At 46.1% G+C, this 72,089-nt stretch overlaps 3 protein-coding genes and 1 non-coding gene across 11 annotated transcripts; 1 reads left to right on the top strand and 3 right to left on the bottom strand.

The window, feature by feature from the left end:
- Positions 1-27,389: 27,389 nt before the first annotated feature.
- Positions 27,390-32,955, bottom strand: LOC109740830 (uncharacterized). 8 transcript variants are annotated; one of them, XM_073500892.1, is made up of 12 exons: positions 32,632-32,955; positions 32,446-32,536; positions 32,268-32,330; positions 31,587-31,622; positions 31,289-31,431; positions 30,849-30,988; positions 30,674-30,765; positions 29,615-29,752; positions 29,254-29,523; positions 28,980-29,155; positions 27,873-28,008; positions 27,390-27,625 (listed from the first exon to the last, which is right to left on the bottom strand). In XM_073500892.1, the coding sequence occupies exons 2-6, from the start codon at positions 32,511-32,513 to the stop codon at positions 30,861-30,863; spliced, it is 438 nt and encodes a 145-aa protein (XP_073356993.1). In that variant the 5' UTR covers positions 32,514-32,536; positions 32,632-32,955; the 3' UTR covers positions 27,390-27,625; positions 27,873-28,008; positions 28,980-29,155; positions 29,254-29,523; positions 29,615-29,752; positions 30,674-30,765; positions 30,849-30,860. The 8 variants fall into 8 exon arrangements, with proteins under 8 accessions (XP_073356993.1, XP_073356995.1, XP_073356994.1 ...); XM_073500894.1 differs by having other exon boundaries at positions 27,873-28,003; positions 32,446-32,955; XM_073500893.1 differs by having other exon boundaries at positions 29,254-29,367; positions 32,446-32,955.
- A 411-nt stretch (positions 32,956-33,366) lies between these two features.
- On the top strand, positions 33,367-35,757 carry LOC109740832 (pentatricopeptide repeat-containing protein At2g01860). The gene is made up of 2 exons (XM_020299877.4): positions 33,367-35,244; positions 35,451-35,757. Exon 1 carries the CDS (start codon positions 33,765-33,767, stop codon positions 35,196-35,198), a length of 1,434 nt encoding a protein of 477 aa, XP_020155466.1. The 5' UTR covers positions 33,367-33,764; the 3' UTR covers positions 35,199-35,244; positions 35,451-35,757.
- A 5,651-nt stretch (positions 35,758-41,408) lies between these two features.
- LOC109740835 (uncharacterized) lies at positions 41,409-42,139 on the bottom strand. Its single transcript, XR_012187044.1, has 2 exons — positions 41,769-42,139; positions 41,409-41,667 (listed from the first exon to the last, which is right to left on the bottom strand). It is a non-coding gene; the product is annotated as an uncharacterized protein (transcript).
- Positions 42,140-43,464: 1,325 nt separating this feature from the next.
- On the bottom strand, positions 43,465-45,565 carry LOC141020523 (hydroquinone glucosyltransferase-like). Its single transcript, XM_073500891.1, has one exon. The coding sequence runs from the start codon at positions 45,387-45,389 to the stop codon at positions 43,794-43,796; it is 1,596 nt and encodes a 531-aa protein (XP_073356992.1). The 5' UTR covers positions 45,390-45,565; the 3' UTR covers positions 43,465-43,793.
- Positions 45,566-72,089: the final 26,524 nt, after the last annotated feature.

Here is a 72,089-nt window from a genome sequence, read left to right as displayed (position 1 = left end):
TTCCAGCAGTGGTACAACAGGTGGTCAATAGAAGCAGATGTCTTTCACATTTGTTTGTTGAAAAATCTTCACCTTGGGGTGCTGAAGTTAGAGATAACAAAACTGGAAGGAGACATGTTGTTAACACTGAATTGCATGATTGCACTTGCCTCGAGTGGCAACACACTGGTAAACCATGTGAGCATGCCATTCTTTTCTTAGCATCCCAACCGAAGATAAATATGCACCCATATTTGCATGAATATTATTCGGTAGCAAAATTCAAAGATGCATATGCTACTCCAATTCCAGCACTTACATATCAGTCTCAGTGGCCTGAAGTGGAGATTGAATTTTCCATGTGTCCTCCCTTGACGAAAAGAAAGGCTGGCAAGCCTAAATAGAGTAGATTCAAGGCATGGTTTGAGAAAGGTGGGAGTAGTAAGAAGGGAAAGAAAGATGGAAAGCCAAAAAGGGCCCAAAAAGGTAACAAAAACAAATGCAAGTTGTGCCAGGAACTTGAGCACAGAGTGGGATCTGTCAAATATCGTTACACTCCTGATAAGCCAAAGTATGTTCTTGTTTATTTGCTGTGTCTTGATTTGGTGCTTTTTTCCAATTACTATATCTATAACATTTTCCCAATGGCCAGGAGGAAGTGAGCAAGTCAAACCCTTGTTGTTGAACAGTGTTGGCCAACAAAAAAAGCAAGAGCCAATGGCTATAGAAAGAAGAGAAGTGTGCCTGAGCCTGAGCAGACTGAAGAAAATCCTGCTGCAGTCAACATTCAGACTAAAGAAACTGATGTGGAGGTGCATACCGAAGAAACTGAAATTGCAGTCAACATTCAGACTGAAGTAACAGCTCTCGAGGTTGAAACTGAACCTGAGCGTGTCGAGGTTCAGACTGAAGAAACCCATGTTGAGGTACACACCGAAGAAACTGAAACTGTTGTCAACATTCAGACAGAAGACACTGATCTCGAGGGTGTTGGCGAGGTGTTGAAAAGACCAGTGAAGAAAACCAAGATGATCAGTGAACTTGTGTGTCATGTAATAATATTTGTAACTTGGTGCGTACTGGTAGTCACTATGTATCCCCGTATTTCTATTCGAACTTGTTTGTTGGTCATTGTTTTAAATTCAAATTTGGATTCAAATTTGGGCTCAAATTTGAATTAGGAATGGGGTATTGATGTGCTATCTAAAGTACCTCAACTGAAATATGTTTGCTTGCTGATCAATCTGAGTCCTTTTGGTAAGTTGAACTCATAGTCATGAAAAATGTGTTTCAAATGACCTCCAAAGATAGGGTAAACGGCCTCATATTTAAGCAAGTTTTTTTGGCACCTTGTTTAAACCAACCAAATAATTTTTCTACACATCTATTCTACCTATATAGTGTAAATCTAAAGTCTCACTATTTATTGAATTAAATTTCTATTATTTTATTTTCTTTTTGAAAAAACAAGGTTTAATAGAAAATTATATATAACAAGTTTAAAACATGAAAATGAGAAAAGTAAGTTAAGATATTTCTTAGTCAATCCAAAATGAAGTTTTGGTGAGGTTTTCACACTTTTCATTTTCAAAACCCCACCAACTCTCGGGTGCCCACTACTCTCTCCCTTGAACTCCAAACTACATTGTTCGAGGAATGACAATTTAGTGAAGGGTTTTTCATAAAAATGTATGTAAACCATATTTATATTTTTTTTCTCGTTACTATACGACATAATAAGACTATGTGCGCAAGTTTTATATTTTTTTTTGATTTTTTTTCGAATTAGTTATGCTCAACCCTAATCACTCAAAACCCCTCAAAACCTCTCAAAACCCCTCAAAACCCCGCACACTACCGGGTCGTCGATCGTTGTGCGTGGACGGTTGAGATCAGGCGCTAGGGTTAGCTACAGTGTCCTTCGATCCGCATGAGACGCGCTGATTAGTTGAATCAGTGAGGTTTGGATCAGCCTCTCTCGTTGGGGCATCAGGACCGTTCATTTGAATCCAACGGCACGAGTTCACGCGGTGCATGGACCAAGCCTACACAGTGCCCTTTCCATCGTTGCATGCGTGCCCATGCCTACCCGCAGCGCCGGCGCCCGTTGCAGCATGCATGCCCACCCGTAGAACTGCGCCCGTGCGTTGCATGCATGCCCTCGACTTAGCCCTGCTCCGCTACCCCTCTAGACGCAAAAGCTGACGCATGCCTACCATTAGCACCGATGCAGCGTCGCATCAAAGCATGCACCCGGCCACAATGCAGCAGCCAGACCTCGATGAAGACAACCAAAAAGCCAACGGTGCATGGCGTGCGGTGCATGGCGTGCTCCTCTTTGAACGACACAATACTGGCATGATGGGTATCAATGCAGTTCAAACGGCGTGCTGCTCGTTACAAGATGGGCAAATGAAGGCGTCCATTATTGTCACGTCTCCCATCGACCGAACGTTGCCCTCTAGCCAGGCCCTAGCAAGATGGGCAAATTAATACGGCATGCATGCACGGGCGGCACACGCAGAGAACCCGGGGCAGGCGTGTCCCCTTGACCCACGACGGCACAGATGCGTGCATGAGCCCGTCCCCCTTGACCCGCAACCGGTGGCACAGAAGCGTCGCAGCCCGTTTCCACGCTCATGTACACACTTTGATGGGGCGCCACCAAACGCCGCCCGCCCATTAATTCTACGGGGTGAAACCACGTTGCACTTGGGCTATTTAAGCCGGGCACTATCGTCTTCCTCTCCCTCCTCATCCATACCCCATCCTCTGCCTCCTATGCCCTCCTTCTTCCTTCTTCTCCATCAAACCCGATCGAGCCCTCGAGCCACCATGTAGTACAACACCCCCACCTACCGCTTCCTCCCAACCGTGCCAGAAAGGCTCTACCCGGCCGGAGTGTATGTAGAGAGAACCCTTAGGGTGTGGGCGATCTCGAGGTGGAGGGGCGCAAGGGAGTTAACGGAGTTCTTCCTTGCGGCCGGCTTCCGCCACCTCCCCCGCGGCTCTCCTCGGATGTACCATCTTGAGGAGGTCAACCACAATGGCGTTGTGGTTGGGCTCCTCGCCACGTTCACTAACCCTTTCGATGCTTTCCACCTCCTCGGGCAAGCGTATTGGGTTGGTTGTGAGTTCATAGCTTTCACCACCTATAATATCTTCACCGACTTCAACAGCATATTCCCCAACAACGGCGTTATGCACACGCTCCCGTACCCCATCAACAACGGGGAGGAGTGAAGGGCGGCGCCCGGAGGAGCGAGGTGGCGTTGTTCACCCGGAGGAGGAGGAGAAGAAGAACCCGCGTTTGGTGCCCCCCGATCTATCTAGCTTGCTATATATCTATCGTATTATTTTTTTAAGTTGTAATCGTTATGCTACTATTATTAAGTTGTATTAGTATTTTAAGTTGTAAGGCTATCGTGGAGTTGTAAGGCTATCGTGGAACTATGGGTTGCAATCGTTATGCTTCAATATAATCGTTATGCTACTATATATATTGTGTGTTTCATGCTATTATTTGTAGATTGCTATGGGTTGTTCTTGCTATTATTTGTGTATTGCTATGGGTTGCTACGGGCCCGGGTTGCTACACCCCAATCATCACACACACCATCTTCAAAATATTGGCCAAACCATGGACATGCAACTAGGAACCCCATGCAAACCCACTATGGACATGCAACTAGGAAATGCAAACTAATTTACTTCATGCAAGCATGCAACTCATTTAGTTCATGGAACCGTAGACATGCATAAAAACAAGTAACATTTAGTTTTAGTGCATCAAAAAATGATCCATCACAAAATTTAGTTCAAGAAAAAGGCCAAAGTAAAAACAAGTAACATTTTATTTGCCGAAGTTAGAGGTGGGCTGGTGCCCCTACGCGGGTGGGCTGGCCTCACGGCCCAACATCTATTCGGCAGCCCAGTTTTGTTTTTTACTAGAAACTGAATTTAGGTGTGTATTCTGTTAACTGAAGAACAAAAATAGAGGAAACAGAGCATGAACACTGAATAATTTGTGTTCCAAATTGCTGCTTCAATTCAGATACATAACTTGGCATGGCGCACAAATCACATCCTCTACCCTGACAGGCCTAAATGCCCATTCTAATGACGGATGAAAAACAAATAAAACAAAAATAGAGCAATGATACAACAATAGAACCCCTCCTGCCATGATATTTGCTTGCTTCTGCAAATCGATCATCTGCATTAGATGTTTCTTAATTTTCTTCAGTTCCTCGGTCGGTTCGGACTCCGCATGCAGTTCAGCATTGCGCGCATACATCGCCGTCGGCACGACTCTGCCCGCCTCTCCGCCCGACATGCTGAACTGTCGGGCGGCAGGGCACGGTCAGCTGTTTTGAGGACCAATTAAGTTGGACCCACATGTCTTAACATAAACGGGCTTGGTTGACGACCAATTTAACCCATTTAACACCCCATGTGGCCCTGGGCTATTTACACGCTCAAATGTGTCCCATCACAGTCATTCATTCGAACTATGTCGCACTCCTTCCAATTTACATCAAAGACGTCGCACAGGAGCTATTGGCCCACAGTAAAATGCACAAGTGCAGAGGTTGAGAGACTCTGAACTGAATCATGAACTTAAGTGCAACTATTTATGTGATGAAAGTTTCTGTACATGCCCATTTCCATGTCCTAGAATGTTTTGACTCCAACTATCTTCGTATATCGACAAGCGTACAGCAAGAGATCCACAGACAGAGCAGCAGCACACAGTTCTGAGTTTAAAGTTCCAGGACAGGCGCACACTGCCGTTCCTACTTCAGAGATGTGATTCAGCATTTGTTCAAAACCAACACTCGCATATATACCAGCACGTACCACGTAATGCTCTCAAGTTGAAGTTATTCGTCACAGCTATGTGCTAGTGTAACTAGCCGACGATGTTTACAAAGTTAATTTTTCTGAATGTACAAGTGGTTTGTGTTGTAACGATTTGCTATAGTCAAATGACCAGAAATGCACATGTGCTGCTACAGCGCACACGCTTATGTGAAAAATGGTCAAGTGCATCTCTAAACTGATATTATGGTTCAGTTTTACAGTAGCTTATACCTACAGCGCACACGCTAGCATGCCATTTATATACAAAGCAACAGTACATCAGCTCTAAATTTCCAAGAGCAAGAGTCTAATATAATTTCAGAGATATATAGTTCAGATTGTGCAGTCAGCAATCAAAACATATTTTCTTGCAGTTATATTTATTGGTAATCAATCATCTCCCTCTTCTCTAAACTTCGAGGATCGAGGTCCTACAATATCTTGACTCGGACAGAGCAGAATTATACAGTTCTAAGTTTTGTTCAAAACTGCAATCAAAACCACTGTTTTAAATAGCCCGCTATAGCTCCGCTATAGCACGCTATAGCGTTTACAAAAGGTCTTGCGCTAAGAGACTTTGGTCCAAACCAATGAACAAACATTTTAAATAGCCCGCTATAGCTCCGCTATAGCACGCTATAGCATTTGGAAGAGGTCCGCCGCTAAGATGCTTAGCGCGCTATTTAAAACTATGATCAAAACAGACTTTCTTGCAGCTATATGTATTTGCTAATCAATCATTTCCCACTTCTCTAAGTTTCTAATCTGGAACCCCTGTTTGTAGTTACACTGAAATCTGAAATCAGTGTGTGGCCATGTATGTTTATACACCCAGCCAAAAATCTGAAGTTCCCTTGACATCTCTCTTCCAGACAGAACATATGCAGGCTATCAATTTTATTCAGAGAACCATTTACCAAGATTGCTTCGGAGATCCAAAGGTATAAATCTGGTTGCTGACACTTGGTCTCAAAATTCCCTTGCTATTCTTCTCAAGGTTGATAGTCTCCTAATCTCCTCTTCCCCTTGCTCCCTGGTGTTAGGTCTCCTAGGGCATCGCCATGGCGCTCAACGTGGAGTCCCATAGAGAAAACTACAGCGTGAGAGTGTCCCCTGGTTTTCCTCCTCTTTTCAGAAAGCTACAGCATATGAGAGAGCTGCATCGCCGTCTGCTGCACAAGGAAGAAGTTGTCGTCGATACACCTTCCGGCGATAAATGTGCTCTGGTTGGAGGAGACAAGTGTGGAGAGCCCTAGCTGGTGTCAACCGAAGGGAGAGCAGCTTCGCGACAAGCTTCACAAAGAGATGGATAGTCCAAGAGGGATGTCGTCTCCGGGTTTTATGGATAGCAGGGTGATCAAAGCTTCGTTGAGCCCTTGGAATCTTCTTCCATTCATGTCGTAGTACTTCTAGAAGGCCTCATGGATGTCTTTTTTGACGATATCCCATCAGTTAACAAGGATTTCCAGCCCAGTGCTTTATCCTAAGGCAGTCATTTTCTGGCTCCCCGGATCGCCTTCTCACTGAAGGGGCACTCAAGATCAACCAGGTCGAAGGCCTAGGTGTCGAGATCTTGAACCACAAGCGTGCACTCGCGGACATCAGCAGACCTGATGAGGTTGGTGAAGTTAGTTGAAAGCCACCTCGTCGAATGCCAGCGTCATCAACCACAATATTTTGACCAACCGTGAGCTGACGGATTTGGTAATTAGTTTTGCTTGCGATGAGACACGTAGAGGCGAAAAAACATGATGTGTCTCGCCATCCCTGAGCGATGCAATACGGGCTCTGTGTTGCGCCATTGTTCGCTCTAAGGAGGTGAGGCCAAGATAGGCACCCTTTAGGTGATGGTGGAGCGGTGGAGCCAATACTCAGAGGTCGAGAGTTACCAAACATCTTGCTCTGCGTCGAGCCAAGCGATAATACTCGCGAGAGCATGAGTTGAATGGTTTAGTTGCCAATGGTCTTGGCACTGCAAATTTCATGCGACGTGCGGTGACCTTGAGCCAGGAGGCAATACAACAGAAGGTGTCGGGATGAGGGGCAACAGAATTACACGCATCGCAACCACCTGGTGGAATCCCTCAACTGTTGGCTAGCGCCACTCGAAGTGTAAACGGTCCATGCGTGGCGGAGGCCTCCCATGTTCTAGTTTTCCTTGATGTTGACGACGGACACAGACGCGCTGGTCACCGACTCATCGATCTTCGCGTAGCCGGCTTCTTTCTTCACCGACCGGGCGCGGTTCCACCAACATTGACGACGAATGGCACGGCGGGTGGCCTCGCCCGTAGCAGTCACGATGCCCGTTCTGCCGTGCTCCCCCGCGTGCCAGCCCGAAGCAACTCGGTACTCCTACACGGGCTGGCTTGGAGCGGCGAGTTACTAAACCACGCGCCAGCTTGGGACGACAACTTTCTCCGTCGGGCTAGGCAAAGGAGATGGAGCAGCGAGTTGCCTGGCTCATATCCGGCGCATAGTTGCCAGAAATTCGGGTCGTCCGGGTCGAGGAATGGGGTCGCGGGTCGACACCCCTCCGGAACGAGGATCAACGAGGGGTATACATCTTCGGGGCGATAATCGGGGACGCGGATCGCGATCCCAGGGGCTGCGGGTCGATGACCCTTGTACGATGGAGGGAAAGAAACATCTTTACGATCTGCAATGATGTATTTCCCAATATTGCAAGGAGGAAACAATCCCGCGTGATACGTCAGCCCTCATGGCGTGATTTTCTCATCTACCATTATTACCTTCCCACGAAGCGTCGCACAACTATCCCAAAATCCACTCTTTATCGGTTCATCTTCAAGCTACCAGTCCGGCATGGATCCAACTCCAAGCCTCCACGGCCCCACGCTCTCTTGTTTGTCCTCCCACCATTCTTCCACCAGTCCAGCAAGGTCGTACCAAGTCGGTAGCGGGAGTGCGGGACGGGAGATGCCTCATACGGCAGTGGACAGCTCGAATTCCGGCAGGTGAGCAGCGGATCCCGAAAGGTCGGACTCCAGAAGGCCGGCGGAGTTCAGTATTTTGTAGTGCGATTGCCTGGTAAGCATCAATTTTCCATGAACTCATACATGTTCCTGGCAATTCTCTCCCTGTATATCAATCTGGCTTAGCGTCCATCGATTGGGGTCGTGATCTGGCGATCGATCCAGCTCGACCCGCCGTTGTCCCCGACCCTCGATCAGGGTCGATCGACCCCGGGACGTGGATCGCCCCATCGACCCGCGAACCAGGCTACTATGATCCGGCGTGCTCTTCCTGCTCGCTGGATGCCATTGACAGTGTGGAGAAAATGGTGTGCAAGGAGAAGATGGGGAGCGGAGTTGTGGTGCGATTTTTGCCCGACATCTGGCATCGTTTAAATAGTGAACGGATGTGTGGCCGAAGTAGGTTTCTCGGCTTCCAAGAGGGTTTAACGGAGGCGTTTTAATGCGGCGGGGAGGCGTGTTCAGTCGGGCGTGCAGCGGGCGACGCCCTCGACCGGTACGCTGCTTCAATGGCGGAGGCACTGAGAGGTTGCGTCCGCTCTGAGCTGGCTTCAATGTGGAGCGGCCGCTCTACATTTGCATGAACGCGGGCAGTTGGCATCGGAAGGGAACGCGCACGGGCAAGGAGGAGACTTTCGGGCGGGCCAGGGTGGTCAGAAACGGGCATGGATGATGTCCGGATGCCCGCAAAGCCCCCCACACGTGTCTCCGGTTTGCGAGAGAAAGTGCATCCGAATTTCCCTACGAACCGATACAGGACCGTGTTGGATGACACAACACGTCCAGACCATGCGGTCCGGACGGTTGCGGGTGGTTTGAGGGTCAACGTTGAAATGCCCTAAGAGCAGTCCAAATTTTGTAAATGCCTACGTGAGAGAAATGGGCTCATTTACTCCATTATATTCCGTAAGATCATATTAATGTCATGCAAGACGCCATACCTAAGATGCAACGGTCTCTTGGCCTTCCGCTTCTTTCTCCTTTGCAATACTTTGTACATTTTTCTTGCATAACTCATGAAGACGTGGTGTATGCTCCAGGTGATTTCCTTCTACAATCTCTTGAAAATATCACTGAAGTAGGTCGCAAATAAACTTGCATACAAACTGCCGCGGATAATAATAAAATGCATGTTGAAGGATCTGACTCTACTCTAGACTCCTTCACCATGTCCTACCATGTGTTCTTAAACTCCACATGGGTGAGCACTCCTTCACCATGACCTACCATGTGTTCTCAAACTCCACATGGGTGAGCAGGTGATTTATTGTTGAGAGTAACTTTTCTTTCACTCCAGCATACATGTAACACAATTTACTTGAGCTAAAGTTGAGCCTTTTCAAAAAAAAAAAGTCGTCTAGATGGTCTATGCTTAGTGTTTGGAAGCACAAGTGGAAGATCATTTACTGTTGCTTTGTCTTGTTCCACAAACTAATTGTTAGTCATTAAACAAGATGTTACAATGCATGTTGATCGAGTGGGCATGTATGTAGACACGAAAAGATGAAATATACTACCTCCGTCCGAAATTATAAGACGTTTATAATTTGGAACAGAGGAAGTACATTTAAGCATGCAAATATGATCCTTGACTTGCATGCATTTTTTGAAAGTCATGAAAAAATCACTGAAAAGTTTCCTCCACCTCATCACCAATGAGTGCAAAACCCCAAATATGACGTTATGCAAATGTTGGTTGCTCCCAACCAGCATCCCACAACGGCATAAAAATGCACTTATATTTCGTGTCAAATGTAACCACATCAGCAAACTTAGCATACCGAGCCCCGCAACTAGCATTACTCAAGAACATATTTTCCATAACACCCTCAAAGTCAAAATACATATCATCATAAAATTTAATACTATGTGCTCCGAACTCATTGAAGAAGGCCATGAGCTTGTTTACATCATCTTATTGCTCCTTGCATACATTGGCTCCAGATATGCATTTTGTAAATAAACATGGAAGACATAAAAAAATATGTTATGATTACACAAACTTTAATGAATTAATCATAAATTATCTAATTGCATGCCACATTCACTCCATGAAATGAGCTCATGGTCGCCATGCATCTTGGCCAACACATGCATGGTGGCATTAGGAGAGACATTACTCATCTGCAGACAAACTCACTGATAACATGATCTTTGTTATTGTGTGAATACATGTGCTTTATCATAAAGCACGTTGATGTGCAAATATGTAAAGTCTCCCCTAATGCCACCATGAATGTGTTGCATAAGATGTATGGAAATCATGATCTCATGCCATGGAGTGAACATGGCATGGAAATTAAGCAATTTATGGCAATTCATCGGCAATTTGAATGACCGTAGAGTGAAAGTCCATGTAGTTGTATCATATTTGCTACTTCTCTCATGTTTAATTATCAAATGTTGAAGGGCAACAAATGTACAAACGGAGAAAGTGGATGATCTAAACAAGTAGTGGGCTTTTGCAATGAGTTCAAAGCACATAACAGTCAATTTTGCTATGATACAAAATTTGGTTCCAGAGGTGTTCCAAAGAACATTTTCTAGAGTTATGTTAGGTGCCAAACTAACTATGTTGAGTCTAGTGATGTAGTTACATATGACACAACATATAAGTGTAATTTTTGCTAAATGTTGCCGGTGATGTTTGTTTGGATCAACCACCATTTTGCATAACACCATAGGTGGATTTACACTCTTCCTTGACGAGACATAGAAAACCTTTGAATGGGCTTTTCAAACTTTCATTACATACATGGAAGGCAAGGATCATATTTGCATACTTACAGGTATACATGATTTTTTTTTGTCAACATACATGTCTAGTTTATCAATATGATACTACCTTGTTTAGTTACTAACAATTAATTTGATGTCCAAGAAAAAACAATGGCAAATGCTCTTTCACTTGTATTACCAAACACTAAGCATAAGCTATGTATAGATTAGATGTTTTTCAAAAGGACTAAAGGTAGCTTAACTATAAACGATATTGCTTGCAAGATGGATTGAAAGAAAAGCTCCTCACAACAATAAATCACCTACAATGGGGACTCGAGTCAGATCCTACAATGTCTAGTATATGTATGTATGCTATGTGTGTTGAATTGCTAGTTATGTCAAGGATGTATTATGTGGGACAATAAAATATATGAAACATGCGGAAAGCACCAACACAATTCTGAAAAGAAATCACGACAACCCTGCAAGCCGAAGCATGAATTGGCAAAAAAAAAATCTACCATGTATACAACAGAGAAACGAAGCAGAAGGCAGGGTAACATCTTGTACAACATAAAGCTTAAGTAAACCTTACTCGTATATGAATTTACGTCATCTGATATGATCTTACATAGTAGAATAAATGGAGTAATGAGCCCAAGCCCATCTATCTCAAATATGCAATCACAAAAATTATTATGCTCTTACACCACATGAGAAAAAAAAAGGCCCCATTGTATTTCTTGATTCATAATAAAAAGGCCCTAGTGAATTGAGTAATGAGCTCCGACTTCGCTGCAACAAAACAATCGAAGCCAGCATACGAACACGCCGGAAAAGAGCTGACTACCACAACCATTGTCACGCCTCCGACTTTGTGCACCCTCGGCGTCGTTGCCACAGAAGCCTCAACACCAACATCAACCTCACGCACACCGGTCCCTCCAGTCGTTGGCGACTCCAAGAACGATGTCCCCAAGGGGGAGGATGACATAGAAGCACCACCAGCGTTCGATCCCGAGGAGATATGAGGTTTCCCCCGAAGTGTCCCAGACAGAAAGCGAGCACCATGCCTTGACAATAGTGGCTGACCTAGAGAGTATTTTGATTCGGGGAAAACTAAGTTGGGGCATATTCTATAAAAAGTCGCATAACATAAGCATATTTGAAAATAACATAAGCGAATCTTACTGGAATTTCAAATCTTGAGTGGGGGGCCAGCCCCTCACTCACCTCAACGTAGGTCCACCCCAACATCTTCAAGAAGAAAGGGTCGCTCGCTGGCGTCGCCGTCGCCTGCCTCGGTCAGTAGCCGAGAACAGAGCTTTCACTCGGTGTTGAGGCGCCCTCTACCCGCCCAAGTCATTTGATTGGCCGGACCACAGTACTGCCATGGGCCGTTGTCCTAGCTTCATCAGATCCATGGCACCTTCGCTCCCAACCCTCTGCGTCCATCCCTCCATGACACCTCGCGCCTCAACATCACCACTGCGCAACCAAGCCCACTGATGTGGACCACCGAGCATAGAATGCACGAACCCGCATCTGCCCTTTCTAGAATCGCGTCGGAGATAACACACTATGGAGGTGTTTGGTTTGACATTTTGTAACATAACCCAATAACAACGGACCTGAACTTGTTAGTTTTTGCTTGGTTCAAGTTAAGCATAATGAGGTCCCGCCTAATGAGATGCCCACACCTCATTGGTATCTAGTGCCTGTCATGCGATGATTTTCTACCAGTTATTCTCTCCGGCTCCAAGAGCGGCCCACAAAGCATACAGGCTTGCCTGCGGCGCGTGAGATCAGAGCAGCCAGCGGCACTAGAGATCGAAGGCAGCCAGTGGTGCACAAAAATCTGAGCGACCGACAACGCTTGAGATCAATTCCTTTACCTAAACGAACCAAACAAACCTGGAAGGAACTCATTATACATGTTAAAATGTCATGATCTGACTGCGTTAACTTTACCGTTACCATTTTTTAGCCAAACACCTCCTGTGTATCCATGTATCACCAACACACTCTTCTGCGATCCAAGTGAACAAGAATCACCCACTTATGTACAAACTCTCTCGTTTGGTCACGAGATCCAAATACCTATGTTGTACCTGCCACAAGCACTTGTCGTGGAACCACTATGCATGAGGAACCTTACTAGGTGTCTCCGCCATAAGAGTCAAATCCATAAAACCACCACAATACAAGAAATTCACTTTGGCTCATAGGTGCGCTCTCACAATACTAGCAACATTAGCAAATAGCCACCACTTTACGTTTTGATAAAAATAGTCCACCACTTTTTGGTTAACAACAGCAAAAACAGCAAAGAACATAACTAATTTCTTTGTTGACATTTCTAATTGCTCGGGCCCTTGGCTGAGTTGGCAAAAGAAAAATGCCACAAAGGCAAATAAAAAGAGCCACGTCAGGATGAGTCGCACTCACCCTAACCTTATCAGCCCCCCCCCCCCCCCCCCCGACGGGCGACCAACGATCTCCAGCCACCCCCAGTGCGCCACCACCTCCGTTGCAGGTGACGCAGGAGAGGATGTCGTCCAAGCGCCATCAGGAAGGAGTCCGGGGATGGGTGCCAGTGGCTGCCCGACGCGACAATACGAAGGCGAACGTGCTGCTCCGTTTCGGTGGCGGCGGCCAGGGTGGTTACAGGCCGGGATCCATGAGATCTGCGTCCAGGCGCATGGGGAAGGAGGTCAGAGATGAGAACCCACGGCTGCCCGGGTAGCATTGCGGAGGCGCACAAGCCGCATCGTTTCAGCGGCGACATCTAGAACATAGCGAGTGTCATTGTCTCGTGCCCACCAAAGAAGGTCTTGTGCCCTTCATCAAATGCGCCTCGCTCGGGCTGCAGCTACGGCCTCCATTACCAGGTGTCTTCGCAAGTGGGAGCGCGCACAGGAGGGTGCCTAACGGATGTAGCCATGAGGTCGTGTTCCCCTAGCTGCACGGCGTTGGTCGGCGTCGAGCATGTGTGACCATCGGCTTCATTGTGTCCAGGGATGGAAGCTCTTGTCTGATGCATAGAACGTGTTTGATGTAATGTGTGTGTGAGAGAGGGAGAGAGGGAGGAGGAAAAAGATCACAAAGTCAACATCCACGTGTCAGTGTTCTTTTACCAACTTAGCCTAAAGGGAGGAGGAAAAAGACCACCAAGTCAACTTAGCCTAACATCCACGGGATCAGGGTTATGATGCCGAAATTTATTCGGGACATGTTAAAAGTCCCAATATAAAATTCATAGAACATTGGCATGATAACAGGTTTTAGGACATTCCAGAATTTCTGGAAGGACAACGGCAAGCCGTCAGGCCCCGGTACTGACCCCGCCTTCATAGAGACGATAGCCCTACCCACCTCTTCCGGCGAGAACGGAAGTGCTAATTCCACATTCTCCATATCAGAGAGCATGTCCGCAATCGGCCAGAAGTTCTCCACCAGAGACACCCCACCACAGGGTTCCACCATAAATAGCCCCTTAAAAAAGGAGTAAATGTGGGTCCTAATCTCATTCGGGTGTTCCAAGAGTTGATCGCCCTCCCAGAGACACTGGAAAGAACACTTCCGGCGTCGTCCATTGGCAATCGCCTGAAAGAAGGCGGTATTGGCATCGCCTTAAAGGAGCCACTTTTGGCCGCCTCTACGCTGCTAGAACAACTCTTCTCCCTTAAAGATATCTATCAACGAGGACTCAAGGGAGTACCGCCTAAGCCAGTCATCGTGTCAGCAATCACATCCAACGCCTTAATTTGGTCTAGCAGGGCTCCTTTACGCGCCCTGAGATCCGCACCCACCCAGGTTGGCGCCCCATCCCCGCATAAACTAGCGGGCGATTTTGGAGCAATGGTGCCAGGTATCAGTATCACAAAATACCCATGGCGGGTTGGCTGCAGCTTGTACCCACCGGTCTCGTACCATCTCGAAGAACCCCGACTGAAATAGTCACGATGGTTCAAAGTGAAAGCGCCTCGACAACGGTGGAGGGCCTTCCCCAGAGGAGAATGGTAACGGGACATGGTCAGAGCCAATCCGAGTGACCGCCCTAAGCGAGCACAGTCTCCCATTGAACAGATACGAGGACCCAATCAGGTAGACTCCGGATAGAGTCCACCTGTTTATTAGTCTGCATGAACCTAGTCCGTACACGGGCTATCTCATGTAGAGCCATATCAACGGTGTAGTCGTTGAACATATGCATGCGCATCCGGTCGACATCAGGTGAGCTCTATCAGCTTCCTCTCTAATAAGGTTGAAGTCACCGACCACTACAACCGGAGTAGTGCATCACTCAACCTTATCTCGTAGCTCAGCCAAGAAGTCCGCTGACCGCCCGTGGTTAGCCGGGCCATAGACGATCATCACCTCCCAACTGAGGTTCACACGTCGGTTAGAGATGGACATACTAAGAAAGAATTCCCCTCGGTCCATATCCGCAACTAAAAAGAAGTCTTCCCTAACCCTCAGCGGGATGCCCCCAGAAAGATCAACTGTCGGCAGCCATTGCCAGGCGAACGTGTGCTGGGAGAGCCCCTGGAGTTTCTGAATGGAGAAGTCCTGATGAACCATTTCTTGCAAATCCACTAATATTCCTGCCGAATGTAATCAATCAGCTGGTGCCGCCGGCCCAAGTTGCCGAAGCCCCTAATGTTCCAACATAGGAGCTTCATTTGGGAACGGTGGCAGACTTACTAGGCCCTTGTTTTTCTTCTAACGCGTCTCCCTTTTCTTTCATTTTGCAGCATGTTTCTTTAAATCTTAGACGTGGGCGTTCCAGGCTCTATTTATTTTAATGTAGGCATTGAAGATTTTTTTAATGACATGTGCTTTTATTTTTTCAATGTATGTGGTGATAGCTATTTTTCTGTGTGTACGCAACTCTTTTTTTTTTTTGGTGCGTGTTGGTTTAATCTCTAGCGGACGTGGTGTTTTATTTTTTATCTTTGTACATGTAGGTTCAACCCGTTTACGTACATGTTGATTTCTTTAATCCTACTAATTAGATCTTGGCCATTAAATTTCAAATCTAAAGGCTAAATTAATCTCGCATATGTGGATTAACATGAAGGCTTGAAAGGTGCCTCTAATTAAGAGATGGATTTCTGACTAGTTTGATAGCTATTCCATTCCTTATATCTCTGATGATGCCCTTCATCAACAATTCAAAAGAGAAATCACAAAGGTTCCATTGGTTTCATATGCCTGACATCCCAGATAACTTTGCAAAATCTTTGATCAATATTAAGTGAAGTATTCGAAGCCACAACAAAAGACAATGCAACAAGTGCACAGATCCTAAGGACATTAGACCTATCTCGGTTGTCTTGCAGTTGCAAGACTAAACTCGCCGCGTGATCACTCTTTCTTCCATCGGGATAACACTTTGAATACAACACTAGGAAAGATTTTTCGTTATCCCATGTAGGCTTCTTAAAATGAATTTACTCTTTTTAGTTTTTGAACCACCACCAAAATGTCTCACTGGGATTACAGAACCTTCGTTCGACAGACACATCGCCTTTTACATCAATGCTTTTATTTCTATCTTTATGTTTCTATTTGACCCTAACTCCAAAATTCCAGTTGCAGTGTCAACTTTCTCCATTAGAAAATGAATCAGGTGAGGGCATAGATATTTCATAAGTTGTATCTACGCAACACCATGAAATTGTGTCTTCGCAAGCTCCCCCTCCATATCCGGATCAAGACGTATGACCATGTCTTTCTTCATCTGGTGGGGCGAGCATCTAAAGGTGAAGTTCGGCTGTCATGTAATCACAAATTAGAACACCAAGTGTGCATGAGCATGAAAGATAATGAATTGGTCAGGATCTGACGTTTGGAACCATATTTACCATTGGTTCACCAAATTGGTAGGATCTGTCGTTTGGAACACCAGTATGGTTCCAAACGACAGATCCCTGCCAATTCATTATCTTTCATGTTCATGCATACTTTGTGTTCAAATTAGTGATTAGATGACAGCCGAACTTCACCTTCAGACATTCGCCCCACCGGATGAAGAAAGACATGGTCATACGTCTTGATCCGGATATGGAGGAAGGACCTTGCGGAGACCCAATTTCATGGTGTTGCGTAGATACATCTTACAAAACATCTATGTCCTCACCTAGTAGTTGACCACGCAGCTGGAATTTTGGAGTTAGAGCCAGATAGAAACATAAAGATAGAAATAAAACCACTGATGCAGAAGGCGATGGGTCTGTCGAACAAAGGTTCTGTAATCCCAGTGGAACATTTCGGTGGTGGTCCAAAAACTAAAGAGTAAATTCATTTTTGGAATCAAAAAGCATGGATGGTATAACAAAAAATCTTTCCTGACGCTTTATTCAAAGGGTTATCCCGATGGACGAAAGATGAGTGATCACACGGCGAGCTTAGGGCTGCAGTTTCAAGACAACCGAGATAGGTCTAATGTCCTTACGATCTATGCACTTGTTGCACTGGCTTTCGTTGTGGCTCCAAATACTTCATTAAATGTTGATCAATGATTTTGGAAAGTTATCTGGGATGTCAACAAACTAAAACAATGAAACCTTTGTGATTTCTTTTTCGAATTGTTGATGAAGGGCATTAGAGATCTCTACTCCTAGTTGGGGATTTGGTAGGTGGTATCCTCGCTTCGTAACCCCCAATCGATCCTCGTCGCTCCTTTTACGATCTCCCTCGCCCACTGATTTCTTTCTCACCGAACCTCATTTATACTTTTTTTCTCTTCTTTCAATCATCTTGGACCTGTTTCCGATCTTCCATCAATTGCTCCCAATCAATTCTTGATTTCCTTCCCTCAATCTGTGTCCATCCCCAATTCTGATTTCTTCTTTCCTAACCCGACCCCCTCCCGATATGGAACCAGATGAGGGGTTGCCTCCCATCCGTCTCGTTCAATCCCTTGTGCCAACCATGGAAGAGAGGAGGAGGGAGAGAATTGAGTAGCGTGGTGGTAATGCACCGATGCTGGCCGGTTGAGGCATGGTTGACACGTGAGTGAAGGGGTCCTTGCATCTGTGATGGTCGGCTCGCCGTGGTGGTATGCCATGGAAGAGATGTGAGGGAGAGCACCCCCGGCTCGATCGTCTTCCTCACTTCCTTTTGTGCCTCTTTGCACTCTTCCTCTTCCCCAGCCGCCAGCCAACGGATGTACAAGATGAGCGGAACCAAGTCGTACACACGGTTGAGTCGAGTCAAGGAGTCCCTCGCGGTAGTTTCCTTCTCCTGCCTCGAGATCAGATCTTGCTTCTGCGCCTCCCCCTATCGAATTGTTCAGACTTGAGACGATACACCCTTGTTTCAAACAAATCGACTTGGCGTGCGTGTATTGCTTATGTGCGCTTCTAGCCGGCGAGAATCCATGAGGTCTTCATGTACGTGTGCATGCAGCCACCATGAGGACTTGGCGTGCATGCCTTGCAAACATCCAATCGATCAGCTCCTCGATTCAGCTTTGCACTACCTCGTCCATGTCCTAAACCACTCGATGAGTGGACGGCTGCATCGGCCCTGTGCCAATAATTCTATTCCTTATCATATACTCCCTCGGAGACACTTATTTTGGATCTGAAGGAGTACTAGATAGGTATATACTTTGATGCAATTATGATTTTATAGAAGGAGAGGAAGAATAATTCAGTGTGCAATCCTAGGTGAAAGTGTCATCCAAGTTTTGTGATTAATTATAATGAACATCATATGCAGCTTCTGCTATTCAAACCATCTTTGACCACTCCTCATATTTGTGTTTTGTAATGGTAGTTATTCAACATGTGACTGACGCATGAATGATGTTTGTATATTTTGCTTCTTCCGTATTACCAGAATGTAAGCACATGCCACATAAATCTTCCATATTACCAGATGTAAGCACACGCCACATAAATCAGCATGTTTAAGAAAACAAAGTCAGGCAAGCTACATGGGTATGATATCTATTGTCAAGGTAATCGGTACCCTTCTTTATTTTATTTTATTGTTATTACCTAATTTTTTATTGCTTTGCACTCATATGAATATATACTTAGGACCATCCAAAAATACGTAATGGTTGAGTAAAAAAGGTGTCTTCTCCTTATGAGTAGGTTTTTTTCAAAGTCATTGTTTATTTGAAGGGTACATATGCTTTTGTGGTGTATTTTCATTGTGCTTTGATGAAATTCTATTTCCAATTTTAGTATACATAAAGTTAAGTTTGGATACTCACGCTGACCTCCCGCATTTTATGACTTGAAAAGAGGTATAATATATACTTCTTCATGTGGACTACAGAATATATCATGAATTCGCATTGTCTTAATTTTCACTTTCAGCTTAAAGAGATTTAGAAGATGAGTCCTAGAAAAGCAGCAGCCTGGTGAATGATGATATTGACTTACGAGACAAAATAGGGCAAGCTGCTTGTTTTCTTACGGTAGCATGGATGGGGAAAAAAAAGTCAGACATTGTCTTCATACTTTGTAGCCATTTGTATATGGGATGTGCATTCAACTGATGTATCTTTAATTCACAAACAAATTATCATGTTTGTATGAATTTATTTTAGAAAACATGACACTTTTCTTCTTGCTAGGTGGGGATGGTTAAGGAGACACGACGAACGGAGGAGGGACGTGCACGAACGACAAATCGAGAGAAACAACATCTTCAAGTGCACAAGTAGCAGCCAGCAAGTTTATATGGTATTTTCTAGAAAGTGAAATACCATTCGCGAGTGGGATTCGTAAGTCATTGATATGTCCGAGTTAGCGGTGTAATGTGTGCCCTGACATACAAAGTGTGCAATTTCAGAGGTTTCAAGAAACGCAGTTCAAATTTTATTTGATTCTTTATTTCATATCTGTAGCAAGCCCCAAACGGTGTATATTATGCAAGCAAATAGTCTATGCCTTCCTTTTGACATCCTGTAGTTAATGCCTGAACTTAATTTGGACAATTTGCCTATTTTCGAGATTCTACCAGCACATGGACCTTTTTACTTCATCCCTAAGAACCTGATTTTGTTATCAAACCGGATAAACTCTTGCGAGGAAACAGCACCACACAAGCTACATAAGAAGTAGTCAAGAGAAGGAACAGAAGCACCTGGATATGGCTCGATATGAATGTCAGCGGTTGGATCCACACGGACGACAAGAAGACCTCGCCAGATACTGAATGGATGAACTCCCCCTTCCTCTTGAGCACTCTTCTAGATCTAACGAAGAGTAAAATCAAGGAATTAACTCTATGTAAACCTCGGGCAGGACGTGGACGGTAAATAGGAACACGTACGTACCATCTCGATTTGATGGGGAACGAGTACGAGTAGAACCGTCACGAACTGTGGAAATCTGATCGGGGGCAGGATTGGATCGCGCCTTCGGACTTCGTTCATGGCTGGGGTTGCACCTCTGACCTAGGAGGAGGGCGGCGGATGTAAATGGGACGAGAGGAGCCGAGCCGTCGAGGAAGGCGATCAGAGGAGCCCTGGGATGGGAGCGTCATCGTCGATTCGTCGTCTATGATGTGTTTATAGGGGCGAGTTGGGCCTGTCCCATTTTTGAAATGAAAATTGGGCCTGTGCCTGAGTCGTGGGAATTTACTACTCTTTTGCACCACTGCAATCATATGGACAGGCCCATTGAATCTAGTTTGGGAAGATTCTACCCAGTCTTTCCTTTCTTTTTATTTCTTTCTATGTTTTTCTTTGCCGGTTTTACATGTTTTCTTTTGGTTTTTATTTTACGTGTTTTTCTTGTTTTCCCATCTCATTTCTTATTTTTATTATTTCATGAATATTTTTAAATTGCACAACCACTTTTGAAAAACTCATGAATAGTTTTATAAATTCATGAACACTTTTAAATTTTAATATTTTTAATATTCACGGAAATTTTTAGAATTTGGTGAAAAATTTAAATCATAAAAAAATTGTGGATACTCCTTTAAAAAAATATCGACTTTTGTAGTTTCGTGAACATCGTAAATTTTCACGTACAAGTTTTTCAAAATTCATGTACAGTTTTCGCAATTTGTGAACATTCTTTAAAACCCGTTGGAATGTCTTTTAAACCAAAATAAATACAATAGTTTTTTTGCAGGAACAAAATAAATACACTAGTTGACGTAAAAAAAGTTCTAGAGAATCATTCTCATGCGGAATGGGAGGCGCACGAAGCCTATTAGGCCGGCTGACCCGCACACGTAGTTCGCATTTTGGGGACAATTTCCACACTAAAAGCGTGTAATAGGAGCTCTTCGAGTGGTATACCCCATCAGTACGTGGCGTAGGCTTGACCTAGCAGCGTGGGCCTTATGCGCCAATATGGTTATTGATTATCAACATAATTTTCCGTGTGCCCCGCTCATCAACATAATTTTCCTTATTGTCACAAAGGGTGTAGATACCAGAAGAACCATACAAAAGCATAATTAATAGCCAGTACATCGAAGGGGAGCACAGTTAAATGGCAACAAACTTTGAAAGGCACACCATGTTCTACAATAGTGAAGATAAATGAGCAGTATAGACTAAGCACAAATCCATATTAAGTTAATGTGGTTTGGTAGCCGAAAACCAGGTCCATTTCATGAAGCAACATAGCAAATGAACATTTCTTCAGCTCTCCATTGCCTTAATTAGCTCGAGCGTCTCGAGGACCTCCTTCATTGAAGGCCTAAGCATGGGCTCCCGAGCCTCGCAGTTCAATGTCAGAAGCGCCACCTCGAGAGCTTGTTCGGAGTCGTATTACCCCTTGAATTGGAACGAGTCGACGAGCTTTAGCCTGTCAAGCAAGTAGGGTTTCGCCTAGTTAACAATGTCGAGCTGCCCATTGGGATGGGTGGATCCAAGGCTCGTTGACCTGACATCATCTCCAACATCACAACTATGAAAACGTACAAGTGACTCCTCACATTTAAATGGCATAGACATAGTTTAGAACATGAAACGAGAACAATCATCAACTGCTAAATTCTTCGCCGTGGTAAAAGATATTGGCCTTGGAATTTCATCGAACGAGTGGCGTGCATTGGAATGGTGGGGAACTTTTCTGGGATTTTGGCAGGTAGATCGGGGGCTCAGATACCAAATGTCACGATCTTACTCATAGTACCATCAGAGGAGGAATTTGGGATACAAGAGTAGCAGTTTTTAGAGAGGAGAATCAAGAGGAAGATAGAAACAGAGGTAGGGGAAAGTGGTTCAGCCACACTGCCACAGTACATTCATTTGTGACGAGGAAGCTGGCCCTCTCTCTCGGTTACATAAGCATCAGCACTGGTCTGGACACAACTTGCTCACACGTGTTGACATAGGCTGGCCCATGGGCGTGATACGTTGGGCGCCAGTTATGTGTGAAAACAAAAAATGGGCCTTATATGGGCTCATTTTGCTGGGGGCCTACCCGTTTGTTTGTGATCTATTCTCCGCTTATGAGATTGTGAGCTATCATCCATCGGCTGCTAGCATAAAAAAGAAAGTCCATTGACTGCTGCTACTTCTGCTGAGACGACTCCATAAATGGGCACAACGTCGATAATGAGTGCAATGTCGCCTGCAGTACCGCATTAATGGGCCAGCCCACCGCGCCGGAGGATCACTGGCTGCCTAGCACATGTTTTTTTCCTTTTTATTTTTATTAATTTTATTTATATTTATAAAATGGAAATAAACTTTTTTTAAATTTTGCAAATATTTAGCACACGTTTAAAAAATGTTAAGCAGTGCTAAAAAAATGTTTGCGCAACTTTTAAAATATGTTGATAGTATTAAAAAAAGGTTCATGCCAACTACTTTTTTTCTCACATTTCAAAAATGTAAGTAGATTTTTTAAATGCGTATAAAATGTAAATACAATGTTTGCACAATGAGAAAAAAAATGTTTCACACAATTAAAAGGTTATACATGGCATTTAAAAAAACTGTTCGCATATTTCCAAAATATGTATGGTGGCATTTTTCGAAACATTTTATACAATAATTTTTTTTGCATAGCATAAAAATGTATTGCAACATTACAAATATGTACATGACATTTTAAGGAAATACCTCGCATTTCTGAAAAAAGTGTGACATTTGTAGAATATTGAATGTATGCAAATGTTTGCGTTGTCTAACATAAATGTTTTGTGCCATTAAAGAAAATGTTCAACTTGGATGTAAAAAAAGTTTAACGTATGTATATTTTTTATTCAAAGTACGTATTGAAAAAACGTTCAATGTGTATAATAAAATATTCCACATGTTTATGAAAAAATGCACAATGTGGTTTGAAAAATTAGACATGTGTTGAAAAAAGAACAGACGAAGAAAACCGGTGAATAAACGCCAAATAAAAATGAAGATACCCGAAGAAACTGATGAAGAAAAGCAGAAAAGAAATAATAACCCCAAAAAACTGAAGAAACACGATGAAGAAATAATCCATCGGCTGCCTGGGCTGCTTGCCGTAGGCGAGCCAGAGTTTCATCTCGCGCAACAGCCGAGATATTAAAAATAACTAGTACAATACCCGTGCGTTGCCACGGGCCTTTTGTTGTATAAATCTTAATGAATTTTTTGGGCCCTTCCAATGACATCGCCTCAACACCCTTGTCGATGGATTCTTTTTGAACGTTGACATAATCCATCTCCATCTCTTTCATACTCTGTAAAAATAAATATGTATAGAAACATACCTTTTGTATTATCATGCACAATAAATATATAAAGAACAATTATTTGTATGCATCTCTTCTGATTGTTTAAAACCCGATGATTTTTCAGTCTGGTTCACCATAAAGCTTTGTCAATAAAAAGCCATCAGTTTTGATCTTTGATCTACAAAAGTAGACATATAAATAATATTAAAATAAAAAATAGAAAACTCATATACAATATATATTCATTGGCCAGATGCTAAATGCGAGTAGAAGATCGTTTTTAGTCGGAGTGAGTGACATCGTCCTTTTTAGTAGAGTGAGCCGCATTCCAATTTGAATAAACTGTAAGTTCACCTGTATATCACTTGTTGGTAATTATGTTTCAAAAGAAATAGCAAACTATGTGATGTTGCTTATGTTTCATTCTTATATCAAGATTGCAAGCTTGTTTCCAGTTTTTAGAAATATTGTTGTAAATTTTGGATGCTTGCATTTCCATCATGAAGATAACTAATATCTTATTTAGAAGAATTCTTGCATTTCCAGCTTCAAGATAGGTAATATCTTATTTAGAAGGATGCTTACATTTCCTGCTCACTGATGGACACAACAACGAATTTATTATTTGGATGTTGAGTTTATTTCATATTCAAAATGCAACGTTTATGTGTCCTTATGTTCACTTCCTAGCATCATATGCAAACTTGCTGACAAGTGACAAATATGTAAATAGCTTGAAAAAAGTGGATGAACAACCTGTAAATTTGAATAGTTGAATGACCATGCATTGCCATGGAATAAAAAAACATAGCGATCGAATAATTGACTCAACGTAGAAATATGTTGGACAAGCTGGCATGTGGTTTCCATCCATACAGTAATAAAACTGATTCTCTCTCCATTTCTTGTCATTTCTTCGTAACCATCCTCTCCTTGCAAGAAAATGAAACGATATCTAATCTTCTCCCACCCTTCCTCCTGTTCCACCTTCATGTACTTCTACAAATTATATAAATTTTATCAATTCAAAAGAATATTTTGATTATATTTCTTATTTAAAAGTAATTAAAGATGTACATGGTGGTTAATCCAGCCTTAATTTTTTACTGCAACAAGGATAAAACTTGAAACTAACTCTAGTACAAATTGAAGCTCACCACATGTACCACAGGTGCATCTGGATCACAATCTCATTCCATCCCCTCCCGAACCACACTTTGAATTTCTCCGTGTTAATTGAATCTCTCTAGCCCGCATAAGACATCTAGCAAAGCATTATGTTTATCTTATGGCAATACTACAAAAAAAAACATAAAACGTGTAATCAATGGATCGTGATCGGAACACGAATACAAACCAGACAAACAATGCAAAGGAATAAAGATTATTACATTGTCCGTGCATTGCAACAAGGGCATACATATATATTCTAATGTCTAAATATACCTTGCAATGTACCTTTCTTAGAATTAGATAAAACCATCAGTTTAGGTGTATATTAATACAAGGAATCAATGATGTTGTGACTGGAGGGGAAAATTAAAATTCATGAGAAAGTATTCATCACTGTTTATGCATTTGTACACATCGGTGATTAAGCACGTGAAGCAACTCCTCTTGGTCTCTTCCATAAAATTTCACCTTGCCACTGCACAAAAAAAAGCTTTCACTATCTTGCAACCTTGAAGTTTCTTCGGAAGCAAGGTTATCACTCTAAAATAGCATGGTCATATTAGTGACCGTGCAAGCTTCAAGATTAAAAACTGATAAGCAGCCCCTTCAAATAATTGTGAATGGAACAGAAAATGTGTGAAAGTTTATTGCCTTTATCATGTCACTACAACTTGACCATGCTGATTTACGACCTGCTTCCTTGACGGATGGAGAGCGTGTATTTTGTGCAGCACAAACGAAGTAACTACCCAAGGGAGCTCTACAGAGTGAACATGAAAGATGTATATAACAAATGAACCAACTATAAAAAATTCTTTCATGCCCATTTTCTTCTTAATCTCTGATGCCCATATTCTAGCGATGTAAACTACTCTCATTTAAAGCATAGTCAGAGAACTGCTGGCATACAATAAAAGTTTACGAAGTCAACGCAAAACTATCATATCAGCAAAAGGCATGCTTATAAGGAACAGTACCGTCGAAGCGTGTGATCATGGTTGCGTCAGTTCCATGAGCTTCCGTTTGCTTTCCCTAGAATATTGGAAATTAAAAGGTAAGGCTAATTGGATTAAATGTAAGATGTTGGCATAGATATTATTCAGTATAAAAAGAATCTCATGTTTAACCTTGTCAAGTTGCAGACTACACGGACAGAAGGCTCGGTAGGTTCTTTTTTTTCTCGAATATTCACGAGTGTGCATATCATATATTAAAGAAGAAAGGCAAAGAGTGCCTCCACCATTGGTTACAGGGTTTATATTACATGCTAATCCTCAGCACTCACCCACCTCTCTACCCTAGTAAAGAAGGAAGTTACATTCCTTTTTAGAAGTCCCGCAGACGACCAGACCACACCCTCATCTCTCACTCTTTGTAACAGCTGATCTATAGACGGTCGTGCTCCATCAAATACAATAGCATTCCTGTGCTTCCACAACTCTCATCAAACAAGCGCGAATATGGTGCGTAGATCCTTCGTGCTCAAGTTGTTCACTCCCTTCTTGTCAATGGCCCACTCGGCCAGCACATCATGAGGGGAGGGGGTCCATTCTGGTTTATCCAGCGAGCCATTGATGGCCGCCCAAGCAGTCCGAGCAAAGACACACGATAGCAGTATATGATTGATCGTTTCGTCCTCTCGATCACAGAACGGCATGCATCCTAATGAGGTAGACCCCTTTGCGCAAGGCGATCCGAAGTCCAGCATCGCTCCTTCATTGCCAGCCATGTAAAGAATTTGCACTGCAAAGGGGCACGGGACTTCCATGTTAGATCCGCCGTAGGTATGACCTCCCTTCCGCAAAAGCCAGCCGCGTATGCAGATCTGACCGAGAAGTGCCCCTTCGCCTCCCACGACCAGGCTATTTATCCGGCAAATCCTCATTAACCACGACCAGGCTCGGTAGGTTCTGTTCGGGCTCTTCTAACGCCTCTTGTGGCTAAACACCCAGACATCAAGGAAAAAAGACTTGTACCACTGATCTGATTGGTAATAACAACGATACATGTCTATAATCCTGACACTGTTTTTATGTCAATACAGTTAAAGATATAAGATAGAATAAGGAGGAATAATGGATATGACTTCCATCGATAAAGGTGCAGCTCGATCTTGAAGCCTGAATAAGGGCCGCCTCGGGCTGACTGCCCTTGCCTATTTCAACTGAAACATCATCACCATGTTTTACAACAACAACGACATAGTCGTCCAAGAGGTCCATATCATCAACCTGTCCTTCTTCGAGATTGATGATCTCATCACAAGCAACCTTGACCCATCCATGGTGCTAGTTGGTTGTAGTGCCGTCCTGCGGTTGATGCTGAGATGGCAGAGGAGGCTCCACTCCATTTGCATCCAGTGAGTCCGAGAGTCCGAGTGCTGGACCAAGCTCTGCTATATGAAAATTTGTTGAGAAGAACTATATTGAGAAATGTTAAAAGAAAGTAAGAAACACATAAAATATACATGAGCTGAAGATGACGGAAGAATAATAAACCTCTTTATTTATATATTATATTTCAGACAGGAATAAAATGAAAACAGAAAAGGGTTTCTAAAAGGAAAAATCACACTTGCATTTGCATACATTACAATATTTTTTTCATCTGCAATAACAGCAAGTTTGCATTGTCGCCAAAGTTCATTCAGGCTGGTAGGTGCAGGTGATGCTATAAGGGATAACCACTTAGGCAGAACAAGTTATTGTTAGTAGGACGATGAGCAAAGAAAAATTATGCATTGCTTACTGATAATGATGGGGATAAAATATAGTGTCTGGTCACATAACCTGAATTGCGTATAGTTCATGGCACATATTAGTGATACCACCTCGAGGCTAGAGAAGTGTGCCTCCTTTGTTTAGCATTGAACCCATGCATATCAAAGTTAGTTGATTACGATGGAACAGAAAAATGTTGGGTTAACTCTAAAAAGAGTGTCACGTTAAGGAAAATGTATCAGACTAAATTTGAGGCAAAAAAAATCCCAATTTGTGGTAGACTAAGTACGTTCTTGAGTTTTTATTTGTAATTGAATAGTTGACAGCACTTAGGATAACATGGTAGCTAGTATTCACTCAAGAATCTAGAATCACCCATCAGCAATCACCTCCTACTTGTCAGTACAATATCATATAATATTAAGCGATTCAGAAAATAAAGACATGTTCATCTACCACACCCTACTACGGTACTACCACGTCTTCATCACTGGTGAGCGATCTGATCCTGTCTCTTCCTACCTGTGAAAACACAAATATTAAATTATATTGTTAAAGATATATTCATAAGATGTGAATAAGATGGAAAAGCAATATGGCAATCAATGTCTCATCGACCCTGCAAGTTGCCAGCATACTATGTGATGATCAATTTTAGACATAATTTTCAACTACAAAAATGGCTATACTACAATTCATCATTTCTTTGTTCTGGACATTTTTTTATCAATAAGAGATAATACAAGGACAAACTAAAGCGGTGTAGTACCATCAGACATGGATAATTATGCAAGGACAAACTCATGTTCAGGGCATTATGTTTGTCCGCTCCCAGCTTACTCCCTGGCTCTTTGTTGCAAATGCTCACCCAGTGGTCCAATAAAAATGTCAATCGCAGATCTATACTGCATTTTGGGGTGAACAAAAAAACCAAAATAGATTAAGAACATGCCTCTATATTCCTATTCATAGAGAATTTATAAATTTGACAAAAAATGGAACTACAATAAAAAGAACAGGTGCATAATGCATTTAAATTTTGACCAGAAAATATATCATCAAAGAAGATGAAAGCAGAGACTATGTTTATATAATATTACTGATGGTACAGAACCATCAACCATAAAACATTTGCATGTCACAACTCCCAGGTCAATCAAATTCATGTTAGAACTGTCAGTAACCACCAAAGTCTTGTATTCTACGACCCTAACCCCCTCTCCATGATAACAAATCTACCGATCGGTCTTTTCGTTGCAGGATTACGCGAATACACATGGGTTGGAGTATATTTGCCCCCATTTTAGTATAGCAAATTACAAGAAGCCTCCACGACCCCAGAAAGTAGCCAACGGGCTTGCGAATACAGTGTTGCCTGTATCCAGGAATGTTTAATTGTCTTCTTTTCTTGTTTTTTCTTTTTTTGCCTCTCTACCCCAAGAGGTTTCAGGGAGATGAGTAGGTGGTAGGGTATAGAGGCCTGACTGAGAGGGGGGGAGGCTTTTGTAGTGTTAATCTGTATTATCACCCCATTAATTTGGTTCGGTGCAGGAGCTGAAGTCTTTTATAGCATGTAATAACCGACAACACAAGGAGGCTACTTACTACAGTATTTGGCCAGATTTAGTGTAAGCACCCGTTGATATAAGTTAATCTGTATCACTACTATCTGAGCTCTGCTTACTCTACTTTCTGAATTCTTTGAACATTCGATGGAATATTCTCTCTGAATTTGAATCCTCAAATATTCGATGGACTGACTCCATCAGTGTTGTAAACTGAGCTCTCAGTTTTCTTGCACAATGATTATCAGGATAATATGTACTAATTACAATAAATTATAGTAGTAGACACAAGAAAGGCATGATGAACGAACCTTCGGTGGATCCATCGCAAGTCACCATTTATGTTGGGGCAAAGAGTCACAGAAGCCACCTTGCGAATCTCACCCATCACATCATCTCCAAAACTCTGTTATTCCTAAACGAGTCGTGAAGGGAATTTTACATATCAACAAGTAGCTTCCCCTTCTGCCACATACTCCAGAGTACCCTGCCAAGTTCAGATGATGAAAAAATTACCATGGATCTCTAATCTAAGGCTTATTTTCCAGAGGCTATGAACTGTGTTTCTAATGAACAAAGATTTACCCCCCAATGAAATGACACTATGGATATACCATTCTCGTCATACCCAAGTGATCTGGCAACTTTCCTGAAAGAATTGAACTTCATGTCCTCCATATAGAGCTTGTCTTGGTATACCTGTAAACGCATTTATACAAATGTAGGATGTCTACACACGCGTCCGCGTCACAAAACTACCGCAGTTCACCAAGTGCAAACTTCATCGGCAAGCATAACCAAACCTTTTTTTCGACAAAATTCTACTATCTCCTCCTGGTTGGTCACAGAAAGTACCTACAGCAAAGCTTGCGGATATTGAGTTTCAGCACAATTTTAGCGAACCTTTTAGATTTTTTGATGTTATTGCAAATATCTGTTTGCATACCTGTTCCGTCGGTTATCCGGGGTTTATGATCACCATAGCCCAAACAGTCAAACCTGCGACGCGTGCCTCCTCCAAGCACCTCTTTACTTCGAAAATATCAATCCCCCAATCACTGTTCTCGCTAACATTGTATGGTACCTACAAATCAAATTCAGTAACTTGGTCATTTCTTGAATGCAATAAAATGGGAAGTCCTTTTACACGCACTCCCATTTTACATTCTTTAAGAAAAAAATATCAGGCATCTAATCTAGAAGTTTGAAATGCAATGAACAAGTTAAGTATGAAGAATTGCGAACGCTGAGCGTTTATTTCATAAAGCTAGCACCATACCATTAGTCCCACCAGTAGCACCTTCCCCAACCAGCGCTACTGCTAAGTATGTATGCCAGTAGCGCTTGTGGGTACACGCTACTGGTACACGTTAGCTGTACTGATAGCCCTATTACCCGCGTTACTGTTAGGCTTTTCCCTAGTAGTGGTGTGGCGAATGCGTCCATGGGGCAGGAGCCGAGCGCCGAAGCGGCGGACGGCGATGGCGACCTGCGCTCCAAGAGAGGCCGGCGAGTAGCAGATGTCGATGCCAACTGCATTGCCTCATTTGTGTACATAAAGAAAAGGAAAAAATGCATTCTTCGCAAGTTGGTAAAAAAAATTAACACATAAAGGTCAGTGCTACTTAGTACCGATGAAAATGATTTAACGAAGATACTCGAAATGGGACAAGAACAATGCAGTATGGAGTAGTGCTGATTTGATCCGCTGCCTTCAGCACATGAAATTGTTTTTCATGGCAACATAGGATTATTCTACTGTGGGACGAAAAGACCAGGAAAAGTGTGGGCAGTATCAATTGCTAAAAAAGTGTTGGAAGTATTGTCAAGATGTCTAAATTGATGTTTGACAAACATGAGAATAGCACAAAAATACTTCAGAAAAATCATCAACAAATCTCACCAAAGAATGGCAAGTAACTGGATACTTGATAGAATTTAACTGAATTATGTACAAGGAACAGAATCACAAAACCATTCCATGGTGAATGTAACAAGAAATTACCCGTCATTGTGAGGGTGTTCAACATGGCGGACATACCCCAGTTCCTTCAATACGCGTTTATCTAGCTTTAACAGGCATGTTAGCCATTCTTCCTGCAGGACAAACAAGGTGTTTCACTTTCGGAATTCTTTATGCAGAACTCAGGGTCTCAGATTGCTCAAATTCTAATTTCTACCTACTGACAAAGTCATCCAAATGATGCCAGGTTATAATGCCTCCTCAATTCGATCCTGTGGAACTCGCGGATGATGCTCTCCAATGCATCGGGCTCTCCTCCAATTTTGATCATAGCCAAACCGAAGTCGTGGAACCTCTCTGCAAGCATAAAGAAATCAGAAAATCAAAGACTTTTTCACTTGTTTCCATTAGAAAACTATGCAACCAAATCACACACTACTACAACACTATCAGCAACATGTCTATTTTACTGCACATATACTATATTGATCACTGTTTTGCAGATCGAATTAACAGTAAAAATCCCGGCCACCACTTCTGCTGGACTTTATCACGCCCTCTGTTTGATCTACGACCGGCGGAATCGGATGGCCGATGCGCCATCTCCGACCCTGACCTAGCCGCTGCTGTTGGATCCGCGAGGGGGGGGGGGGGTACCGGTGCTGGTCCTGAGTGTCAGCGGCGAGGACGCCGCCGTCGTAGCAGACGCCCATGATGGTGATGCCCATCCGGTGCTCCCCGTCGGTGCGCGCGTCGGCGGAGGAGGAGCCCATGAGCGAGGCGGCGTCCATGGCGGAAATCTAATACAATTACAACAAAACCAATAGTGAAATGATGCAAAAGGATTTACCTGAGTACAGGGACTACTACAGGTAAAGAGAAACCATTCTCTGACAAAACACAAAACTGATGGGAAATAAAAATCAAATCAAGCAAAACTGGGGACAATACTAACTGCAAATGGAATACATTCGGTGCTTCAACATATTTCCTGGAAAAGAATTTAAAGAAAGAAATTTATTACAAATACCATCGATATGTCAATCAAATGCTGAAAAAATAGTATTATGTAATACAAAAGTATTAGAAGTGATGGAAGATGGATTCAAAACACCAATGACATGCACTCGTATTTTTAAGTCTTCATACTATAGAGTTATCTACCTGCAAGTTATATGCGCATAAATAATCACAACAGTTAGATAGCACCTACACATGGGATTAGATATTTAATTCACATAATCAGTTCTTCTGCTTCCATAAATTCAGAATTGCATAAAAAAGTATGTGTCTATCGAGTATAGATAATGATTTGAATTATTGACGCATGGCCAATGGAGCCGTCCACTTGCCAAGTGCTTTTCTAGCATGGACGACGTGCACATGGTGCAAAGCTGGCTGAACGAGTTGATAGATCAGATCCCGGCAAGACTCGCACATGCTTAATGTTGGTTGCTTGCCCTTGCCTTGATTGATTCACACACTGGCAAGGTCGCACGCATAGAGGAAGACTCGATGGATTCTTGCCGGCTAGAAACAAACACAAGCAAGCACGCAGGTGATGCCGATTTCTTTGCAACGAATGCGTGTCGCTTGAAGCAGCGGTGGGAAAACAATATGTATATAGTGATTTTACCTCATAAATTGTTTGGTGGCTCCACTCCATAAGTATGAAATTCGTGATGTTGGCAACCTGAAACTAAAAGAGAAATAATGATCTCCTTCATAAATATCAACAAAAGGAGAATGGGTTATTTGGGCGACCAATCAAAATCCCTGAAAGTTCAATACATCAGTTTGCAGCAAGTGTGTACCTGCAAAGCAATTCTTTCTCTGAGTCGTATGTGAAGCAGCTAGCACACACACACACACATCTTCCCATCCCATCCGCAGCATCATCCCTACCTGCACCCTCAAATCACGGAATGAGTTCCCAACTTGCATCCATAGCCAAAAGCCAGTGCAGCAATCACTCTGCCATGTAAACACAGGAAACAAACATCATAGATAGACCGAGTAGCACCGGCCTCCATCGCCTGTAGTGAGAAGCTCCGACGGCGAGCTGCTGGACGACGATCTGGCACCCACCTTCTGTCGGGCTGCTGCTACTCCGCCGCCATAGAGGCTCTACGGCGACTACCCCGGACAGATCTGGCCACAGCGACCACCGGAGTGGCAAGGCCTGGCCCTCTCTCCACCAGATCGGGTCGGGGAGGGGGAGCTCCTGGCCTTGGACGAAGGGAGGAGGGAGGCCGAGACCTACATAGGCCAGGCGCGTGGGCGCCGCCCTGCTGTACATGGCTGCTTGGGGAGGGGGTGGTGGCGGCCGCCTAGGGAGGGAGGTCGTGGTGGCCAGCTCCTCTCGAACCTCGGCGGCGGCGGCTCCTCTCCGATCTCGGCGGCGGCGTAGGGCTCCACTATGGCGGCTGGGGCATGGTTCTCGTCCTCGTGCGAGACGATCGAGGGCAGCCTGGATCGTCAGATATTTTTTTTCGTGAGGAGGCCTCGCTCCCGGTTCGTGCGAGGGGGCCTCGATCTTTTTTCGTTGGTTTCTTTTCGCAGGTCGAGGGAGGACGAAAATAAAGAGGTTGGACGTCTGCGGGACTCGATCGCGGGGTTTTCATTGGTTTTTTGCGGCTGAGCGGGAGGTGGGAGCAAGTACCAAAGAAGTACCAAAAAAGACCGTATTAGATGGGACGAAAATAAAACCCGGAACGCGGACTATCAACTGAGACATCCATCGGCTGCCTGCTGCTTCTGCTGAGACGACTCGAAGCAAGAAAAATATCAATCCCCACATCCTCTTACGGCAGCGCGGCCTCCCGCTCCCACAAGCGGCGGCCGGCGGGACGGACGTGGGATTCGCGGCGGAGCCGAGCACGCAATTGCAGTGCGCTGCGGCCGTACGCGCTCGCAAGGTCGAGCTGACAAGGTCGGCTCGGCGGAGCCAGCTGGAGGGGCTGAGGGAGGCCGATCCCCCCGGGCTGCACTCAAGGTGTTCGTCGGATTGCCGCGCCGGCTCAAGCGGCCGACCGCGCGGTGCTTCCTCCGTGCCACGTGCCTGTAGCACGGGCGGTCGCAGCGCCCAGCGAGGGGCGGGCGGAAGAGGCGAGGAGAGAGTTCTTTGCCGGCCATGTCATCTCTGGCGAGCTGGCCGCCTCTCTCCGCGCTGCCAGACGGCGTTTCCCTGGCACCAGCATTGGTGAAGACCGTCGGCGCCAAGTTCCTTCACAGCAGAAGCTTTGGTCTTCGGTCTACTGCTCGGGTCTCTTGCGCTGGGTCATCCAAAGGAAGTGTCGCCAAGGAATCGGCGTATGGTAAGCAGCAGGCGTACGGAGAGGACGCCGCTGCGGATAAGGAAGAGGGTGGTTCGGAATGGGGCAAAGATGAGATCGAGGCCATCTCGGCGCTGTTTGCCCGGCCGATGCGCCGGAAGCCAGTGAAGCCGCCGAACCCGGCGACACAGCGGCCTCTCCCGCTGCCGCTGCCCCACAAGACGAGGCCACCCATCACTCCAGCACCGACGCAGCACGTCCGGCTGGCTTCGCGCTCCATGTTCAGCGACAAGGTGCGCAAGAACCCCGAGGTCCTCGTCGGGATTGCCAAGGAGATTGCCGCGCTCCCCCCGGAGTCCGATGTGTGCAAAGTGCTGGACCGTTGGGTCCCCTTCCTCCGGAAAGGCTCCCTGTCCATGACCATCCGGGAGCTCGGGCACATGGGGCTTCCTGAGAGAGCGCTTCAGACACTGTGTTGGGCACAGGGGCAGAAGGCAGTGCCTCTGTTCCCTGATGACCGGATCCTCGCTTCGACCATCGAGGTTTTGGCGCGCTTCGACGAGCTGAAGATGGAGTCTGCGCTTGAGGAGTGCGTCCCCTCGGCGAGCCGTGCTGTCCTCGAAGCCATGGCGAGGGGGTTCATCAGGGCAGGCAAAGTAGGCCTGGCACGCAAGCTCCTTGAACTTGCCAGGATGAACAAGAGGACACTGCACCCGAGCATCTACGCAAAGCTGATTCTGGAGGTTGCCCGGACACCTGAAGGCTATGGGCTCGCTGCTGCACTGCTCGATGAGCTCGGTGAGAGGCCAGACTTTGACCTGCAACAGCAGGACTGCACAGCTGTCATGAAGGTCTGCATAAAGCTCAGGCGGTACGCAGCCGTGGAGAGCCTGTTCAGCTGGTTCAGAGGGTCTGGCGGGAACCCAACTGTTGTGATGTACACTACAGTGATCCACAGCCGCTCCCGTGATGGGAGGCACCGAGAGGCGTTGGCCCTGGTTTGGGAAATGGAACAGGCAAACTGTCTTCTTGACCTGCCGGCGTACCGGGTCATCGTGAAGCTGTGTGTGGCATTGCGTGATCCAGAAAGGGCTTTTCGGTACCTGTCGAGGTTGAAGGAGGCTGGATTCGTTCCGACCAGTGACATATACTGTAATCTGATTGAAGGCTATGCCGCAGCGGGGAGGATGGCCAGGTGCCGGCAGCTGATCAGGGAGGCTGAGTCAATCGGCGTGTTGCTGGACAAAAGGCTAATTTCAAGCTTGTCTGAGATGGGTGATAGACATCCTTAAACCACTGGAAAGTAAAAATCTGCGCTTGTGTAATTATCTAGAGGAGGTAAGACGAGTGGGTTTCTTTTATGTGTTCTTTTCTTAGCGGTTCCATGCTAGACGGATGTATTTGTGATGCTTCATACTGAAATCGGTTTGCCTGAATCTCTTTAACCTGTAAGATTGTGGGTAGTTTAAATTGTTAGCAGTTCCAAATATTTCCTCCTTTCTCTGGACAGTTTGTTAACAAATCCATGTACATTATGTTTGCAGATATCAGGACTAATCTGAACAGATAACTTGGCGTATTCTGAGTTTAGTGAGGTCCATATTAAACGGCTTCTTGGAAATTGACAAGGAGTCAATGTTTGGTCATATTTTATCCTTCTTAAGAGGACCTGAATTGTTCTCTGCATACAAGGGCACACTTATGTAATAGGCTTAATTTGCATTACTGGCTAATCATATTTTTTCCAATTTTTTTAACAGTGCAGAATCTATGTGAAGCTTGTTAGTGTTCATCGTGAAATTTTATGCGTGGGTCCATGCAGAGCAAAGGATATGCTCCTCCCTGTATATATTTTCTGTTGCAATGACTCTCAGTTTTGTTCTAGATTTGATGGTAATGGTGCTAGCTAGCTGTTAAGATATTTGTTACATCGTTGTTACTACTAACAAGTTTGATTGTGATCCAGTTGATGATAACCACGATGCTTCATCAGCTACTCAATCGTCGACGCCTCCACCTTGGTACTATTTTTGAACCGTCTAAGTTTTCTCAGAATTTTCAGATAATGTCACCTTTTTTCTGAGGAAAGGTCTATGATATTCGTAAATGGGGTTTACAAAACAGATGTAATTAATATTTTGTTGCTCTTTTTAAATCTGATGGTAATCTTTTTGCCATCTGAACAGAAAGTTTATAGAAGAATATTTGACTGGGAAACTGTAGGGTAGTCTGTCATTTAGCAGTGGTAGTGCACTACAGGACCATAAGGGGCTTAATCATGAGCAAGGAGCTGAAAGTAGACTTTTTTTAAGAGCAGCGATATGATTTCCCCAAGAGCAGCTCCCATTATCGTCTTCTGCTGTGTTGGTCTGAATGTTCTGAAGAATATGTCTGAAGATAAGGAAATCATCTAAGGAGCGGCAGTTGGAACGGATCCCGGGGTTCATTAAGTTCTAGCGCCTTCTTTACAGGTAGGGAGTCGTTGATAGCAGCAGAGTGAAGTCTTGGAAGGAGCTGCTTAAGGTAAGAGGTCGACCCATTCCAGTTGTCTAGTCCAGCCATGGATGGGCAGAGTTGCCCTTCCTCTGATGCAAGACGTGGCAAAGGTAATGAATTTGTTAAGTCAGGTTCGGGAGTTTGTATGATAGCTAAAAAGCAAAGTAAACCCTTTATATATATAAATTTCTGTGGAAAATACATGTTAGCTACACCAGCATATTTCTGTAAAAGATTATTGTACCGAAGAAAACTAGCCGCTAGCATGTTTGCATCTCTGAAATTTTTCAGAGATTTGTTCAGGAATTGTTTGTTGTCTGAACAAGACACATATCCGAAGATTCAATATTGACTTACACCTTGGAGTTTACATCTGTTGTGGTGTTCCTCTGTTCTGAACACCATGTTTGCATGTTTATTTGATTTAGGTAGGTGTATAGGTAAGTTCTAATTTGACCAGGTTTGGACATACACATAGCCAAAAGTTTGAGTCATAGTTATGTTCCAGTTGCATTTATATTCAGATTTGACAGAAGGAACAAAGTTTCAGGAAAAACAACCTGTCAGTGTGTTCCTTGACATTATGCACCTGAGCACCCCTACTGTTAGCACCAAAATTAGCTTTATTCTTGGCATGTATATGAATGCTTTGTTTGCATGCTTATTTGATTTAAGGAGGGCAGAATAAGAGTAAACTGAACCATGAAATTTTAGAATCAGAAAGTAGGCATAGCGAAAATTTCGATTCCGAGCCAGTGTTCAGATGATCTCGATATCTCTCCCATTCACTCGCATGTGGATCCGTGCCGTTCCATGTATTCAACATGGTATTCGGGCTGTATCGATCCAGAAAAATGCGGTAAAGCTGGCGCATTTAATGTGACGGCAGTCCGCAGACCAGCCATTTTCCTGTGCCAGACTGACCCTCCACGGGTGCATAGACGTCTTAACGGCCACTGCGCACGGCCCGTCATATATATATTTCCGGTGCATCTGAGCTCGAGCACCGAATATACATAGTCATTATGAAGTGAATTAGCTTAGCTTGCTTCAGTAGAGCACGCTCAAGCTTCAGAGAAAGAGTGTTTGTATTTTTTTTCCCACCAAGTAAGCTATTACAGAGGGTAACATATAACATATGCATTACTTGTTCTGACCAGGGTTAAAAAATAACTTTCTAAAAAAAAAGGCAAACATTTGTCAACAGGCAGACCTGATTGGTTTCGTATTATTATATTGTCTAAAATAGCAACATGGGACCTCACTGTCATTCATGGAGGGATATTTCGCCATAGGTCTCTTTCCAGTTTCATAGTGTCAAAAACGCTCTTATATCATGGGACGGAGCAAGTAGTTGACTTATTTTTCTTTCTTCCAAGGTTATTGATTGTTTATAAGCTGCGACAGAGCTGCCGGGCTCGTGTAGCCATTTTGGTGTGCCTTGTCCAACTGGACCAACTCACAGTGCGTTGTCCAACTCACATGTGCGATTACATATTAACCTACCGTAAAACACTCCTTTTGTAAACTTTTATAAGACGTTTTGGATTCAACAGTAGACATAATAATAACATAAATAAATGTCCTAGTGCGCGGTATTAACGATTCAACAGCAGGAATATTTTATTTTGATTTAAAAGGTTATCGAGAAAAATCTTCTCTCCGTATGTTAATGCTAGTAACCACAGTGTGTATCCACCCTGAATCATCGTTGCTCTTTCTTCTGCATTTGCCTCACCTAGCCATGCTAATGCTAGTAACTGGGTGGCAAATGTGGTGAGCACCCTTAACAAAACAAACTAGCAAGTGCACTTTGGGAGCTAGCCTGCACCGGCGGGATCGCCACTGGAGTTCCCTTTTTCGAGTGCATAATTTTCCACAAAGCTGAGTATGGGCACGACCAAAGTCTGTGATAATTTGTCACTTCCCGCCCACACGCAACACAGAAAAAACCAGGTTTGATCCTTCTTTTGTGTAGTTCATCACCCACTGCAAGCCCATTCGTAATCAATCTCCGGGGAGCTGCTATCTCGCGCGCGCGCTGCAACGCGCGATTTCCGACAGGCCACGCTTTCCCTTTTTAGCAATTCTGGCTATATCGTTTGAGGTAAATCTGGCCCCACCCCGGGCCCCACCCATTGAAATAGGGGGGGGGGGGTGAGATTTAGTTTTTACGGGAGAAAGAGTAGGGAGGGTCGAACGGTGTACGCGCACATGTGGGCTGAATCATAAACGTGGGTGGGCCCATCTTTCGTTAGTATTCGACAGCACGACGGAAGAGATCGCTCGTTGGAGCGCTCGCTCGCTCAGGAGCGTTTCCGCAATCTACGTGCATGGATGGCGTTGTTCGGTACATTAGAATCCCACAAAGTCAGGCAGCCCTTGTGATTTATGGCCTCTGAGGAGGGTTCCGGCCGTCAGAGCCTCACTCGATTGATAAGCATCCACATGTACTTAACTATAAGTGCAACCGGGGGGGGGGGGGGGGGGGCAAATGCCCCTGCCCACCTCATAACAGTTTTTTTAATGAAAAGGTAGATCTTGTTCTACCTTATATATTTCAAAACATGCTGAAGCCCGAAGACCAACAGGTCAATTACATGATCCTTGTGCAATGCACCGCGGTGCAAAAGGCAACAGGTAGCCTGCAAGATGAGAGAAGGGACAGAAAAGTGGATAGCCAGATACATGATGACAACAACCAGGAAAGGCCACTGCTAATGCCCTAGCATATATATCCACAGTTTGGCCCCATAATAGTTTCGACTATGGCAAATTTTAACATGCTCCCTCTTACCCCTCTTTATACATGTGAGTTAAGAAGGTAAGAGTCAATCATACCACAAATTAATAAGATCAACTGCTCAGATCTTATCTCATGTGAAAAGAGGGGGTAAGAGGGAGCATGTTAAAACTGCTCTTCGAATATATGTTTTGCAAATCACATCTTTTTATAATTTATTTAGGCAAAAATATGAGTTTCAAGAAGAAGAAGATTGTTGTATCTGAACCGTTATGGATTCAGTAACAAGTCGGGAGAATTCAGTAGACGCGAAGTCGGCACGTTGATGACCCTGACTGTTGTTGGACCCGTGGCGATCGCGGAGAAGGTGGGGAACAAGCGGGAGGGGAGGTTGAACGAGGAGGGGAGGTGGGATTTATTTGGAAAGATTCGGTGGGGAGAGGCCACAACGTACATGGGAGGGGAGGTCGAACGAAACGAACAAAACAAGAAAAAAACATTTCGGTGAAAATGGAGACATGCGGGTGGGACGGAAGAAAAATTCTCTCGGAAAAGTTGTGATCATAGATAATAAATGACATAGTGCTCAGGATTAGCGAATTATTATTGAGAAATATCTAATTTTATTTTGGAAGGAGAAAAAATAATCAGTGCGTACCGGTCTACAAACTCCTCTTTTAGAGTAGAGATTTAATAATAGAGATAATAACAAAAATTTTAACTGTCATAGTGCATGGTATTAGCGACTTGTTATTAAGAAATATTTCATTTTGATTTGAAAGGTTATTGAGAAAAATCTTCTCTGTCTTTTAAGAAGGTGATCTCATATGTATATGTATATAGTGTGATTTTTTAATAATTCATTACCTAGTATTTAGGTTATTGAATTGAAACGGCGCCATCTGCCAAAGCAAGTATAAAAAACGAAAGAGGGACCGGGCACATCGATTTGGGTTTCAGTGTGAGGGAGAGAAAAAAACAGTATGGTGAGACAAAAATAAACCGTTAATCTCCGAAAATGCCGTTTGGAGGCCGAGCTCCATGCGGCTCGGTATCCTGGTCGTCAGTAATCGAATCAAGCTGCTGCAGAGACGCATTTATGTCATGTATTCGAGCTCACAGCTGTAACGCCCACACCGTATTCTGTATTTTCCTACCGTAGCATCCCATGTCGCTGACAGGCTGTTCAGATGTGCGATCCATTCACCCATCATGTCCATCCAGTGCTAGCATCACTCACTCACATAGATGAACATGGGCACGCTGACAGGCTGTCAAGGACGAATCACCATCTGTGCTGAATTTCTTCAGTTCGACCACAACACACGAGCATATATAACGGAATTCGTCACGGGAATTAAAAATGTTTTTTTACCATACCCACACAAGAATGCATAGTATCAGACAAGCACAAACACCATTTTTTGATGTCTTCCACAAATAAGGTACGGTTTTTAATAACAAAGTGCCAGATAACCAGATCCATACCATCAAGAAACAACACTAAAATCTAGTTTTTTCAGACCTTAGGTGGGTTGCTGCATGTGTGTTCTGTTAGGTTGATCTCTCTCCCGTTCGAACCCAACGGGTCGAACGGGCCCCTGACTCGCGCCCTGATCGGGGGCGCCCAACCAAACCATGGTTGGTGGGCCCCTGTGACCCGCGCTATATAAACAGAGGTGGGGGCCGGGGCACGACTTACGAGGTTAATCGCTGCCATAATCCCCACCTACAATCCCTACCGATCTAGAGTTAGCGCGGTGCTCACGGGAAGCTCCACCACCTCGCCCACTCTCCGCCATCGCCGTGCGCCCCAGCACCACGATGGCCTCCGGCTCGAGTTCATCAACTGCTGGAGAAGGTAGGTTCACCGGATCTAATCCTACCCTACACGATCCCATGGATCCATCATGTTCTTCATGTGCCCTGTTAACCCACATCTTGAGCAGCGAGGAGATTTCCTAGGTGCCTTTGGCAGATCTCCCCTGGCTGGGCATGTTGTGCTCTTGTGTCCGTGAATTCCGCATATAGAACATATTCTACTTCTCTTTGATGGTTGTTTATATGGAGCCTTGTCACGGCTGGTTGTTGGACGCTCAGCCGGTCGTTACCTCGACGGTGCTGGGAACACATCTGATCCTTCCGAAATGGTGTGTTCAGACTTAGTTCGGCCAAGGTGCTACTTGTTACCAACGGCAGAGCCGGCTAAATCTGCTGCGAGCTCTCTATCAGATAAACCAAGCCCATCCGTCACGGCGGCAACTGGCCCGACCAACACTTTGACATCTCGCATTTTCTCCATAGCAAGTGCATACGCTTCCACATTACTGTCGCCTAACTTAACGATATCGAGTGCCAACAGGTACAAAGTGTTGTGTCGACGAAAAGAATACTTCAGCGGCCCATGATCCTTCTGGTAGCGCGCGCAAATACTCCGGCGGTAGTATATCTCTTGCATCTCTAGTCCATCACTTCAGTACATGTTTCGCAGGGAGCTCATGTAGTTTTAGGTGTATCATGACCTGAAGAACATCATACAGAGAAATGTCAGTTTCCAGTGTTTTTCCAAACCATGTCACTCTACAGTAACTGATTGTGAATAACGAGGAACTAGGACACCCACCTTAAGTGCATGGCTGCAAAGCATTCCATAGTGCTCAAATGTTCCACACTCCTAAACTCATCAGTTGTCTCGCTCATGGAGATCACAAACTCATTCTTGCACCATTTTTCCTTTGACTGAAACTTGATGTTCCTAGCAATGTACTCCAAGTGTGGCCTGACTTCCATGAGATCATACGCCCACATTCATACAGTGCTTCACCAAATTTCTCAAACATTGTCCTGGTATAAACCTGTGAGGCATGCACCTCAATTAGGATATTTTGCTTCAGGACAATCCCTCCTTGCAAATGACGACCGCATAAAAGGGAAATTAGCTCTTCTCAACAGGAACAATGCAACAGCACACAAAAACCATGAAGACTTAACCAAACTTACTAGTTTTGTCCTTTTCTCCTGGTAACTTTCTTCCAAGGCATCCGTGAAGGGCTCGGCTCCCTCTCATATGGCGCCTTCCCAACTCTGACTCTGCGAATAATGGCACACAAACTAATCAGGTGACTGAATTCACTGAAGGACACAAAAAACAGAGTGGTGACCATGGGCTCACAGCCCACATCTTTTTGGTGTTTACATAGCAAAAATCAGGAACATTTGTGGGAATATAATTACTGAAGATATATGTGTTGCCATGTAAGTAGCAGGTGCAACAGGAAATTTTCGTTTTAACAAACAAAAAAACAGCAGATAGCAGCAACCATTTTTGGTGTACAAACCCACCTTTTTCTGTGAACCGAGTCGTTAGCCATGTGTCAAAATCGTCATAACATGTTATTTTAATTTCTAATCTGTACGTGAGCGTTCCTGGTGTGCTGCTACGCTTACCTCTTCAGGTTATTTCAATGCTCATACTTTCTGAGTAATTTTCAGTATGTGCACCGCCCAAATAAAGCAAAACGAACTGATGAACAGCACTACAACAAAGACTACCAGCAAGCTGATAAAGCATATATTTCAGGTCAAAATTATCAACAAGAACGAAAACAGCTACAAGGTGAGGGATAACAAAATAACCTCCTGGTCCAACAAGATTGATCTGTATTGGACACTACCACGCCCTCTTCGTATGCATCCCGGTCCGCGGCATCACACGCTATATTTGCAGCTCCCGTGTCAGATGAATCGCCCATCCCTTTGCCAGTCTCTCCTCCCCCTTCGTAATCCATGTGGCCTCCAGCTCATCCCAATGGCAAAGAAGAAATCAACTCCTCGCCCGCATCAGCAGTTTCACTCGTGCCGCCCTCAATCAGTTGCGTGCCGGCAACTAGCTCTCTTAAGACAACCCCTCCGTCCAAACGCGGTACGAGCCTGCACAGGCAATCGAGAGCCAGCCAGATCTGATTTTTTAGAAGAACAAGATAGGGGAAACTTCAATCCATCGAACTCCAGCTTAACAAATCACTCCCAAATAGCCAGAAATTACACGAGAAATAGGGTTTTTTCAGAAGATTACCCTGCTCCAGATTCCCCGAAGAAGAACTCCATGCCGTCCATGGCGAGAAGCGGCGCTCACCCCTAGCCGGTGTGTAGGTCGACTGCCCAAACAGGCCACGCACCGCTTAAAGGTCATCTCTGTCGCTGCACGGGCCAGGAAGATACATTTATTTCCCCCACCAGCCACCTGCGCCAGCCCGCGAAGTGGGCCAAATTCAAAGCCGCACAGGCAAAACATCTTGTGCGCGCACACACAAAGTTAATGGTATTTCAGCAGCTCGTAGACCGCCTGAAAAAGAATATTTATTATTTGAGCTATATCCTGCCAGCAGCAGCAAAACCGTAGGCCCACGTACAAACCCTGAACAGGAGTAGGTGGCACAGCCGTATTTCCAGCTAATACAGCTCGTATATAGCAAAAAGAGCAGAGGCCACCCATCGCGAGGCCAGAGCGACCGGCGCGGATAGCGGCCTGCATGGAGCTCGTCCACCAAAACGCCCCTCTCGTTAATCTCAGCCTATCAAATCCCGTTTTAGGAGTAGAGAGATGGTGATCGGTGGCTTGCAAACATACATTTATTTTGCTTTTCCTTTATTTTTCGTCACGAGAAGTAGAAGATTTCCACAAAGCTGTGACCTTGGCTAGTGCAAGAGTTGAAGAACCATCCATGGCTAGCGCATGTGTGGCTCTGTCTCTGAGCTCACCAACACGCCTCCTCATCATTGCTGCTTCCTCCCCATCCATCACACGTCGGATCACGCTCACAATCTCTTCCTTGCACACAAAGCCGTTGCCGTTGCCAGGTCCGGCGGCGTTCAAGCGGGCCGCCACCCCTGCGTAGGCCTCCAACATGGCGGCGTTCATCTTCTGCTCGGCGTAGAGCGGCCATGCGACCATCGGCACTCCATTAAGGATGCCCTCCAGGCTCGAGTTCCATCCGCAGTGCGTGACGAAGCACCCGACGGCGGCGTGCCCGAGGATCGCTGTCTGCGGGGCCCACGACAGGAGGACGAGCCCCACCCCCGCCGTCCTCTCGACGAAGCCCCTCGGCAGGAAGCCCAGCGGGTCGTCGTCGTCGTCTCCTCCTCGCCCGGTTCCGAAGAAGGCGCCGTCCGCCGTGTCCTCGTGTGGCCTCTTTGCGGCCCAGATGAACGGACGCCCGGTCGCCTCCAGCGCGAGCGCTAGCTCGGTCGTCTGCCGCCGCGTGAGCGTGCCACCGCTCCCGAACGAGAGGAAGACGACGGAACCACGTGCCTGCTGGTCCAGCCATGTTATGAGGCGTGCGTGCTCCGGCTCCCGGTTCACGCCGACCGGCCTTGTCCAGACCAACGGCCCGATCGCGTGCACCGGCATGTCCTTCACGCAGTCCGTGCCGCCTTGGCCCACGGCAGGCTCTAGTTCACGGAACGTGTTCACGAGAATCCCGTCGACTCTCGCGGCGTCCTTGGCCAAGGACAAGAAACCGGCGTACGTCTCGCTGCTCCGGTCGGCGAGCATGGCCCCGGGAAGCTCGCGCGCGTGGATCGGCACGCAGCCCGGCAGCCGGATGGGCTCCGTCGCGTCCCGGTACTCCCCGACGAGCCCGGCGTCGAGCTCCGGGAGGTGCAGGAACAGGGAGAGGAGCATCCACGGCGAGGTGAAGAACATGTAGCACGGGACGCCCAGCTCCGTGGCGACGTCCCGCGCCGGCACGCTGGCCATGTCCACCACGAGCGCGGCGAGCGGCGCGGTCGAGGTCAGCGACCCGGCAATGTCCCGGACATGTGGGACGGCCGAGAGGGCGGCGTGCACGACGCGTTCGCGCACGGGGGTTGAGGGCGGCAGGGCGTCCGCCGGTGGCGCGGGCAGCGCGACGAGGTCGACGCCGTCGGGCACGGACGCGGCCAGGGCGGCGTACTGCTCCGAGGGGGCATCCGTGGCCGCCGCGAAGAGGAGCGTGGCGGCGAGGCCGTGGTCGGCGACGAGCCGGCGCGCCAGCTCGGCGAAAGGGATGAGGTGCCCCATGCACGGGCTGCACAGGAGCAGCACGTGCCGCCGGGCGCTCGCCGGCGACGGCTCCTGGTCACCTGGCTCGCCTCCCATGCCGCCGTACGTGTGCGACGCCGTGCCGAACAGCCGGTGTTTTGGTGGGGGTTGGGAGCAGAGTGGTGTGTTTTGGTTGTTCCCGTGCTTGGGATGCTGCCTCATGAGTTTCTGTAGTTGGCTCACTTGGTTGTACGATGGGACAAATTAGAGCAGCTGTCCCTTGTGTGGCGTCATGGTTGGCATCACTTTAAGCCAACGGTAGGTAGTAAAGAGCTACAAGTCAAATTTGGCATCTCGAGGAGTTAACCGTTACTGTAGTTTGATTTATTCAGACAGCATCTTCATAACGACTACTCCCTCCATTTCTAAATAGGCAAATTTGACAATTTTGACCTCGGGACGAAGTCAAATCACAGAATGACTGCCCGTGAAACTATTCACGTGGCTGACCTTTTTGTGTGGCGCCCGACACGCAGGCGCCCCACCTACGGTGCAGCGCCTAGCTCTGGAGCGTTGCACCTCTGTTCACCGTGGCAGCCCCTGGGCCTGCACCCAGCAGTGCAGCGCCTCCGAGCTAGGCACCACACATGTAATGTGCAGCGCCTAGCCCTCGGGCGCTGCACTGTCTGTTACTAGTTGGCTGGCCCCCCATCCCCCACCCCACCCCACACACCCCTACCCCATAGCATCCGACCCGAGCTTTGCCCCCTCTCCCCCTCTCTCCCTCTCTCCCCCCCTCTCAAATCCTCTCCCAAATCTTGCAAATTTGAAGAATTTGTCCGTGGATTTCGAAGTCAAACCCTCCCTCAAGGTAATCTTCTCCGATCCCGTTGTTTTGATCCAAATAATGTTATGAAATTGCTCATTTGTTGCTAGTTTGGGGAAACCCTAGTTTTGTATGGATCTAGAGATGTGAGATGCAAACTTTCCGTTGCTCTCTGGACAGCTCTTCCCAGGCGTGCAACGCCTCCAAGCTAGGCGTTGCACTCCACGGTGTGGCGCCTAACTCCGAGGCGTTGCACGCCTGTGTATAGCTATCCAGGGGCAACAGAAAGTTTGCATCGATTTTGGGGCAAAAAATTCGCTAAGTGTTGGTGTGGCGCCTAGCTTGGAGGCGCCACATTGTATAGTGCAGCGCCTGTCTCTGGGGCGTTGCAGTATATGTCGTGGTTTTGTCACGGCAGATGTCCTAGAGAAAGGACTTAGTCGTGGAGCCATCACTACGAGTTAACTTAAAGGGGTTAAAGCGGACAAGGGACGCAAGAGAGTTTATACTGGTTCGACCCCTTGCGGTGAAGGTAAAAGCCTACGATCCAGTTGTTGTGGGATTGCTTGGGTTTCGATGACCAGGTAGCGAATACGCTTTGCATGAGTCTCGAGTTGTTGTGTGTTGTTCTTGAACCGCCGCCGGGTCGTCCCCTTATATACATGGATTGACGCCCGTCGGTTTATAGAATCCCGAGGCCGGCTCATAAACGTGTCCGGCTCGGTCTCTGCTCTTTCTATTTTACAACACAAGTTTACATATCAATACCGGTTTATGTCTACAGGCCTTAAACCGGCTTTGGGCCCTGGGCCTTCATAAAGCGTCACCGTCTGTCTTCATGGGCTTCAGATATAATGAACTACTTATGGGGTTAACCCGGCCTCTCCTGGCCGGTTTACGCCCAGTGGTAATATCCCCAACATTAGGCCCCAGATTGATTTGAACTGGTTCATGTCAATCCTCAATACTTAAGAAAATTTCTTCTTCAACATCTTCACATAATCTTGTAAACCGCCGTGACGTCACCTTCCAGGACCATGGTAAACCGCCATGACGTCATCTGTTATTTAAAACTGTGTATAACCCATCTTCATTAATGGGCCTCCGAGGATCGAGGCAACAAAGCTGTCACACACCCCATTTTTCGGGCTCCTCGATTCTCGCGCCTGCCTTTTATCCATTCATCTTATAAATAAGGCCGAGGGGTCACTTTCACTTTCCCCCCTCGTGCCTCTTCGCGTCGTCGTCTTCCTCGCGCCGACCGACCCTCGAGCTCTGTCGCCGCCGTCGTCCTTCGCCTCTGCTTCGACAAAGGCCGCTACATCAACCTGACCGTATCAGAGAAACGCGGTGATCCTCCGCTGCTTCCTCCTGCACCAGTAAGTTCCTCTTCTCCTCACCCCAGATCCGCCATTAGGGTTCGGTGTTCTTCATAGCTTGAAGCTGTTCCTCCTTCAGTAATACCAATGGCCAGTTAGATCTGATTGTTTTCAGCGCCTTTTGTAGTTTAAACTCCTTTCTTCTTGTTAAGGCATCTGCTTGATATCAAACTCATCTGAACTTACTGAACTTTTTGAGCGCTTGAGATTAGACCAGAATATATTTTGATTATCCAACGCACGGCAGATATGAAATTCCCATGCCAAACTGTGAAACTTGTTTTTTCCTTCACTTATACATCTTTAGACTTATACCTTTAATACCAGATTAGGCGGTTTAACTTCATAGAAAAAATGATGACCCAGTAGATACCATTAGTCCCCTGTTGAACCGCCAATGCATTCATCATTGTACTGTTTCCATTGTCAGACTCCGGTTTACGAATAACCAACTCCGGTTTAACAATATGCTTACATCCTTATACCGCCTTATAGTTGTCCACTGTAAATCTTAAACCGGCAATAATCGTATTTCAGATCTTCATTGCCATGGCCAAGCAAGTCTATGAATGCAATTGGGCTCCTTGTCGAGTAACCGAAGAGCAGTTAAACAACTGGGTTAAAACGGGTGCTTTAGCCAAGAAAGATGTCATCCACTGGAGGGTCCCTGGCCCGGAAAATCCTCCTACACCCAAGGACGGAGAGGTAGTTGTGTTTGCTGATCACCTGGGTCGAGGTTTTAGCCCTCCCGGTTCGAAATTTTTCCGAGATGTACTAGCCAGCTTTCAGCTGCACCCTCAAGACATTGGTCCAAATTCTGTGACCAACATCTGCCACTTCCAAGTCTTCTGTGAGGCTTATCTCCAAGAGGAACCTACAGTCGAACTTTTTAGGGATTTCTTTCACTTAAACCGTCGCACAGAGTTCACGGATGGACCCAATACGGAATTGGGTGGAATGGCGGTTCTGAAAAGGAAGGAAGTTACTTTCCCTCATCCCAAGCTCCACAGTCACCTTTAGGCATAATGTTGGCTGACCAACTTTGTAGTGAGGGTCATAACCCTAATCTGGAGTATAAGTAACTCCTATTATATGATGTTGGTTGACAATAAAGCCGTTCCGGGTTATGATAAACACCGGTTTATTCTATACTGGTGACTTTGAGTCAAAACCAGACCGGGCTGATAGTCTCCGGATTATAACTTGATCATGTACTGACAACTTGTAGTTGACAGCCTAACCGGGTTGATAAACACCGGTTTGAAAACATCACAAATCTTATCAAAAGAAAGAAAAAATTAGCAACAGGCAAATAAAAACCGTTGTAGTCAAGGCTTTTCACGGGCTGCCAGGCCCCAAATTCGAGGCTTTTCATGGGCTGCCAGGCCACTGAGTTAAACCATTTTTGCAAAGCCTTTTAAGACGGTCCTCAATCCTTAACCAATCATCATTTTAACCTGACAAGTTCAGGGTCTTTATTTTAGAGTAACTTGTCAAAGTTCGAAGGGTCATACCAGGTTTACCTGGGCGGAGTGACTTACTTAAATAGGCAGGTTAACCTGGGGTTTTAGGTGTATACACCAGGCTTCCAAGCCATGGCTTGATAGCCTTTTACAAGTGTAGATTCTTAGTTCATTTCGACAGCAAAGAATCCCCAAGTAACATTTTGAGCTGTGCTCAGTGGGTGCCTATGTTTGAGTTGTTATTTTACAACACTCTCTTTGGCCCCGGATTGATTTGGCTTTGAGCCGATCAAGAGGTGTGACTATGGTTCGGATACGACCAAGCCCCCAAGTGATGTTGTGGCATTGCGCCGATCAAGAGGTGTAGCTATGGTTCGGATACGACCAAGCCCCCAAGTGACGTAACGTAAAGCTTTGAGAAGCTAAATCAAGGGGTAAACCGGACGCCGCTTTATAAACAGAAGCTCCATGTAACCACACATGATGTAAGAAAAACAACAGATACCCCGCTTTAGCTGAGGTTCCGGTTTATTATATTGATCATAATATATACATTGTCATAATATGTACATAAGCAGAGCCTATGGCTCAAGTATAGTAGGGCCGAAGATGAGCAATATTCCATGGCCGGTTGGTCTCCTCCTCCGACTTATGTGAGTCTTTGCGCTCTCGAACATCGATTAGGTAGTATGACCCATTGTGTAGATTCTTGCTGACCACAAAGGGTCCTTCCCAAGGGGGGGATAGCTTGTGCATATCCGTCTGATCCTGGATGAGTCAAAGCACCAAATCACCTTCTTGAAAGGTTCTGGTTCTAACCCGGCGGCTGTGATAACGATGCAGATCTTGCTGATAAATCGCCGAATGGGCCGCCGCCATGTCACGCTCCTCATCTAACAAGTCAAGAGCTTCCTGACGTGCCTTCTCGTTTTCAGCTTCAACATATGCCGCTACACGAGGTGAGTCATGACGGATGTCACTAGGAAGAACCACTTCCGCTCCATAAACCATGAAGAACGGTGTGTATCCTGTCGATCTGTTGGGTGTGGTATTGATGCTCCATAACACAGAAGGTAACTCCTCAACCCAACAACCCGGCGGCCGTTGCAAAGGAACCATAAGCTGGGGTTTGATGCCTCTCAAGATCTCTTGATTGGCCCTCTCCGCTTGACCATTGGACTGGGGGTGAGCCACTGATGACACGTCAAGCCGGATGTGCTCACGTTGACAGAACTCCTTCATGGCACCCTTTGATAGATTGGTACCATTGTCTGTTATAATGCTGTGTGGAAAGCCAAACCGGAAGATCACCTTTTTGATGAATTGAACCGCCGTAGCTGCATCACACTTACTAACTGGCTCTGCCTCCACCCACTTCGTGAACTTATCAACCGCCACCAAAAGGTGGGTCTTCTTGTCCTTGGATCTCTTGAAAGGTCCAACCATATCCAGCCCCCAAGTTGCAAACGGCCAGGTGATTGGAATCATCCTCAATTCTTAAGCCGGTACATGAGCACGCCTTGAGAATTTCTGACAGCCATCACATCTTTTGACCAAGTCCTCGGCATCAGCATGAGCTGTCAACCAATAGAAACCGTGACGAAACGCCTTGGCCACCAAAGACTTTGAACCGGCGTGGTGACCACAATCTCCTTCGTGGATCTCACGCAAAATTTCACGGCCTTCTTCAGGAGACACACAGCGTTGAAATGCCCCTGTCACACTGCAATGATGTAACTCTCCATTGATAATAGTCATGGACTTGGACCGCCGGATTATCTGCCTGGCCAAAGTTTCATCCTCTGGTAACTCGCCCCGGTTCATATACGCCAAATATGGAACCGTCCAATCCGGAATAACATGAAGAGCCGCCACCAACTGAGCTTCCAGATCAAGAATAGCCAAATCCTCTTCACCAGGGAGCTTGACGGACGGATTATGCAGAACATCCAGGAAGGCATTAGGTGGAACCGGTTTACGTTGGGAACCCAAGCGGCTTAAAGCGTCCGCCGCTTCATTCTTCCGCCGGTCCACATGATCCACCTGATAACCTTTAAAGTGACCTGCAACAATATCCACCTCACGACGATATGCTGCCATGAGTGGGTCCTTGGAATCCCAAGTGCCGGACACTTGTTGAGCCACCAGATCCGAGTCACCGAAGCACTTAACTCGGCTTAGGTTCATCTCCTTAGCCATCCAAAGACCACAGAGTAAAGCCTCATATTCAGCTGCATTGTTAGTGCAAGGGAACATTAAACGGAGAACATAACAAAACTTATCACCTCGTGGGGAAGTTAATACGACTCCAGCCCCCGAGCCCTTCAATTGCCTGGACCCATCAAAATGAATAGTCCAATAAGTATGATCTGGCTTCTCTTCTGGCGCTTGTAGTTCTATCCAATCATTGATGAAATCCACAAGTGCCTGAGATTTGATCGCCGTTCGGGGTATGTATTTCAACCCGTGAGGTCCGAGCTCGATAGCCCACTTAGCAATCCGGCCAGTTGCTTCCCTGTTCTGGATTATATCCCCCAAAGGAGCAGAGCTGACCACCGTGATGGGATGACCTTGGAAATATTGCTTAAGCTTCCGGCTTGCCATGAAAACTCCATACACCAATTTCTGCCAATGCGGGTACCTCTGCTTGGACTCAATAAGTACCTCACTGATATAGTAAACCGGTCGCTGAAACAGATATTCCTTTCCTGCCTCCTTGCGCTCCACTACAATGGCCACACTAACAGCCCGAGCGTTAGCTGCCACATATAGCAACAATGGTTCTTTGTCAACCAGAGCAGCGAGAATCGGCGGATTAGCCAGCTGCCGCTTTAAGTCCTCAAATGCTTCATTAGCAGCGTCACTCCAGACGAAGTTATCCGTTTTCTTCAGCATCTGATATAAAGGGATGGCCTTCTCGCCAAGGCGACTGATAAACCGGCTCAACGTGGCAATCCGGCCTGCCAGGCGTTGAACATCATTGATACACTTCGGTTTGGCCAAGGAGGTGATGGCTTTGATCTTTTCCAGATTAGCTTCAATGCCCCTGTTAGATACCAAAAAGCCCAAGAGCTTGCCTGCAGGTACACCAAAGACGCACTTGGCCGGATTAAGCATCATTTTATAAACCCGCAGGTTATCAAAGGTTTCCTTCAAGTCATCAATCAATGTCTCCTTCTTCCTTGATTTCACCACAATATCATCCACATAGGCGTGAACATTGCGGCCGATCTGTTTATGAAGACAATTCTGCATGCACCGTTGATAAGTCGCCTGGGCACTCTTGAGCCCAAAGGGCATGGACACATAGCAGAAGGCTCCAAAGAGTGTTATGAAGCCTGTCTTCTCCTGGTCCTTAACTGCCATTTTGATCTGATGATAACCAGAATATGCATCCAAAAAGCTTAAACGCTCGCAACCCGCCGTAGCATCAATAATTTGATCAATACGGGGGAGGGCAAAAGGATCTGCTGGACAAGCTTTGTTGAGATCTGTGTAGTCCACACACATACGCCAAGTGCCATTCTTCTTAAGGACCAGCACCGGATTAGCCAACCACTCAGGATGAAATACTTCAACGATAAATCCAGCCGCCAAGAGCCTGGCTACTTCTTCTCCAATAGCCTTGCGTCTTTCTTCATTGAACCGGCGGAGAAATTGCTTGACCGGTTTATACTTGGGATCAACACTGAGAGTGTGCTCAGCGAGTTCTCTCGGTACACCTGGCATGTCAGAAGGCTTCCATGCAAAGATGTCCCGATTCTCACGGATGAACTCGATGAGCACGCTTTCCTATTTCGGATCCAAGTTATCGCTGATGCTAAACTGCTTGGACGAATCGCCGGGCACGAAGTCAACACTACTAGGAAAAGGCCTACTAGTGGCGCACCAGTTTTGCCTACTAATGGCGCACTACTGGTGCGCCACTAGTACCACGCCACTAGTATTAAATACTAATGGCGCACCACTGGTGCGGCATTAGTATCTAGTATACTAATGGCGCATCACGCCGTGCGCCATTAGTATAGACCAACATGCGCCATTAGTGTGCCTCCCAGGGGGCGATATTTACACATGTGCTTTGCCATACTAATGGCGCACTGCGGGGTGATGCGCCATTAGTATCCTTTGGCATACTAATGGCGCACGTTGGGGTGATGCGCCATTAGTATGTATATTAGGGATTTTTTTTTCTTTTCTGATATTTGCACAAATTACAAAATATATTATTGGACAGAATATAGACAGCACCACACAGCAACAGCAGATTCATCGAATACAGTAGAAGATTAGTCTCGGAATACAATTCATCATATTAGTCTCCGAATTCAAAAGACCGAACAACGATAGAACATTACAAGTCTCGAGACCGCGAGTAGCGAGTTTGTCTTCACATTACAAGTCGATATCGATCATCTAAACTACCATCACATAGAAGAGAGCTGCGGTCATCACGATGAGCATCATCGCGATGAAACTGGTATTCATCCAGTTCCTCCAACGCTCCCTCATCTCTCCCGCTAGATAGCGCGCATATCTAGATTTCGCCTCCGCCCTAGTGGTGTACCCTTTGTAACTGTTACCGCTGAAACGGTGAACCTGTCTCCAACCCTCCTTCCAGTCGTCGTAGACTCCGGGAACCTTACCCTTGTACACGACATACGACGGCATCTCTATGCACTAGCCAAACAACAGACAATACATAAGCAATATATAAGTATGCAACAAAAGGATCGGAAGAGAAAAGCAAGACATTAATAGCACGATTCATGGTCCTACTAATAAATAGCATCGATTACATCTAAGTTGAACGACTGTCCAAACCAAAGAGACATACAAGTTCATTAAAGTTTAATTACAACATGAGCTAATCGATGTTTCAGAACTACACATAGCATCACTACATTTGACTCGACTCATGGGACCGGAGCGTGGATGAAGCCGTAGTCTGTCGTGATGGTCATGAAGTCGCGGGCGTTGTCAGCCTGCATTTGTAGCGTTGTGTCTATCTCACTGTTGGACGGTTGATATTTGAGGTAGAACTGCCCCGAGGTACGAAGGACATCTTGATGGATGATTTCTACAAACTCCGACTGGATGCGAAAGAATTCTTGTCGGATGTCCGCGTCCTGGATTGCCGCCAAGCTTGCGGCCCAATCTTTGAGATTATTTGGTAGTAGAAGGTGATTATGGTCCCGTACGATCGCCCGCATGTGATGGAGGGCGTAGTAGGCATCCTTCTGACCGCCAGGCGGCTGCTTGACGCAGGGGAACGTCGTATTGTGGGTGTACACGTGCCTGCCGTACCTATGAGCCGGCCTCTTAAAGGTGCCTCCAGATGCGGCGTAGCCGGGGAGAGCATCATCAAGAACTTTCTTGATATTTGTGTAGTCTATCTTGGAGTCACGGTCCGGGTCGAAATACGTGGCCATGGAATATTTCGGGCTTAAGAGGATGAGTGTGCAATGTGTGTCACTGCACAGAACACGGAATGCTAGAAAAAAAAGAACGATCGAATAAGAAATCATATGTTACGGGGCGGGTAGGGGATGACTTACTCGGGAAAGTAAGGCACGAGGAAGTTATCCTTATCTGGGTTTGCCAGAGTGACGCCTTCGAGGTGTGAACTCGCGACTTGCCGGTCCCCAGCGCTGCCCAAGATCTTGGCACGCATGTAGAAGGGGTCGACTATCACAATGTCCGGGGTCTTGTCTCTAATGATCCGCATCTCCATACTCAGCGAAAATAGCCGAACGAAGGTGTAGTGCAGCGGATGAAGGTTAAACATAGCAAAGATGTCATCAAACCGCAGGACGATCGTACCCCCGACGGCGCTATCGACAAAGCCCTTGCCCTCTGGCACCTTGGCCACGAAAACCGGGTATGCCACATCATTCTCTCTGAGACGCCGCTTCTCCAAAGAAAGAACACTGTCATGCAGACTCCGCATAGCACCGGTTGCAGCATTGAGCATATTTGTCGGTAGCATCGCCCTACCCGCCACATGCACCCTCCTCGAGATATCCTTAGGTGAAGGTGGCCCGTCCTGAGCACGGATCGTACTTGGTGCCGGCTGGCTCGCACAGGCGCCCTTGTTAGTCTTTCGTTTCCGCCCCTTCTTCCTGATCTGCTGTAATGGGATCGAGTTATGCTCACAGACCGCCTTCTTGAGCGTGTTGGGGCTGATAATATTTCGCACCTCAGCTATCTGAGGCTCGGTGAAGGCGGCAGCTGGAGGCGTCTCCTGAGAACTGAATGCCAGACGACGCCTGTTGCAATTGGGTTTCTCCGCCGTACCAGCTAGATCGCGGTCGTCTTTTTCAGGGTTGGGTTCTTGAGAAGGAGGCCCGCAGAACTCGTCACCGTACCCATGTTCGGCAAAGTACTTATCGACGTTGGAAAATGTACCGTCGTCATTGTTGGAAGATGTACCGTCGTCGTTGTCGTCGTCGTCCGGATCCTGTGCCATATGCATGTCCGGATCCTGTGCCATAGGGATGTCCAGCATGTCCGGTAGCGTTGCGGCGTTCTTGCCATGGCTTGGCGCTGGCACGACTGGCGGTCTTGTCTGTGGGCTGGTGTCCCCCGCCCCCAAACGAATCTGGCTCTTCGGCCAAAGCAGGGGCCAGCTTACGCAGGCGCTGAGGGTCATCACATCATCTTCGTCGGCCCCAGCGGGTCGAATCGGAGGTAACAACTCGTCGCAGCCTGGCAGCACCCGAACCAGTTCAACCCTATACAAGGTGGGAGGCATCGGATTACCATGGAACACACGGTTGCCCGGTTGAACGATTCTGCCCTTGGCGACATCGACCAACTCTCCGCCCACGAAGTGCAAGAGAGTGCAAGGAACGTCGGCGGTGAAGGAAATATGCCCTAGAGGCAATAATAAAGTTATTATTTATTTCCTTATATCATGATAAATGTTTATTATTCATGCTAGAATTGTATTAACCGGAAAAATAATACTTGTGTGAATACATAGACAAACAGAGTGTCACTAGTATGCCTCTACTTGACTAGCTCGTTGATCAAAGATGGTTATGTTTCCTAGCCATAGACATGAGTTGTCATTTGATTAACGGGATCACATCATTAGGAGAATGATGTGATTGACTTGACCCATTCCGATAGCTTAGCACTCGATCGTTTAGTATGTTGCTATTGCTTTCTTCATGACTTATACATGTTCCTATGACTATGAGATTATGCAACTCCCGTTTACCGGAGGAACACTTTGTGTGCTACCAAACGTCACAACGTAACTGGGTGATTAGAAAGGTGCTCTACAGGTGTCTCCAAAGGTACTTGTTGGGTTGGCGTATTTCAAGATTAGGATTTGTCACTCCGATTGTCGGAGAGGTATCTCTGGGCCCACTCAGTAATACACATCACTATAAGCCTTGCAAGCATTGTAACTAATGAGTTAGTTGCGGGATGATGTATTACGGAACGAGTAAAGAGACTTGCCGGTAACGAGATTGAACTAGGTATCGAGATACCGACGATCGAATCTCGGGCAAGTAACATACCGATGACAAAGGGAACAACGTATGTTGTTATGCGGTCTGACCGATAAAGATCTTCGTAGAATATGTGGGAGCCAATATGAGCATCCAGGTTCCGCTATTGGTTATTGACCGGAGAGGTGTCTTGGTCATGTCTACATAGTTCTCGAACCCGTAGGGTCCGCACGCTTAACGTTACGATGACGGTTATATTATGAGTTTATGTGTTTTGATGTACCGAAGGAGTTCGGAGTCCCGGATGAGATCGGGGACATGACGAGGAGTCTCGAAATGGCCGAGACGTAAAGATCGATATATTGGACGACTATATTCGGACTTCGGAAAGGTTCCGAGTGATTTGGGTATTTTTGGGAGTACCGGAGAGTTACGGGAATTCGTATTGGGCCTTAATGGGCCATACGGGAAAGGAGAGAAAGGCCCCAAAGGGTGGCCGCACCCCTCCCCATGGACTAGTCCGAATTGGACTAGGGAGGGGGGGGCGCCCCCTTCCTTCTTTCTCCTTCTCCCTTCCCTTCTCCTATTCCAACAAGGAAAGGAGGAGTCCTACTCCCGGTGGGAGTAGGACTCCCCCCTTGGCGCGCCCTCCTCCTTGGCCGGCGGCCTCCTCCTTACTCCTTTATATACGGGGGCAGGGGGCACCCCATAGACACAAAAATTGATCTATTGATCTCTTAGCCGTGTGCGGTGCCCCCCTCCACCATATTACACCTCGATAATATCGTAGCGGTGCTTAGGCGAAGCCCTGCGTCGGTAGAACATCATCATCGTCACCACGCCGTCGTGCTGACGAAACTCTCCCTCAACACTCGGCTGGATCGGAGTTCGAGGGACGTCATCGAGCTGAACGTGTGCTGAACTCGGTGGTGCCGTACGTTCGGTACTTGATCGGTCGGATCGTGAAGACGTACGACTACATCAACCGCGTTGTGTTAACGGTTCCGCTATCGGTCTACGAGGGTAGGTGGACAACACTCTCCCCTCTCATTGCTATGCATCACCATGATCTTGCGTGTGCGTAGGATTTTTTTTGAAATTACTACGTTCCCCAACAGTGGCATCCGAGCCTGGTTTTATGCGTTGATGTTATATGCACGAGTAGAACACAAGTGAGTTGTGGGCGATATAAGTCATACTGCTTACCAGCATGTCATATTTTGGTTCGGCGGTATTGTGAGATGAAGCGGCCCGGACCGACATTACGCGTACGCTTACGCGAGACTGTTTTCACCATTGCGAGCACTCGTTGCTTAAAGGTGACTGGCGGGTGTCTGTCTCTCTCACTTTAGTTGAACCGAGTGTGGCTACGCCCGGTCCTTGCGAAGGTTAAAACAACACCAACTTGACAAACTATCGTTGTGGTTTTGATGCGTAGGTAAGAACGGTTCTTGCTAAGCCCATAGCAGCCACGTAAAACTTGCAACAACAAAGTAGAGGACGTCTAACTTGTTTTTGCAGGGCATGTTGTGATGTGATATGGTCAAGACATGATGCTATATTTTATTGTATGAGATGATCATGGTTTGTAACCGAGTTATCGGCAACTAGTAGGAGCCATATGGTTGTCGCTTTATTGTATGAAATGCAATCGCCATGTAATTGTTTTACTTTATCACTAAGCGGTAGCGATAGTCGTAAAAGCAATAGTTGGCGAGACGACAACGATGCTACGATGGAGATCAAGGTGTCGCGCCGGTGACGATGGTGATCATGACGGTGCTTCGGAGATGGAGATCACAAGCACAAGATGATGATGGCCATATCATATCACTTATATTGATTGCATGTGATGTTTATCTTTTATGCATCTTATCTTGCTTTGATTGACGGTAGCATTATAAGATGATCTCTCACTAAAATTTCAAGATAAAAGTGTTCTCCCTGAGTATGCACCGTTGCGAAAGTTCTTCGTGCTGAGACACCACGTGATGATCGGGTGTGATAGGCTCTATGTTCAAATACAACGGGTGCAAAACAGTTGCACACGCGGAATACTCAGGTTAAACTTGACGAGCCTAGCATATGCAGATATGGCCTCGGAACACGGAGACCGAAAGGTCGAGCGTGAATCATATAGTAGATATGATCAACATAGTGATGTTCACCATTGAAACTACTCCATCTCACGTGATGATCGGACATGGTTTAGTTGATATGGATCACGTAATCACTTAGAGGATTAGAGGGATGTTTATCTAAGTGGGAGTTCTTAAGTAATATGATTAATTGAACTTGAATTTATCATGAACTTAGTCCTGATAGTATTTTTGCAAATTATGTTGTAGATCAATAGCTCGCGTTGTTGCTTCCCTGTGTTTATTTTTGATATGTTCCTAGAAAAATTATGTTGAAAGATGTTAGTAGCAATGATGCGGATTGGATCCGTGATCTGAGAATTATCCTCATTGCTGCACAGAAGAATTATGTCCTTGATGCACCGCTAGGTGACAGACCTATTGCAGGAGCAGATGCAGACATTATGAACGTTTGGCTAGCTCAATATGATGACTACTTGATAGTTTAGTGCACCATGCTTAACGGCTTAGAATCGGGACTTCAAAGACGTTTTGAACGTCATGGACCATATGAGATGTTCCAGGAGTTGAAGTTAATATTTCAAGCAAATACCCGAGTTGAGAGATATGAAGTCTCCAACAAGTTCTATAGCTAAAAGATGGAGGAGAATAGCTCAAGCAGTGAGCATGTGCTCAGATTGTCTGGGTACTACAATCGCTTGAATCAAGTGGGAGTTAATCTTCCGGATAAAATAGTGATTGACAGAATTCTCTAGTCACCATCACCAAGTTAGTAGAACTTCGTGATGAACTATAGTATGCAAGGAATGACGAAAGTAATTCCCGAGCTCTTCGTGATGCTGAAATCGACGAAGGTAGAAATCAAGAAAAACATCAAGTGTTGATGGTTGACGAGACCACTAGTTTCAAGAAAAGGGCAAAGGGAAGAAGGGGAACTTCAAGAAGAACGGCAAGCAAGTTGCTGCTCAAGTGAAGAAGCCTAAGTCTGGTCCTAAGCCTGAGACTAAGTGCTTCTACTACAAAGGGACTGGTCACTGGAAGCGGAACTACCCCAACTATTTGGTGGATAAGAAGGATGGCAAAGTGAACAAAGGTATATTGGATATACATGTTATTGATGTGTACTTTACTAGTGTTTATAGCAACCCCTCGGTATTTGATACTGGTTCAGTTGCTAAGAGTAGTAACTCGAAATGGGAGTTGCAGAATAAACAGAGACTAGTAAAAGGATGAAGTGACGATGTGTATTGGAAGTGGTTCCAAGATTGATATGATCATCATCGCACACTCCCTATACTTTCGGGATTAGTGTTGAACCTAAATAAGTGTTATTTGGTGTTTGCGTTGAGCATGAATATGATTTGATCATGTTTGTTGCAATACGGTTATTCATTTAAATTAGAGAATAATTGTTGTTCTGTTTACATGAATAAAACCTTCTATGGTCATACACCCAATAAAATGGTTTGTTGGATCTCGATCGTAGTGATACACATATTCATAATAATGAAACCAAAAGATGCAAAGTTAATAATGATAGTGCAACTTATTTGTGGCACTGCCGTTTAGGTCATATTGGTGTAAAGCACATGAAGAAACTCCATACTGATGGGATTTTGGAATCACTTGATACTTGCGAACCATGCCTTATGGGCAAAATGACTAAAACTCCGTTCTCCGGAACAATGGAGCGAGCAACTGACTTATTGGAAATAATACATACTGATGTATGCGATCCGATGAGTGTTAAGGCTCGCGGCGGGTATCGTTATTTTATGACCTTCACAGATGATTTGAGCAGATATGGGTATATCTACTTGATGAAACATAAGTCTGAAACATTTGAAAAGTTCAAAGAATTTCAGAGTGAAGTGGAAAATCATCATGACAAGAAAATAAGGTTTCTACGATCTGATCGCGGAGACAAATATTTGAGTTACGAGTTTGGTCTTCAATTAAAACAAAGTGAAATAGTTTCACAAATTCGTGCCACCTGGAACACCACAGCATAATGGTGTGTCCGAACGTCATAACCGTACATTATTGGATAGAGTGCAATCTATGATGTTTCTTACCGATTTACCACTATAGTTTTGGGGTTATGCATTAGAGACAGCTACATTCACGTTAAATAGGGTACCATCTAAATCCGTTCAGACGACATCTTATGAACTGTGGTTTGGCAAGAAACCAAAGTTGTCGTTTCTTAAAGTTTGGGGTTGCGATGCTTATGTGAAAAAGTTTCATCCTGATAAGATCAAACCCAAATCGGAGAAATGTGTCTTCATAGGATACCCAAAGGAGACATTTGGGTACACCTTCTATCACAGATCCAAAGGCAAGACATTCGTTGCTAAAGAATGGATCCTTTCTAGAGAAGGAGTTTCTCTCGAAAGAAGTGAGTGGGAGGAAAGTAGAACTTGATGAGGTAATTGTACCTGCTCCCTTATTGGAAAGTAGTTCGTCGCAGAAACCAGTTTCTGTGACGCCTATACCAATTAGTGAGGAAGTTAATGATGATGATCATGGAACTTCAGATCAAGTTATTACTGAACCTCGTAGGTCAACCAGAGTGAGATCCGCACCAGAGTGGTACGGTAATTCAGTTCTGGAGGTCATGTTACTTGACCATGACGAACCTACGAACTATGAGGAAGCGATGATGAGCCCAGATTCCGCAAAATGGCTTGAGGCCATGAAATCTGAGATGGGATCCATGTATGAGAACAAAGTGTGGACTTTGGATGACTTGCCCGATGATCGGCAAGCCATAGAAAATAAATGGATCTTCAAGAGGAAGACGGACGCTGATAGTAGTGTTACTATCTACAAAGCTAGACTTGTCGGAAAAAGGTTTTTGACAAAGTTCAAGGTGTTGACTACGATGAGATTTTCTCACTCGCAGCGATGCTTAAGTCTGTCCGAATCATGTTAGCAATTGCCGCATTTTATGAAATCTGGCAAATGGATAAACAAAACTGCATTCCTTAATGGATTTATTAAAGAAGAGTTGTATATGATGCAACCAGAAGGTTTTGTCAATCCTAAAGGTGCTAACAAAATATGCAAGCTCCAGCGATCCATCTATGGACTGGTGCAAGCATCTCGGAGTAGGAATATATGCTTTGATAAGTTGATCAAAGGATATAGTTTTATACAGACTTGCGGTGAAGCCTGTATTTACAAGAAAGTGAGTGGGAGCACTACAGCATTTCTGATAAGTATATGTGAATGACATATTGTTGATCGGAAATAATGTAGAATTATTCTGCAAAGCATAAAGGAGTGTTTGAAAGGAGTTTTTCAAAGAAAGACCTCGGTGAAGCTGCTTACATATTGAGCATCAAGATCTATAGAGATAGATCAAGACGCTTGATAAGTTTTTTCAATGAGTACATACCTTAACAAGATTTTGAAGCAGTTCAAAATGGAACAGTCAAAGAAAGAGTTTCTTGCCTGTGTTACAAGGTGTGAAATTGAGTAAGACTCAAAGCCCGACCACGGCAGAAGATAGAAAAAGAATGAAAGTCATTCCCTATGCCTCGGCCATAGGTTCTATAAAGTATGCCATGCTGTGTACCAGATCTATTGTTTACCCTACACTGATTTTGGCAAGGGAGTACAATAGTGATCTAGGAGTAGATCACTGGACAGCGGTCAAAATTATCCTTACTGGAATAAGGATATGTTTCTCGATTATGGAAGTGACAAAAGGCTCGTCGTAAAGGGTTACGTCGATGCAAGTTTTGACACTAATCTAGATGACTCTAAGTCTCGGTCTAGATACATATTGAAAGTGGGAGCAATTAGCTAGAGTAGCTCCATGCAGAGCATTGTAGACATAGAAATTTGCAATATACTTACGGATCTGAATGTGACAGACCCGTTGACTAAAATTATCTCACAATCAAAACATAATCACACCTTAGTACTCTTTGGGTGTTAATCACATAGCGATGTGAACTAGATTACTGACTCTAGTAAACCCTTTGGGTGATGGTCACATGACGATGTGAACTATGGGTGTTAAACACATGGTGATGTGAACTATTGATGTTAAATCACATGGCGATGTGAACTAGATTATTGACTCTAGTGCAAGTGGGAGACTGAAGAAAATATGCCCTAGAGGCAATAATAAAGTTATTATTTATTTCCTTATATCATGATAAATGTTTATTATTCATGCTAGAATTGTATTAACCGGAAACATAATACTTGTGTGAATACATAGACAAACAGAGTGTCACTAGTATGCCTCTACTTGACTAGCTCGTTATCAAAGATGGTTATGTTTCCTAGCCATAGACATGAGTTGTCATTTGATTAATGGGATCACATCATTAGGAGAATGATGTGATTGACTTGACCCATTCCGATAGCTTAGCATGTCCAGCATGTCCGGTAGCGTTGCGGCGTTCTTGCCATGGCTTGGCGCTGGCACGACTGGCGGTCTTGTCTGTGGGCTGGTGTCCCCCGCCCCCAAACGAATCTGGCTCTTCGGCCAAAGCAGGGGCCAGCTTACGCAGGCGCTGAGGGTCATCACATCATCTTCGTCGGCCCCAGCGGGTCGAATCGGATGTAACAACTCGTCGCAGCCTGGCAGCACCCGAACCAGTTCAACCCTATACAAGGTGGGAGGCATCGGATTACCATGGAACATACGGTTGCCCGGTTGAACGATTCTGCCCTTGGCGACATCGACCAACTCGCCGCCCACGAAGTGCAGGAGAGTGCAAGGAACGTCGGCGGTGAAGGAAATATGGCCTAGAGGCAATAATAAAGTTATTATTTATTTCCTTATATCATGATAAAAGTTTATTATTCATGCTAGAATTGTATTAACCGGAAACATAATACTTGTGTGAATACATAGACAAACAGAGTGTCACTAGTATGCCTCTACTTGACTAGCTCGTTGATCAAAGATGGTTATGTTTCCTAGCCATAGACATGAGTTGTCATTTGATTAACGGGATCACATCATTAGGAGAATGATGTGATTGACTTGACCCATTCCGATAGCTTAGCACTCGATCGTTTAGTATGTTGCTATTGCTTTCTTCATGACTTATACATGTTCCTATGACTATGAGATTATGCAACTCCCATTTACCGGAGGAACACTTTGTGTGCTACCAAACGTCACAACGTAACTGGGTGATTAGAAAGGTGCTCTACAGGTGTCTCCAAAGGTACTTGTTGGGTTGGCGTATTTCAAGATTAGGATTTGTCACTCCGATTGTCGGAGAGGTATCTCTGGGCCCACTCAGTAATACACATCACTATAAGCCTTGCAAGCATTGTAGCTAATGAGTTAGTTGCGGGATGATGTATTACGGAACGAGTAAAGAGACTTGCCGGTAACGAGATTGAACTAGGTATCGAGATACCAACGATCGAATCTCGGGCAAGTAACATACCGATGACAAAGGGAACAACGTATGTTGTTAGGCGGTCTGACCGATAAAGATCTTCGTAGAATATGTGGGAGCCAATATGAGCATCCAGGTTCCGCTATTGGTTATTGACCGGAGAGGTGTCTTGGTCATGTCTACATAGTTCTCGAACCCGTAGGGTCCGCACGCTTAACGTTACGATGACGGTTATATTATGAGTTTATGTGTTTTGATGTACCGAAGGAGTTCGGAGTCCCGGATGAGATCGGGGACATGACGAGGAGTCTCGAAATGGCCGAGACGTAAAGATCGATATATTGGACGACTATATTCGGACTTCGGAAAGGTTCCGAGTGATTCGGGTATTTTTGGGAGTACCGGAGAGTTACGGGAATTCGTATTGGGCCTTAATGGGCCATACGGGAAAGGAGAGAAAGGCCCCAAAGGGTGGCCGCACCCCTCCCCATGGACTAGTCCGAATTGGACTAGGGAGGGGGGGGCGCCCCCTTCCTTCTTTCTCCTTCTCCCTTCCCTTCTCCTATTCCAACAAGGAAAGGAGGAGTCCTACTCCCGGTGGGAGTAGGACTCCCCCCTTGGCGCGCCCTCCTCCTTGGCCGGCGGCCTCCCCCTTACTCCTTTATATACGGGGGCAGGGGGGCATCCCATAGACACAACAATTGATCTATTGATCTCTTAGCCGTGTGCGGTGCCCCCCTCCACCATATTACACCTCGATAATATCGTAGCGGTGCTTAGGCGAAGCCCTGCGTCGGTAGAACATCATCATCGTCACCACGCCGTCGTGCTGACGGAACTCTCCCTCAACACTCGGCTGGATCGGAGTTCGAGGGACGTCATCGAGCTGAACGTGTGCTGAACTCGGAGGTGTCGTACGTTCGGTACTTGATCGGTCGGATCGTGAAGACGTACGACTACATCAACCGCGTTGTGTTAACGCTTCCGCTATCGGTCTATGAGGGTACGTGGACAACACTCTGCCCTCTCGTTGCTATGCATCACCATGATCTTGCGTGTGCGTAGGAATTTTTTTGAAATTACTACGTTCCCCAACAGGCGGCGCCCTGCGAAAACATGTAGGGCATCAGGGATGCCCAGTCAAAGGCAAGGAGATGAAGTCATCGGCCGAGAGGCTTAGTTGCCGTGATGCCGTCGAGCTCGGCTAATGTCGAGGCACCGCCAACGGCGGGCGTGCAACTGACGGAGGGGCTGCTTGCAGGCGAGGTGCCGGCCGGCGTACACCCGGGTGCATTAAGCTCCAATGCCCGTGCCGGCGCCGGAGACACGAATACCGCCTCCGCCGGAGACACCAATGGCGTCGTCTGCGCGTTGTGCGAGTTGCTGGCCGTGAAGCTGGGAACCGGGGGAGGCCCCTGTTGGCCGCCCGCAATCCACGTCGTCAGCCCCTGAATCAAGGTAGGCACAATGGCGGTGAGCGTCGTTCCCAGTTGTTGTTGCACTTGCTCTTGGACAATCTCCGGAATCCGCACCACTTGTGCCTTGAGTTCTTGAACCTCGCGCGACTGGCTTTCCGAGCTGGTCTTTTTCTCCTTTCGCCCACCAGCGATATAGTATGACGACCATTTTGTGGACAAGCCTTTGCCGGCCACACGACCAGCTAACGACGGCTTACTGAGCTTATCCTTGTTTTTCATTACGTTCAACGCCCTATTTAAAGGGGTGTCAAAAGGGGAGCTCTGAGACGACCCCGCGCTACTGCTTTCAGCCTCCTACGGAAGGAATGTGAACCATTTAGAAATTTGGCTTCATTAATTAGAATGCAACCATATGGAGCTAATTATGCGGGGGTGTATTCCTTATCAGAACAAGCTCAAGCGCCCTGGTCTTCGGATCCGTGGTAAGCTCCTTTGTTACTGGGTCCTCCTTGTACTGGGCCCTGACAAAGTTCCTGGTCTGCTTGTCACGGAATTTCTCGAAGCGGGGCGGTAGGCCTTGCTCGGCACGCTCCGCGTCCTCCTTGTCCCATATAGGCTCCGCCACTCTGTAACCACCAGGACCGAGTTGGTGGACCCCTAAGTTCAACTGCCGCATTTCTTTCCCCCACTGACTTGATTCGGAGGTTGCGCTGCTCTCGCACTTGATCTTGAACTCCTTGTAGTCATCTTCGCTCATCAAAGGATATTTCGCCTTGATCTTCTCATAACTATCACCTTTTTCAATCATTGCCTTCACCGTGCTTCTCCATGTAGACAGGGCCGTGCTCATCCTCGTGAGGGCGGCACTGTTCACTTTATTCCCTGAGAGGCGTGTGTTTGCAAACTCAGCGGGGAACTTGTATCGTTCGTGCAGCTTCGTGAAGAGGAGGCTGCGCAAATTCCCTCGGTCCTTATGCCTTAGGTTCTCGGTGTTGATCGAGACGGTGCTCCGGAGAATGCACCCGAGCTGAACCGAGTACCCCTTGACTACTTGTTTGGGCGCCGTTGGATGCCCGTCGGAGTTCACTTCAGTAAATTCCTCCTTGACGGTGCCGAGCACGCTCGGGCGCCGGTCCTTCCGTTGCCTCTTCGGTTGGCTGCCATCTGTGCGTGCGCCGCCATCATCAGTGGTGGCATCCTCGGCGGCACCATCAGTGGTGTCATCCCCGATGCCACTAGGGGTTGTGTAGTCAGGATCGGTGTCTTCCGCGGCGTCGTCCTCATAGCGGTGAGGTTCTTCCTCCAGCTCCTAGGACAGCTCCCAGAATTGCTTGCCGCCCGAACCGCCGACCTCATCGTTGTGGGCCATGTTTCACTCTAAATAGGAAAAAAGTTTGGTCAAAAAGATGGTTATTGTCAAGGAACAAGATCTCTAAGTTGACCAAATAACCTAATTCTCGAGGAATGTCGCCAAAAAGTTGGTTATTGTCAAGGAACAATTGAGAGATGTTTGTGATATTGCCTAGGTGCTTTGGGATGGAACCTGTTAGTGTGTTGTTGCTAGGTGTTGTGGGATGGAACCAGTAGCTTCCTTGCAACCCACAAAAGGGGTGAAAAGGGGGAGATGGTTAGCTTTGATGAGCAGGCAGCATCCTCCTAACCCCCTTCTTCTTGTCTCCTCTCACTATCTCTCTCACACACATGGCAAGCAAGGGTGTCTGAGTGTGTGAAAAAATACTAAACTAATCCAACCACTAAAGCACTAGATCACTACTATTGGTTGATGTCAAGATACATGCTGGTTAATTTTTGTTTCGGTTGAGAATCGGGCACCTTCTAGGTCAAGAAAATTGGGCATGACCTTTGCTAATTTTCTTGACCTAGGAGGGCCCCAATCTCAACTGAAACGGAAATTAATCAACATTTCAGGAGAAAGGGGTAACGAAGTGATGGGGCAAATGTGCCAGGCACCACAATGTGATCACAGAAACAAAGCAGCACCACTGGTGTTGGATTCACAGTGTAAATGATGGATGAAAAGGCCACAGACCATATGGTCCTCATCTTTCATATGGACAAAATAAAAGCTCACATGAATGGCTACTTGACTGAATGGTGCTAGGTAAACAGCAAAGTCCACTAGCAGATCCAAGATCTAATTCTATTACACACAACATAGCAATTTAAGAGAATTAGAATAAGGATAGTAGGAAATGAAAAAGAATTATGCTCAAAGAACAATGGTAACAACAAAATATTGAAACCTTTGGTAAGCATTATATTACAAAAAAACAAGATATGTAGTACTATACAATATCCATAACCAGAAAACAAGACATGCATATTCTTAGGCAGAGTAAAATAGTCCTGTATTCTTGGCAGTTGTCAGAGCGTGTAAACCTTCCGCCGTTTGGTTCTACAGGAAATTTCACTACCAAAACTAAGGGAGAAACAAAACAATGCAACAGAAATGAAAGACCATGTGGATTTTCTCAGAACTTTAAGTGCAAATGTCAAGAGCACAGAGTACACATTCTCAAAGAGAAGTTCAGTTCTGCAATCGACAAACCAGACACTTTAATTTTTATCAAGGAAGGGTTTACCCCTCCGTTTTCCATTAAGAGAAACCAACAGCAAACTACAAGAACCAGTTATCTTACAAAGATAAAACCAAAAGCTACTTAGGAACCGCACCAGGCAACGCAGCAAATCCTGCAAGCCGCAAGCGCAAAACCCAACAAGGGGGGAATTGTCACCGCAACATCCAACCGCACACATGAAGACTAGGAGCAGGTCTATTACAAGTTTTATCGCAGGACCACCAAAAGCAATATCCAAAGTAGACAAACGCAAAGCCTACAAGACTGCTACTGCTTCGAGGCGGAGGATGCAACCATGCCCTGCCTGACAGACAAACCAGACACATGATAAAAGAAAATCAATGTAGGTTCTGCTCATACTCCTGACGGTGGCGCGACCCTCTCTAAAATGTCCATCATAATCCATGGGCAGCTTGCTGTGAGATGCTTGAATCCATCAGTCTCCTTACCATGCATATTCTTGGTAGAGAAAAATAAATCTAGGCTTTCTATATGTGCCACTCAGACAGGATTTCAGATTGCACAACTTTCTGTCCCTTACTATCTGGCCAGATTCTAATTGCCCAAATGTTAAACTTGTTAATTATTTTTCCTTCTCTTTTCACCAATGCACACATACAGAATGATCCATCCATGTCTCGAACTAATGGTCAGAGCTCAGAACAGTGTGTCTACAACTGGTAAATTGTAGTACAATACATTTGTTATATGAATTGGTGGTTCTGATCTTCACAATTAGAAAGAGCTATCCTAGAGAGATACACGCTCCTAGAGAGATACACTATCCTGGGGCAACAATGCAGCACACAAGAGACATAGAACAGGGCAACATGTCAATGGCCTGCGGGGTGGTGCTGCTGGAGATGCTGTCGGGGCGGCGGGCGCTGGACAAGAAGGAGGAAGGAGGAAGGAGGAGAGGTACCTGGGCGGGCGCGGCCGGTCGCCGGAGGGGTCGGGGTCGGCGGCGGCGGCGTCGAAGGGATGGCTCGAGGGCGTCCGAGCTCGTCCGGGTCCTCGTAGTCGAAGAGGAAGACGGCGGCGGTCCTCCTGGGCGCCTCGGTTGGTCGTGGGGAGGCCGACGGCCACGTGCTTCACGGGTCGGCACGGGGGCGGCGGCGCGGGGGAGCTGCAGTTGTGGGGGGCGTGGGGGCGCGGGGGCGGCGGCACGGGGGAGCTGAAGTGGTGTAGGGCATGGGGGCGGCGGGGGTGGAGTCCGGCGGGGGTCGGGGCGGCGGCGTCGTGGGTCAGGTGAGCGCGCGGGTGGACTGGCGAGGGAGAGGGACGAAGGGGATCTGGCGAGGGAGAGGGAGGAATTAGCTAGGGGGAAACTTACTAATGGCGCACCCCGAAGCGGTGCGCCATTAGAATGTTTTTTTAGATAGCAATGGCGCACCCACGATCGGTGCGCCATTAGTAATCTTTTTTTATATAGCAATGGCGCACCATTAGTAATCTTTTTTTATATAGCAATGGCGCACCAGCCAGAGGTGCGCCATAAGTAATATTTATTATTATTATTATTTGTTGCATCTAATAATTTTTTAGAAAATGAATATGAATATGAAACAGTAATAATTTTTTAAAAAATATCATCAAATTTGTTATTTGAAAATATTTATGAATATGAAAAAATATCATCAAATTTATTATTTGAAAATATCATCAAATTTGTTATTTGAAAATATAATCAAATTTGTTTTTTTTTGCAATTTTAGTTGCATTCATTTGTGACGGTGGAGCGGGCCGGGGAGGGTGCGGGGGGTCGTCGGCGGTGGTGGAGCGGGCCGGGGAGGGTGCGGTGGGTCGTCGGCGGCGGTGGAGCAGGGGAGGGTGCGGTGGGTCGTCGGCGGCGGTGGAGCGGGGGAGGGTGCGGGGGGTCGGCGGCGGCGGCCGGTGGAGCGGGGTAGAGGGTGCGGGGGGTGCTCGGTGGCGAGGGGGACCGGATCTGGCGAGGTTGGATAGCGATAGAGATGGAGGGGGATCGAGATCGAGTGTCCATGAAATTTAAAAATATTCATGAGTTCAAAAAGTGCCCATGAAATACAATTGAGAAATGAAGGCTACAATTTAAATACAATCGATCTTAGCTATCTGTTCACAATCTTCTTGCCCTTATTTTTCGTAAATGGAGTTCTTCTCTTGAACGGACGTCCGTTAGGTAGGGTGGTCCTGCTTCTTCTTGTGGTGTATGCTGATACTTCATCGTCGTCGTCATGTTCCATCTTCGGGTCGCCGTACTTGTCGAAGTCTTGCTCATTGGCGACTCCATCCATTCTGATGATCTTCCTTTTGCCTCTCCGCACGACAATACGACTGGGCTTTGACGGGACGGTAATGAAGAAGCATTGGTCCACTTGGGAAGCCAGTACCCAGGGCTCATTTTTCGCGGTGGCGTTCGCGCCTGCGGTCTTGGATTTGGCTTCGGGTATAACCATGGTGGTGAAATACCGGTCTTCTTTTATGACGCTCTTGGCCCATCTGACACGGAACATCGGGACCTTCTCTCCAGCGTAGCTCAGCTCCCAGATCTCCTCGATCCTTCCGTAGTATCTGTCCTTGTCGTACCGGTGTAGGATTCCATCGTTACCCCGGACTTCTGATAACCATCGCTCTTCATGTCCTTGTCCTCGGTGTAGAATGTGTAGCCGTTGATATCGTACGCCTCATATGTCATCAGGTTGTGCTCGGCGCCCTGTGACAAGGCGAATATGAGTTGTTCTTCCGCGGAAGAATCCTCATGTAAAGTGTACAACAGAAGCTTCTGCTTGAACCAACGCGTGAAACATGAGTTGTGCTCTTTGATTATATCTCCGTCCGTCCTCTGTTGGCCTCAGTCATTGTACGTCTTCTCAATAAAGGTTTTGTGCTCTACCACCCAAGGATCGACCACGTCTATGTGTTGTAGCGCGACTAGGTTTGCTCTTTCAAAGTCGGCGAGTCGACCCTCGAAGTCGACATGCATTTCGCGGCGACCCTCACGGTGACCCCATCCAGCAAGCCTGCCGAGGTGCCTGTTGACGGACAGACCAACGGGGTTCTCGATGCCTAGATAATTCATGCAGTAGGAGATGCACTCTTCGGTCCAAAAGCCCCTGGCTATGCTTCCCTCTGGACGTGACATGTTGCGAACGTATCCTTTGATGACATCATTCATCCTTTCGAACGGCATCATGCTGTGCAGGAATGTCGGCCCGAGTTGGATGATATCCTCCACGATATGGACCAGCAGATGCACCATAACGTCGAAGAATGCGGGAGGGAAGTACATCTCAAGCTCGCATAGTATCACCACGATCTCTTCCTGTAGCCTTCTGATTTGCCTCACGCCAACCGACTTCTGAGAGATGACGTCGAAAAAGTTGCATAGGCCAAATAGCGTTTCACGGACGTGTGCGTCCATGATCCCACGGATTGCAACTGGAAGTATCTGCGTCATCAGTACGTGACAGTCGTGAGACTTCATCCCGCTAAACTTCTGCTTCGCTGAGTCTAGGTATCTGCTTATCTTCCCCACGTAACCGTAAGGAAGTTTTACTCCTACGAGGCAGGTGAAAAACTGATCGGTCTCCTCCTGACTTAGAGTGAAGCACGCGGGAGGGAAGTCATTTCCGGTCTTCTTGGCCTTTTTGCCTTTGCGACGACTTTCCGTGTCCTGCTTCGCCTCATCATCATCATCATTAGCATGAAGCTCCTCCCTGATGCCCATTGATTTCAAGTCTGCCCTTGCTTTCGGCCCATCTTTGGTCCTCTCTGGCATGTTGAGCAGGGTACCAAGCAGACTCTCGCACACGTTCTTCGTGATATGCATGACATCAAGGCTGTGAGCCACACGGTGGATCTTCCAGTACGGCAAGTCCTAGAAAACAGACCTCGTTTTCCATACCTTCAGCAGTGGCTCTGGCGCCTTTTGCTTCTTTCCCGGCAGTGGGCAATCTTTCCAATTTTTCAACAGCTCGTCTATTTCCTCGCCGCTCCTCGTACGCGGGCGTCTTCGGGGTTCGGTTTCACCATCGAACAGATCCTTGCGTTTCCTCCACGGGTCATCGTCGCGAAGCCACCTTCGATGTCCCATGAACACGGTTTTTGAAGAACCGGGATCTCTATCTAGCTGGCGATACGTCGTGTCATCCATGCACCTGACGCATCCAGAAAATCCGTGGACCACCTGCCCCGCGAGATATCCGTAACCAAGATAGTCGTGCACCGTCGTGAGCAGTGCGACTCTCATAGGGAAATATTCTTTCTCTGCGGCGTCCCACGTATTGGCTGGCGTTTTCCACAGCGTGTCTAGCTCCTCTT

The sequence above is a fragment of the Aegilops tauschii genome, chromosome 6 (assembly GCF_002575655.3).
Source record: "Aegilops tauschii subsp. strangulata cultivar AL8/78 chromosome 6, Aet v6.0, whole genome shotgun sequence".
Taxonomy (NCBI): Eukaryota; Viridiplantae; Streptophyta; class Magnoliopsida; order Poales; family Poaceae; genus Aegilops; species Aegilops tauschii.
This window is presented reverse-complemented; position numbering and strand designations above follow the sequence as displayed.

Excerpts from the sequence above, each read along its gene's own strand:
- LOC109740830 (XM_073500894.1), bottom strand. The coding sequence starts at position 32,513 with ATGGGAAGATGTGTGTGTGTGTGTGCTAGCTGCTTCACATACGACTCA. Across the intron at positions 32,331-32,445 it reads GAGAAAGAATTGCTTTGCAG|TTTCAGGTTGCCAACATCAC; the intron begins GTACACACTTGC and ends TTTCTCTTTTAG. Across the intron at positions 30,989-31,288 it reads GACACTCAGGACCAGCACCG|AGAGGTTCCACGACTTCGGT; the intron begins GTACCCCCCCCC and ends TTATGCTTGCAG.
- LOC109740832 (XM_020299877.4), top strand. The coding sequence starts at position 33,765 with ATGTCATCTCTGGCGAGCTGGCCGCCTCTCTCCGCGCTGCCAGACGGC.
- LOC141020523 (XM_073500891.1), bottom strand. The coding sequence starts at position 45,389 with ATGAGGCAGCATCCCAAGCACGGGAACAACCAAAACACACCACTCTGC.